The 72,089-nt window shown below is 36.1% G+C and overlaps 3 protein-coding genes and 1 long non-coding RNA gene across 6 annotated transcripts in view; 3 read left to right on the top strand and 1 right to left on the bottom strand.

Moving 5' to 3' along the window:
* The first annotated feature begins 21,655 nt into the window (after positions 1-21,655).
* Positions 21,656-40,513, top strand: LOC127874571 (uncharacterized). The gene is made up of 18 exons (XM_052418961.1): positions 21,656-21,769; positions 22,579-22,705; positions 25,920-26,119; positions 29,008-29,162; positions 30,092-30,290; positions 33,574-33,674; positions 34,023-34,236; positions 34,513-34,676; positions 35,894-36,089; positions 36,613-36,780; positions 37,040-37,195; positions 37,468-37,543; positions 37,851-37,911; positions 38,300-38,321; positions 38,572-38,654; positions 38,893-39,117; positions 39,338-39,502; positions 39,646-40,513. The coding sequence occupies exons 1-18, from the start codon at positions 21,691-21,693 to the stop codon at positions 39,934-39,936; spliced, it is 2,682 nt and encodes an 893-aa protein (XP_052274921.1). The 5' UTR covers positions 21,656-21,690; the 3' UTR covers positions 39,937-40,513.
* A 687-nt stretch (positions 40,514-41,200) lies between these two features.
* LOC127874587 (uncharacterized) lies at positions 41,201-47,882 on the bottom strand. 2 transcript variants are annotated; one of them, XR_008047002.1, is made up of 4 exons: positions 47,805-47,882; positions 45,859-45,910; positions 45,707-45,758; positions 41,201-44,105 (listed from the first exon to the last, which is right to left on the bottom strand). It is a non-coding gene; the product is annotated as an uncharacterized LOC127874587 (long non-coding RNA). The 2 variants fall into 2 exon arrangements; XR_008047001.1 differs by having other exon boundaries at positions 47,366-47,876.
* An 11,363-nt stretch (positions 47,883-59,245) lies between these two features.
* The window catches only part of LOC127874575 (uncharacterized), a 207,673-nt gene continuing 194,829 nt past the window's right edge, over positions 59,246-72,089 (top strand). Inside the window, exons 1-3 of one of the 2 annotated variants that reach the window (XM_052418966.1) lie at positions 59,246-59,481; positions 60,514-60,580; positions 71,732-72,055. In XM_052418966.1, the coding sequence (XP_052274926.1) occupies positions 59,459-59,481; positions 60,514-60,580; positions 71,732-72,055 (414 nt within the window). In that variant the 5' untranslated portion in view covers positions 59,246-59,458. The remainder of the gene's footprint in view (positions 59,482-60,513; positions 60,581-71,731; positions 72,056-72,089) is intronic. The other variant, XM_052418965.1, reaches the window with a different exon arrangement.
* Positions 72,064-72,089, top strand: part of LOC127874580 (uncharacterized) — a 194,855-nt gene continuing 194,829 nt past the window's right edge. The window contains exon 1 of the mRNA XM_052418975.1: positions 72,064-72,089. This exon is cut by the window's right edge and continues 1,685 nt beyond it. The gene's annotated coding sequence lies outside the window, so the exon portion shown is untranslated.

Genomic DNA, 72,089 nt, shown 5'->3' with positions numbered 1-72,089 from the left:
TCTCTCATACAACATAGTGACCTCCTGGACCCTTCGATACTCTCTGAATAGTCTGCTCAACCTTCATATCACCTGCAACACTGCAAAACCAGCCTGGGCGGTCTCGAACAACCCATTGACCAATAGAAAAGCGCCGATAAAGCTCAGGATGTGTGAACTCCATTACCTTTATTTGTTCTAGGTACCATGAACCGTAACGCAAGTAGTTAATGCAGTCATATTCAGCAAATATTTGCATGGAATCGTCAATGGTAGCTACATGCAGATTCCAGTTTCCTTCTCTGTCAGAGACTACCGCATTTTTGACGATGGACACTAACTGCAACCAAACACCAAAGAATTTGCAAAGCTCAGACTTAGCCTCACATTCCTTCTGAAACTCAAGAAAGTCTTGATGCAACTGTTCCATCTGCCCGTTAATAACCTCAAACTGCTCTGGGCAGCGTTCATTGGCAACAAGCATGTTTTGCAGTTCCTTCATCTGCTCCAGGACTGGGTATGAAGCCTTGCCCTTATGTTTCCAAAAAGCTTGCCACTCCAGTTTATGAATTACGTCCCCCACCATCAGCATACCAGTGAGGGCCCGTACATAATGACTGTCGTTCAACACTGTCTCTATCACACCTGGTCCAAACACCCCACATTCGATCAATGCATCATCTAGGCCAGAGCCTCGCAGAAGTTTGCCCGGACATCTAAGCAGAACACGGGTCCAATGGAAAGGGCCCATACAAAGAAAGAGGTCGCTGAACTTGTTCGTCTCGTGTAGGTAAATGTCTGCTGCACGAGCGAAAACACCCTCATCACATCATATTGCCAGCGATTCCTGATTTAACTGTCTTCGCACACTCTGAAAACAAGTGAGGCAATGTCTGACTGTAGCACGCTCAGTGATGGGTCTTGGTATAACAGGTAGGAAGCCAACACGCATCATCGGCACCACAGCAGAAGAAACAAGCGTATGAACGGCGGCCCAGATATGAGGATTTTCTATTTCTGAACCATTGCGCAGAACACTTATAGTGAATTCACGCTTTGTGGCTACATTCCGGGCAGTTTGTGTATCAAGCAACGTAGCCTGCTTAGTTTTAGGATGCAGCAACATATCTTGTGATAAGGCTGGTCTAACTATTGGCTTGATATGGGGAGGTATCTCTTGACATGGTAGCTTTGTTTTCAGAATTGGATGTGCACGGCTTATTCCTGTATTGGACACTGGGGGTTTGGAAAGAGGCCTATTCACTGTGGCATCTTGAAATATCACTAGGGCAGCATAATGTAAACCTTCGGTACAAGATATTGATGATTTGTCAGCATAGTCCGAGTTGTCCATTCCAGCCATAATGTAGTCCTCCTTGGTGAAAGTACTGAGTATTGGGGTTTCTCCATCTTCTGAGCATTTCACGGCATAGCTAGCAAGAAGACTGCGGGCAGATCTAATGGTTTGATAACTTGAACATGCACCAATTCTGTTGAAAGCAGTGAGAAGGCTCCTGCTGCGATCTCTTTCATAAATTGCGTGGCCAAGCATCATATGCAATGGTGTTCGCGTCAAGCCACTATGACTGATGTACACAAGCATCTGGAATAGGCAGTGTAGCTGTGTACTCTAATGGTCTCTCAACCAGTTTTCTGTTTGTTCTTGTGGAGGAGGATCTGCCTGTGTTGGTAAAGGACAGTGTAATAACTGTTCCTCTGCCTCCTCATGTACCTCATCTTCAAGAGGCTGTAGAAGCTCCTCAATGTCATGCGCACTGCTTTGAAAAAGCTTGTACTTAGGGACCTTAAAAAGAGCTGACAAAAACGTGAGAAGCGGTCCTGGAATTCTTGTTCTTTCCCTTGAAGACTTGAGGTCAGTACTGTCGCAAAAACTTGTAGGCCAAAATCAACGTCCTTGAGAACTTTTCTTAACTGGGTACCAGCTTCCTGCATAATGTCCTGATTCTTAAGTTTGATCACTATGTCATTAGCGCTTATATCAGATGAAAAAATGATGTCAGATTCGTTGACCCTACTATTGGGCGATATTGTGACCGAATGTCCATTGTGACTGATAATCAGCTGCTTCATATCACGGTTAAGGAATGTACTTGTAAGCACTTCATCTTCTTCTAACAACCTTAATGCAAACTCTACAATATCACTCATAGTGCAACATGCACCCTTTGCCAGAAGATTGTCAATATAAGACAGGGTGCGATTGAAGAGTACACGCTTGATGTTGTTAATATCCGGTTTGATATGATCAGTAGATTTAATGTTACGGTCAAATTTACGTAGGTAGCTCTGAAGACAAGTGTTGTGGCAGTATAAGTCTGCAGAGATGACTTACTTTATACATTCCTCGTGGTTGTTGCTCAGACGATCCTCCACTCTTGTGAAAACTTCATCCTGGAAGTATATTGCAGCGTTGACGAATTTCTCAGCACTACCATACTCGCAGATTCTGTTTTTGTCCCGGTTCCTCTTGTGTTCTACATTACCACATATTACACAAATCAAAGTTCTGGGATCTTTCGGACAGCTAGGGGGTGGACATGGTAAAATGCTACGGTGAAGGGATTTTCTGAAACCAACACTTGTAGACGCCCCATTGTCTGTCTCACACTCCATTGGTTCTTCCGATATTTTTTCCTCAATAACCTTCAGCTTGCCGGAATGTGTGTACGACTTATAACACTTATTGGTATTGTGGTAAGAAAACATACCATTTTGATCATCCGTCTTGTCATCCAAACGTTTGATGCGCTTTGTAACAATATCATTCCTTAGTGCAGAAGCTCTCTTTACCCTCGCACGCCCCGTTTCTTCACTGGTAAGAGGTAATTTGTTATCTTCATGGCAGATGATGCATAAACTGGGATGCAGCCCGTCTTCCTCTGCCACCAAGGGGACCAAACTTGTGCTTTTTGGAGAAGATAATTTAGATTCCATAGTAACCAACTGCTGAGTTAGTTAATAGTGTCCACAAATACACTAGCTCTTAAAACCTTGCATAGAGTGATTTGAGTCTCACAAATGTTCTCGTTCGTTATTCATTCTTTTTTATAATAGTATTTTAATTGTTTTTATTTCACACGTGATTAACAATATAATCCAAATAAAACTGTGATTACTATAGCATATAATTATAATTTCTAAGTTCTTTCTGTATTCATTGTCTAAAATCAACTGTTCCTAAATAATGAAATTTGCTAGAAAATCTGATGTCTGTATTGTCTGTATTATTTCAAAAAGAGATACTGCGTTGACATTTTCTCTGATAAACAGAGATTGTAGAAATGTAAACATTTAACACTAGCATCAGAGCAACAAAGCCAATTAATCAAACATGAGAACAAACTAAATAAACCAAAGTTTATCAAAATAACAGCCAGCATGCAGTGGTTAACAGACTCGCATTTCGCATTACCTTGACTTTTCCGCGTTTGTAAATAATATGATCGGATCAATGTCTGCAATCAAAATGCATTAATGAGCATAAACTTAAATGATAATCTATAAAGAAGAATGGTTTTATTGCATATTTTTATAGATTTTATTACAAATACCATATGCAAAAAAACATTTGACAATTTAAAACTGCATAAATAAGCGTTACATTTTAGTAAAATTGGAGCTGTCACTTAAGCAAATCAACGAATCTGAGAATCAAAGGACTTAGCGGCATTAAAGACAAAATGACCTTGTACATGCCGTTTCAAAGTCTTTGACTTTGAAAAGATACATTGACAACATAAATTGATCCTAAACACTATATTTAGTCAGTATATATATTTATTATAAATGTATTTTGTTGTTACGGTTAAAAAAAGTACAAATTGTATTATGTCAATGGCGGCCATCTCTGAATCGATTATAGCAAAAACGTGGCATGATGCCAGACAAGCACCTCGGTTTTTTTGCATGTCTACTAACCCATAAACTCAATTCCACTGAGAAACGCCCTCAACTACATTTTGCAAACGGGTCCACATACCAGGTACAGGACTATATATAGCATGTGATTGAATTACAATTCTAAAGTTTAGCGACTACGGGAGTAACCTGCATCTGAAAAGGTTCTGTTTACCTGTTCCGAAGCATGTAAGATTTGGACACTTGCCAATAAGGAGCAGCCTACTGCAAAACATGAAAGTTAATTCGCAAGCATTGTATGGCTATGCATTGTGAATTGCATTTAACGTTTTAACTCTAAAACATATATCTTATATCGATTAAGCGAGGTAAACAGAAAAACTTCGCCGTGTTTAGCGCAACGATTTAACACTATATACTTTTTACTCGATGAGATAGTAAAGAAGTACACATCCTTGATCCAAGTACATTATTTAATTTAAGTTAACGCCCGCAAACACATTAACAGTGTAAAAACATCGCCAAAATATTGCATTGTAACGCAATAATAATAATTCAAAGTACATGTTTGAAAAGCATAAAAATCGCTTCGTATAATATAATTAAAGGTCTATATGTAGTTTAAATTTTATTTGTTAATCAAGAACATTAATAATTATATCACTAGAAGAAAATAAAACCTTGTTCATCAAAACATTTCCAAAATACGTTTCAAGTAGGGACAACACTATAAGCCAGATTAACCCATTAATGCCAAGTGGACTCTCCCATCCTTCTAAATTGAATCAATTTATTTCCAAAATTAGGGATGTCGATTATATTTATTTCTATATTTATAATATTTCTTACACAAATTCCTTTAAGCAAACAGCGCAGACCCTAATGAGACGCCGCATCATGCGGCGTCTCATCTGGGTCAACGCTGTTTGCCAAGACCTTTGTTCTAGGCGCTAGGCATAAATGGATTAAGGAGAGCGAGCAGCCTAATACATCTGAATACATATGTTGCCTTTACCGCACACATATTTCATAATATTTCAACGGCACATTGTTATTCCAGTTTTATTTGCAATTCGTAAGTACGCCAAAGGATGCAACAAGTCCGCCTTTATTTACAATAAAAACAAAACATTATGTTCAGCAATTGGTCAAGTATGGCACAAACACATATCATATTAGTAATATAAACATGATTGCAATCGCATATGGTTTAGTCTATATGCATCCACAATCAAAATCCGTATTCAAATACAGCTATTATATCTTTAAATTGTTAATAGCTAAACAATATATCTATATCGTGTCATATGATTTGTAGAAAGCTGAGAAATCCGGGAAAGGCCGCACGTTAATATGAGGATTCGTAATGGGTGTTTATCGAAAGGTAAAATCTAATGTATTATTCAATGGCATGTAAACCTAGTTTCGGTTTTCGAGACATGTTTTGTGTTTGTGCACGTACCGTAATGCTTGATTTACAGGCCTTTACAAGGTATGGATAGTAAACAGAGCACACATGCAGAGGCGTGCAATAGCGGCAATATGTAGCAGGTAAACTGTTTACGAGGACGTTACCAAATTTCATCAATGCACCCCATACAATTTGTATGGCAGTTAATTAATTCTGAATTAAATCCAGCATACAAAACCCTGGATCTTTTTTTATATATATTTTCGTTTCGTTATGGCGCCAAACTGTTTAATGTAGCGCATCATTTAACTGCACAAAATCATAAATATATATGCTATTTCAAAATGACTTTTTGTTTGAGCAAATATCGGAACGCTGAGCACGCAAGGAGTGTCCATGCAAGCTATTCAATAGAAAAAACTGTTGTTGTTTTTTCGCCAGAAAACAAAGCATCGTTAGAAAAAAACAATAACTTTGAATGATATTTTATAAAGAAGGTTTGAGAAAACTTAAACAATCGGACGGTGTATATAAATACAATATTTTAAACAATAATGAACATTGTAAAAATTTTAAACTTAACATTTTAAGAGCAAATGATTGCACCCACATGTAATATTTCCTTTTAAATATATGTGAAAAGTTGATGCAATTTTATACAATATATGAGTTGATAAGTTTATTTCAATCGTTGGGTAATTACATTTACGCTAGTGTTTTAGGCATTTAAAAAAAACGGTAAGTGGAACCGCATAGCAAATAACAAGCACACACCTTTTTGAATCCTAAGTGTGCTATTCAAAGTAATTTGATAAATCTTTACAAAACATAACGTACCTACGCCCAGATAATAGGACACTAGCAATTTTCGTTACGTGTCAGATTCGACAAATACAATGACATAGCCGAAACAGAAATAAATATAAACTGGCAGTTTCAGTATATTGAATACACTATTCGTATAGTATAATATGGTCCTTGCAAGGATCAGCACTTAAAATGAGCAGCTCCATGGGATACATATGCATGGTAAATATCAAGTTGCTTTGTTCAATATTGCAAAAGTTATCAAACTTTACCCAAGGTGAAAGTTTTGGGACAGAATGACAGACAGACAGGACAAAAACAATATACCCCCGATCTATCGATCTGGGGCCATACAAAATGAAATAATGCGCAAATGATTTTTGTACATGTTTAAAAGTGAACTTACATTTTGAATAGGTCTATAATTGATATTAAATATTATTTAATTTAAGTGCTGCGATGTCAAATTCAGTTTCCTTAAATCAGAAAAGAAGGTGAGGCATGAATTATGAAAACATTATTATTGCAATTTACTTACATGCAATTTCATAAACAGAAATTTTATATATATACATGTACATGCATATAATTTGCAAAAAAAAACACTCGCTATCAGACAAATGCATTATTTACATTTTAATTTTATACAAACATATCTTGAATGTATTTTAACAAGGATACAAGGTAATGTATACGACAATTTGTGAATATTGTACCCATGTGAATGCTTCGGGGGCATTATGGCCTTCTTTTATGTACTGAACACTCAAACGGAAAAATAATATAAATGATATGAAACAGGTTTTAATCGACCATCATTACCTGGTTTATATTGGCAGCCGATTTATGATAACGAATATCTATACTAGGTGATTGGATAAGCTTCTTCGGAAATCGGGTTTATCACAAATCGCCATTTTGAAAGTGATATGTTAATTGTAACTTATAGTTATACTTATATAAGGTATACCTTCAGTTTCTCTGCTGGAATATTAATAACCTAGCAGGCCGTTAAAGTGTATGAGCTTTACATCTCTTAACAAATGTTGAAATGCCGGAGGTAACCGTTGTGAGGGGTTTGCTTAATGAGTTGTTGTACACGGGTAGACAAGTATAGCTCTAGGGTCAACATGTATCATGTTCAAATGTTTCACATTCACGCGATACAATCCTTCTATAAAAGTTTAAATGCATACCTGCCATAAAATTAGTGTTGGCTAATGGCTGTTTTGTAAAGATATTTAGGCATGTCTCAAAACGATAACACTTCTTTAACTTAACGGTCCAATACTTAGAAACGATATAAAAATGCATTGTTGTTTCTTAAAAAGGAGAAGGACAATCTCTATGATCAAGTTTCGTTAATAAGACACGTGGTTGAACTTGCTAAAATGGATCACGAACTCAATTTTGCAAATAACTTTGCATTTAGCCAAATTTGATATCATAATATTTCGAGGCAGCTGTCAAAGCTTACAAGTAATAATATATCTGATATGTAATAGCAGGAAAAGCATCCAGATAAAACACTTGTTAAAACACATTGGTTCGTCTTTGTAAAATCATCATTAAACATATGTAGAATCAAACAGCGTTTTATAAATCTTGATACATATACTTTTATTACTAAGAAAATAACTAAACAACGCTGTAAACTTTTAAACCTTGAATGGCGGCATACAAATTTTAATTGTGCAATGCGTATACAATCAATATAAAGAAAACAATGATGTTAACTATAAAGTAACCATATCGGAAATAATGACAAATTCAACCAAAATAAATATGTTTATCCAAATGTGTACGGCAGCTTGGATCATGTAGGTACTATTACTACTACTACTACTACTACTACATATACTACTTCTACAACAAAAACAACCTCTACTACAAAAACAACAACAACAACAACTACTACCACTTCTACTACTACTACTACTACTACTACTACCACCACTACTACTACTACTACTACTACTACTACTACTACTACTACTACTACTACTACTACTACTACTACTACTACTACTACTACTACTACTACTACTACTTCTACTACTACTACTACTACTTCTTCTACTACTACTACTACTACTACTACTACTACTTCTACTACTACTACTACTACTACTACTACTACTACTACTACTACTACTACTACTACTACTACTACTACTACTACTACTACTACTACTACTACTACAACTACTACAACTACTACTACAACTACTACTACTTCCACTTCTATTACTACTTCTACTTCTCCTCCTCCTCCTACTACTACTACTATTACTACTACTACTACTGCTACTACTACTATTACTTCTTAAACTCTCAGCGACCACAATTCTTGAATATAATTTAGATATGTTATGATAAAGAAATGTTTCCGCACCTAAATCGAAGTAAAAAAATACACAAAGAAAAGAAGTATCTTGGACTTCAATGTTTTGTAAGATCATAATTTTCCGGTATATATGTTTTAATGTCTTTATTAAAAGAAATGCCGCGGTTTATGATATAAGCCCAGTGTTGTTGTTTTTGAAGTTTTATTTTTCCACCAGTCTTCAGACTTAAGATGAAATTGAGTCTTCAACGAATACGTGTGATTTTGTTTATCTTGTACGTAATTATTACCTCTACCATGCATATAAGAAATTTTGAATTCATGTCGCTCTGAAACATTTATTTTGTTTGTTTATGAATATTTGAAACACAGTCAATAACCAATACCGGATATACAAAATAATCAACAGGTTAATAAATGTCCAAATGTAATTCTGAAACAAATGCTTTATTGTTATGGCGACGAACGAAAGTGGCATGTGCTTTTCACCTTCATGCTGGTTTCATGCTGTCTCCGAAACACGTCCATGTGTGTTCATTTTTAAGAACAAGCGTGTCTTTTTTAAATGCGCGGTTGCACTTTACTGAAAAAATACTCATTTGTTTAAAAAAGAAAAAAGATCATGATACCTTTAGAAAACTCTTACGAATGAGCAGGCTTTCAACTCCATCCCATTAAAAATGGTTGATTATTTAAACAGAGATCCTTAAAAATGTTGACTGGGTCGCACTTTATTCTCCCAACACAGATCCGAAAAAGTCACATGGTATAGGCACCGTGAAGTTGCTGTTCACAAGCTGTCAATCAAGGGTTAATATGGTCATGCCCATTTTGGCAACATAAATTTAGGGGAGTTATGTAATAAAATAGTTGTACTGCCAATATCCTCCTATACTGCTGATTCAAGGGCAATTGTCAATTTCTGAGCATTAAGAACAGCTTATCAACCATGTAGATCTGCTTAGCTTGCCCAGTTAATGTGTGGGTAGGTCAACTGGTCCCTGTTTATATAATTGAATAACTGTCACATACTGCAAACCTGTGAGTATGAACATGTCTGAACACGGTTCTGGTTTTGTTTATGGTATCATGAGCCACGTCATGTTGTAATCATGACTGCTATCTAAGCCACCAGAGTGGCATGTCCCCCCCTCCCTCCCAACACACATACACACACTGTTTATGCACTACTCCTCTGTAGGCGGTCTGTGTGCTCCCTCTGTGAGCCCATAGTGCAGGACTGGTAAGAGCTGCATGGCACCTCACCACCGCATTCACCAAACACAGAATTTAGTCTAACACTACTGTATCTCATAGAGGAATGCAGGAAAATACACGGCATTGCAGCCAACACTCTAGATGCAGGTAGCAATCCAATAATACTTAGCAACAAATAAACATAGCTTCCTACATTTACTTAGAACATGATGATTATAAATATTCACTCAACTAATATTTAATATATTATTATGTAATTGCATACAGTAAAACTATATGAGTTTAATGTAGTCCTCTTCATAATTGATGTTATTGCTTTCCTTTTGGTACTGAGCCTGTTAAGCTTACTTCAGTTAGCATATTTTGTGAATTCACGAGTCATAAGAAAAATATTTTTTCAAGATAAATTTTGTTATTCATTAAAATTGTTCTGAAAACAAAATTCAAAGTGCCAATTGTTAAGCAGAACTACATGACAATTTGTTTCTGTCATAATTTAATGGGTAAAGGTATGTTTTTTCTCTATTTAATTATTATGAGCGCAACCAAATGCATGTAATTTGATACATTAACAATAAAGGTCTATAACAATAACATTCACTTGGAAGTTATATTAAACATTCAGTTCTCTGCCATTCAAACTGTTGTAATTCAAAGCTTGGTCTAACATGATATGCTTTACGCTTTTAGAAGATTTTTTTAATCTGTTTGCGTCTGCTGGCATCAATGAAGCAGATGTTCACATAGTCAATGTTCATTGTGATAAAGCTTATAATATCCATAATAGGATATATTTAGTCATATGGCCACGATTGTGTTTATAGTGTGTTTGTTTCATAGCACACCCATTGATCAGCCAATTTCCATCCAGTTGTCTGCTTCATTGTTGCAAGATCATACATTTAATGCCTTATGTCAGACTGATCATTTAATGCCTTATGTCAGACTGATCATTTAATGCTTTATGTCAGACTGATCATTTAATGCCTTATGTCAGACTGATCATTTAATGCCTTATGCCAGACTGATCATTTAATGCCTTATGTCAGACCGATCATTTAATGCCTTATGTCAGACTGATCATTTAATGCCTTATTTCAGACTGATCATATATGCCTTATGTCAGACTGATCATTTTATGCCTTATGTCAGACTGATCATTTAATGCCTTATGTCAGACTGATCATGCAGGTTTGTTTTGTGTGTTTTTTAAAGAAACTATATAAAGGTTTTACTGTTGCTGCAACTTTGAAGTATATTCTAGTACTAGTTACCCTGTTGCTTTACAGGTATTTTACAGACATAAATTTGCAATTCTGACAAAAAATCAGGTTGAACAGTTGATGTTTATTTTCTATTTTTTTACATGAACTAAAATATGTAAGAATTGCAGGGATGTACATTTCACTTTCCTGATAATGGCTAGTGACCAATCCTTTTTGGGTTTGTTTTATGTAAGTCATTGGTCGAGCACATTTTCTGTGCATAGCCATAAACAAAAACAATTAAACATTCTCAACTCATTAGCACTTTTGTCTTTTGTTGGAGAAACCATACAGTTTACACTGAGACTACTAAAATAGTAAGATGTTTGTTACAAGCCATTCTAAGAGTGTCTACTTATAAGTGACTAGACGACAACAAGCGACAATGTTTGGTAAATATTTCTATTACCCAAACTTGATCGTAATTTTTTTTATGGTTAACCACGCAATTAATTCTCAAGTGCTATTATTGTCATGAACAGAATGAATTATCGCTTTTAATACCAGTATAAAGGGGACTTTATTAAGTGCTTTTCCTTTTATGAACAGTTTGAATTATTCCTTTGAATATGGGTGCGGCCATCCTTAAAAAATCGTTTGTTTGATATAACCAAACCAACTTACCCACATTGTGCTGGCCCAAAAGTTTTTTATGCCCCCGGTAGAGCGGCATTTAGTAGTGGGACTGTCTGTTAGTCTGTCTGTCCATCAGGCATTCTGTTTAAGTATTGTTTTTCTTTAATGCTTCCTGATTTTTACCTGATTTCTGGTATGTGAGTCGACCTGCATGATTTACAGATCAAGTTCGAGTTTCATTCCTGTATATTGATTTTTTACTTAATGTAACAAGCCTTTGAAATTTTCTTTACAATAACAGTGTTTGGTTTTTTTTTCTTTATGCTTGCAAATATTGGCCTAATATTTGGTTTGTGAGTCTCTCTACATAACTTAACATTACGTTATGACTATTTATATTTTTAATTGCAATGAGATTCATGTTAAGCCTTTGTTCTACTAGAAAAGTGCATGAGCAATATTCTGAATGTACAACTTCAGGTAATCGTCATGCAAAGTGCTTACTTATACAATTATTGCATAGACTGTATTAGGAGCTAATCAAAAACATGTTGCTGTACACACTGCAAGTTTGTCCGTTTATGCAGAATTATCATGCGTTTGTTGTATGTTGTGTGAACAATATAACAAAAAAAAGACTTTTTAATTTAGATTAGTTATAGGTATTTTTAAATTGATTCATTATAGGATGACCTAATATGAGTAGATTTAAACTTATATATTTGTTTTGTTGACAAGGGTCTACCCACAGTCTTTAAAATATTGCTTCATTTGACAAATGATTCTCCATGTATCTTGGATTTGCTGTACCGTACCCACTTTTCCCAATATTTAGTGGTTTACTTTATTAAACGCTATATAAACATTTTAAATTAATATTAGTAAGTTTTGTTGTACAAGTGGTAAATTAACAACTTCCCTTTTTATGTCCCCCACCACTATAGTGGGGGACACATTGTTCCCAACCACAATAGTGGGGGACATATTGTTTTTGCCCTGTCTGTTGGTATGTCTGTCTGTTTGCGCCAACTTAAACATTTTGCAATAACTGTTGCTATATTGAAGATAGCAACTTCATATTGGGCATGCATGTGTATCTCATGGTGCTGCACATTTTGAGTGTTAAAAGGTCAAGGTCATCCTCCAAGGTCAATGGTCAAAAGACTAAATCAAATCGGCGCAGAAGGGGACATAGTGTTTCTGACAAACACATTTCTTGTTTATAGGTTTGCTTTTGTCTTCATACTTTTCCCCTATAGTCATACATTTGCTTTGTTATACAGGGTTTCAACCCAATATTTCAAAGGTTTCATTTTCTGTTTATATTTTGCCGCCACTATTTCAGACCAGCGTCTGGTCAGACACTGCAGGATAACTCCTGGATGAGACCAGGAAGTAAAGTCGTGTAACCGATACTGGGCTGGTTATAGAATGAGCACCTCCTTGTCTGGTTCCCCTGCTACATATGTGACATGAAAGGAAGCATACCAAAGCTAAAAGATCTAATTCACAACAAAAAACGTTTATATGTCGACCAATATTAGAGTTGACTACCGTGAAAATAAACTTATTTAGTTCCATGACAGTTAAATTATTTGTATAACTCTAGAATGATTAATGTTTATTAAACATATGTGTACAATATACAAACTATAAAGTAATGAGGTTCAACTTGTTGACACGCTTGAAGATGCAGATTTTACCGGTAATCTTATGATTATGAAATGACCAGCATGGTTTAAGTACTTACTAGTATCAGTTTTAGAGCATTTCCGTCCTATATTTATGTGTGAATGTTAATTGTGTAAGCTTCTGTTGTGTGTAATAGTTAATTTGAAAACAGATATGTAAAGTATCATAGATTTACAGTGATATTTTTAGGAAGGGCAATGTCTCAAAAACTCACTTCCCAAGTATATAGTAGTGGGAGTTTTGTGTTATATTAAAGATATTCAAACAACAAATGGAAGCGGTCATTATGGTATTATTGTCCAGACCTGTGACAGTGATTTGTTGGTCTGGATATGTATTTAATCTCTGTCATTATTTGGACAATGTCTTTGATTCTGTTTGTATGAAAGAGATTCTGTTGTTGAAGCTGTTCTGTGATATTTTTGTTTCATTAAATATCTTTAAACTCTCAACATTTTCATGTCATTATATTTTATGCCCCCGGATCGAATGATCGGGGGTATATTGTTTTTGGTTGTCTGTCTGTCATTCTGTCTGTCTGTCTGTCACTCTGTCCCAAAACTTTAACCTTGGTTAAAGTCAAGGTTAAAGTTTTGCAATATTGAAGATAGCAACTTGATATTTGGCATGCATGTGTATCTCATGGAGCTGCACATTTTGAGTGGTGAAAGGTCTAGGTCATCCTTCAAGGTCAAAGGTCAAATATATGGCTTCAAAGCGGCGCAATAGGGGGCATTGTGTTTCTGACAAACACATCTCTTGTTTTTATGTCCCCCACCACTATAGTGGGGGACATATTGTTTTTGCCCTGTCTGTTGGTTTGTTGGTTGGATGGTTTGTTTGGTCAAACTTTAACATTTTGCAATATTAAAGATAGCAACTTGATATTTGGCATGTATGTGTATCTCATGGAGCTGCACATTTTGAGTGGTGAAAGGTCAAGGTCATCCTTCAAGGTCAAAGGTCAATATATAGCTTCAAAGCGGCGCAAAAGGGGACATAGTGTTTCTGACAAACACATATCTTGTTATTTATGTTAGTGGTCCACTGACTGTTGAATTATAGTTTTGCAAACAAATTGTGCTCTTATGTACATACAATTGTCTATTTAAACTGAATTGTATGTTAAATCTGTAGTAAATTTGAATTTTATCACACCAAATTGAAGTTTTGGTCATCAGAAGTTTTTATCAAATAAATGGAGGGAAAAAGCTAAAGAAAGAATACTTTTTAATTATTTGAAGTGATTCTTTTTTTTAAATTGAAAAAGATACCTTTTTAATTTACTTTCTAGTTTTATATTTTTAAGAAATAAAATCTAAAAATCAAATTATCAAGACTTGAATTTCGTGCGGCCTTAAATATTTATTACCATGTCAAATTATCTGTGATGTATTATTGTTTCAATAAATGTATTCGGTTTCTCTAGTAGATATTTCTGTACAGTAGAAATTTCCTAACAAAAAGGAAAAATGTTTTCTTGTGAAACCAAATACATTTATTGACATATTTTTAATTTAGAGATTATACAGTTAAACTAATGTGTAATGGGCAAAATAAAACTGACCCAGATAGGTACAATGTCATTTTATGTGTGTATCAATTTTGAATTGTTTGTGAAAAGGAAATCTGCAAAAAAAGTCTGTTTATACCATTGCAGTGCTCATTTTGTTCATCTTTCTCTTAATTGAATATTATAAAATGTTACATTGTTTTAAAATTCAATGGATTCAATATGTTCACACGGAGTATAGTTTTTGTCCATAACTTTACTTTGTTATACATGTATCAATATGTTCATTTTGCCAGTCATCATTGTAAGTTTATTATTTTCTTTACGATTATACCCATTTAAGGTTAAAGTTAGACATATTTAACTTAATTTAGAATCCTGTACCATTAGTTTGTTAAAATAACCATATCAGGTCTTAAGAAATGTCCTGAATTTATACTAAACCCCCAATGCTTTGCATTGACCGTTCCAAGGCGGTGACCCCAGCTTTATTCATATTTTGTGTTTATGTTGGTTTGTATTGTGCTGTATTGTGCTGTTTTGTACTGTTTGGGCAATCGGTCACTTGCCTTAAATAAAGGACCAACTAATTGTTTTTAATGAAAATTCAATACTGCTCCAGCAGCTGGAGTTTCACTTCTTTATATTGCATCTCAAAAATAAAATTATATTTCATCATATGTTTGGAGTCTTATTTACTGGTGTGTTGTGTAATCTGCCATCAGTATTTTTATTACAGTAAAAATCAAATCACTCTTGCATATAAACCATTTGCAACCCTAGAAAATAAACAAGAATAAAAGCTTCGCGAATAACAAATTGCAGGGATAACTAAATGTTCTAATGCATATGTCCTCTCCAACTTTCCAGAATCGAGTTCCTGTTTACAACAACATGTTGACAATCAACCAATCAGATAGTGTCACAAGCCACTGTTTATATTTATAATTAATGGGTCAACTTGATTTATGAAATGCTATCAATTTATTTAGGACAGTTATATTGGGAAATGTGCGACTTTGAATACACCATATCAGCTGGCATTCAACAAGTACATATAAAACATTTGTTGGCAACATATTACCCGGTGTGATTAATGACCCTCCAGTCTCCTGATGATTGGCACTCTTTAACAAAACAGATAAAATCACAATGAGGTAATGTTTCTTAAACAAGCAATTTCAGTTTTTAAATATTGAATGAATCCAATATTGATGGTGAAGGGATGCCTCGTTACTCAACCTTGGTGTATCATTAAAGCGAGTGCCGGTTTTTATGATTTGAATGTCAACATGTTATGCTCGCAACCTGAACCCAACACCTGAATATGACCGTGGAATGTTAAAGGGGCATTTTCACGTTTGGGTAAATTGACAAAATTTTAAAAAGTTGTTTCAGATTCGCAAATTTTCGTTTAAGTTATGATATTTGTGAGGAAACAGTAATACTGAACATTTACCTTGCTTTAAAATAGCCATTATATGCATCTTTTGATGATTAAAAACCTGAAAATTATAAAGCGTTGCTACGCGAAACGAATGAATAATTTGGAGAGTTCTGTAGTAGTTGTTGTTATATTTTGTGAAACTACAAGGATTGCTTATATAAAGTATAAAATACATCTTTCATTGTATCAGGAAGAATGGCTGAGTGGTCTAAGCAGTAGACTTTTTACTCCAGGACTCCAGGGGTCAGTGGTTCGAGCCCAGCTGAGGGTTACTTTTTTTTCTTTTTCTTTAAAGTTTATTCTTTATTTATTACTGGAGCTTTTAAGATCCAATGTTTACATTTATCAATATAAAGCATTTTATGCCAAACTTCAAAATATGCCAAAAGCTGTGAAAAAGCCCCTGTAAGTAAAATTAATTATGCCCCTCTTCGAAAAAGAGAGGTATATTGTTTTTCTGGCTATATGTTGGTAGACCAGTCTGAATGTTGTTAGACCTGTCGGTAGACCAGTCTGAATGTCGGTTTACCAGTTCGCTTTTGATCAATAACGTGTCAACTGTTTCACCGATTGGCTGGATGCTACCCATGTTTATTGGCCTTGGACAGTAGATAAATCGTATGGAAATTGGGGTCACTAGGTCAAAGGTCACTGTTACACACTAAGTGTGAAATCGTTTCCCATCAATAACTTATCAGCTGATTCACCGATTGGCTTGATACTTCTCATGTGCATTGGCCTTGGACAGTAGATGACACCTTTTGAAATTGGGGTCACTAGGTCAAAGGTCAAGGTCACTGTTACACACTAAGTGTGAAATTGTTTCCGATCAATAACTTGTCAACTGATTAATCAATTGGCTTGATACTTCTCATGTGCATTGGCCTTGGACAGTAGATGACCCCTTTTGAAATTGGGGTCACTAGGTCAAAGGTCATGGTCACTCGCACAATAAGTGGAAAAAGCGTTTCTGATCAATAACTCATCAACGAATCAACCGATTGGCTTGATACTTTCCATGGACATTGGCCTTGGACATTAGATGACCTCTATCAAAATTGGTATCACTTGGTCAAAGGTAAAGGTCAATAAGTGTGAAAACTGTTTCCGATCAATAACTCATCAACGAATTGACCGATTGGCTTGATACTTCACATGCGCATTTACCGTGGACAGTAGAAGACCCCTATTGAAACTGGGGTCACTAGTTAAAAGCCCTGTTTGGAAGGGCATATGTCTCCGACCGCGGAACACTTTTTAAAAATCTGAATATGGTGCCATCAAGCAAATAGTGTTTACATCAATGATATTTATTATGAGCAAGTTAGCGCCGACATGATTACAAGTATTTGTTGTAAAACAAAAATCCCAAATAGTGTCTTTGACTGGTATCTGCACAGACCAATGGGGATTTTACAACAGAGTTAATGTCGTGTACGTTTTCTGCTATACAGCATTCACGTATTTGTGATTGAATAAAACAACGTGTTCTTGTTTGTTTTCTGTTACTACATCTTCGGATCTTTTAAATGTTCCATTCATCAATGTTTTAGGTCTTCACAAAAGTAATAAGATCGTATATACCGATACTCATTTAAGTGAGCAAGGGACAACGGCAATGAGCAAGGCATGGTAGTGTAATGCGCATGGGGGGGCGGGGGGTTAGAGGGTTAGGGTCGGGTTTGGGTTAGGGTTAGCCTTAACCTTAACCCGACCCCTAACCCGACCCTTAACCCTAACCTAACCATAACCCAGAGTTATCTTCCCTATACCATGCCTCGCTCGTTGTCGTTGTCCGCTTCCCAATTTAAGTACGGTGCTGCATAACAGTTAACTGTAAGGTTTAAGGTTTGTTAGTCTGAAATGACCGACTATGGTTATTGTCCCCTACCAGTGAAATCGGAGGGGACTTGTGGTTTGCGCTCTGTGTGTCTGTCAGTCAGTCTGTCACACTTTTCTGGATCCTGCGATAACTTGAAAAGTTCTTCATATTTTTTTCATGAAACTTGAAACATGGATAGATGGCAATATGGAGATTATGCACGTCATTTCGTTGTGTTCCACGTCAAAAATTCTGGTTTCTATGGCAACAAATAGACTAGAAATACTGCTGAAAATTGTGTTTTTTTCTGGATCCTGCGATAACTTTAAAAGTTCTTAATATTTTTTCACGAAACTTGAAACATGGATTGATGGCAATATGGACATTATGCACGTCATTTCATTTTGTTCCTACGTCAAAAATTCTGGTTGCTATCGCAACAAATAGACTAGAAATACTGTTGAAAATGGTGTGTTTTTTCTGGATCCTGCGATAACTTAGAAAGTTCTTCTTTTTTTTCATGAAACTTGAAACATGGATAGATGGCAATATGGACATTATGCAAGTCATTTCATTTTGTTCCTACGTCAAAAATTCTGGTTGCTATGGCAACAAATAGACTAGAAATACTGCTGAAAATGGTGTGTTTTTTCTGGATCCTGCGATAACTTTAAAAGTTCTTCATATTTTTTCATGAAACTTGAAACATGGATAGATGGCATATGGGCATTATGCACATCATTTCTTTTTGTTCCTACGTGAAAAATTCTGGTTGCTATGGCAACAAATAGACTACAAATACTGCTGAAAATTGTGTTTTTTTCTGGATCCTGCGATAACTTTTAAAATTCTTCATTTTTTTTCATGAAACTTTAAAAATGGATAGATGGCAATATGGACATTATGCACGTCATTTCATTTTGTTCCTTCGTCAAAAATTCTGGTTACTATGACAACAAATATATATAAAAAATCAAAAAAATCTGACAATGGTGGAATTTCTGACAATAGTGGAGTCGGTAGGGGACATATATTGCTTGGCAATAGTCTTGTTGTTCTTGATCTAACTCGCTGGAGCTCCCATTGGCATACATTACGCGGTTGGATTGTGACCAATATTTTCGGTTTGGTTTTTAGCAGGTTTTGCACGAGTTGAGTGATTTGACAACAGTATACTCAGTGAGGTACGCCTTATTTGATTTAAATTGAAAGACGGAAACTACAGTCAGGTCGCCTATGACGGAACACTAACTACTTTTCGTCCGATTTATTATGTAAAGTAAAACATCATGCGTTCTAATTGTTTCCAATACACGTAAACATTATTAAACTTTTAAAGAAAATTCCCCCTATATCGAAAGGTCTTCTAATGGACTCATACGTGTACACACAAGGTTAATGTTTGTGATAAAACATTGTGTTACACTGAATATGAATTAAATCAAACATGACACCATACAAAACGATATTCCGCCTAGAAATATACAACATGCATGGGGTGTCCGGCGATGTGTTGCATACATCAGTGCTCTTTGTTTAAAGTTCAATGTGACTACTAATATCAAAGGTTATGTTCTATCTTTTCCATTCTCTTACTGTTAATTATTTTGAGGATTCTTATTAATTTTCTTCGGATTATTCCCCATAACTAGAGGATGTGTAACACACAACCCTTTGCTTATAATTTAAATGCCAAAGCCATAGTTCAGAATGCAGGGTCATGACCTTTGATTTCCATTTTATTCATATGTTTCGGTGGCATTCTTTCACAATCCGTTCTACGGACTGTTTCGTTCTAAAAATAAAGCTTTTTATGCAATATTTGTTCTTAAAATGTTTCATGTGTGATACATTTGAAACTACCAACAGTGCACACCTTGTATATAAAGCAGACCTCATACTGTTTTGAGGTTTAGTGCCTAGCTTGTCTAATCTTCATTTTTATTATGTGAGTATTTACAGGCATAATAGGGTAACACAGGTTGGTTCATGAAATTATTCTGCAAAGTAATTATTGCAGTTACTTTTATGTGATTTGCGTGCTTTTTATGTATCAGTTTTCACATGGACAAATGCAAACTGTATTGCACTTTAAATTCGTTCTTTTACCACGCTGTAATGCATAAGTAATATTGAAGTTAAATAATGGAAACTACAGCGCAACATCTTACTATGCAATCAACCATAGAAATACTTAGTATGTTGGGTATAATACAAACAGACACGCTGTAGTTCACCATATAATTCGGTATATTAAACAGAGTGAGACATTTGATCAAAGCAGAATACGTGCACTAACGCAAGATACCATGCATGTAGCCACAGCGAGACGAGGAAATAACACAAGTCACAGGCTGTCGCACATGAATCAATAAGGAATTGATTTAGGTAATTATTGTGCAATCTGTAACATTTTGTCTTCAGCCGTAAACACTTTGCTAACAATTTTTTGAGTAAAATTTGCCCCGTTGGTTGAAGTTTTGTAAAAAACGTTAAGTTCGATTATGAACAAAAATCCAGTTAGACGCAATTGTACTCGATATAAATAGTACAATGTATGCTAATAAATTCGACTGAAATGGGCATATGGAAAGCTAAAACGTTATTATATATTTTTAAGATGAGAAAACATTTGACTGAGAATATTTAATTGTTAAACGCTTTGTCATTAAAAAAAAAATGGCCTGGAGACACTTTTCTCGTGTTTAGAAATACAGGTGGTAGTATAAAATGTTGTTGAACTTTATATTTAAATGCACGAGTTGTGAGAGCGTCACTTTGAATCTCACCGGAGGCGTGTATCGAACAATATAGTGCACGGATGTATTTTCTTAACGATTACCACTCTATCATTGTAAAATTAAAATACATCCGCGAAAAAGAGAAATGCATTATTTTAAAACGTGTCTATAGGCAAGTAAGGGGAAAAACCATCGATGACGCGCATTTGTCTCTAAAGATATGAGTAACAAGTTCCAGTAAGTGTAAACGTAGATTATACATTTTTTTTAATTGTGTTAAGATTTAAGTTAAGTTCGCACCGATTTTGATAGTTTTCTGAGCCCATGCATGTTTCTAAACAAAGCCCCGAAATAATTTAAAGCTATAATAAATTGACAATACTAAAGGCTTCTCTAAAGAAAGCGTGTTTAAATCTTACTATAGTAGATAAAGCCTGAGAAGAAATGTGGTTATATGGAAAATACCGGCGATTATACGAAAAGAACTGAGTAATTTGGTTTCGAGCTATTTTTGAATTAAATTTTATCTCATCCGATTCTAATATACCATTTTCAAGCAAACATGAATATAACATAAATTAACACAGGCATAAACATGTCAGACGTCAATTATGTGATATTTTTTTATTTGTAATATTCAACTTATTTATAAACTTGTTGACTTAAATGAAAGCTTTTGCAAATATATAAACAGGCGTAAAATGTCGATGCGTACTGCAAATACAAAGCTATTTGTTATCTGTGAGGCAATTGTAATTTTGATGTATGAATTAGTCATTTATAAACACGCTTAAAATAGTAAATTACGTGAATCTAACACTTTTGTATTACATCTATAAACCGCAGTCCAATTTGATATGCAAAGTCCCCGCAATATGATTGCGAAAGTACGCGAATCAGGTTTCAATACCCGCCCGTATGGTATGCGCTGGTTTAACAAATCCAGTTTGGTATTCGATGTGTCACGATGTGAAACTACGCGATTATAGGAATATGGAATTAACTATCCTGCCACGGATATTTGTCGTTTGGATTGTGCTTTTCATCCTTCACCATAGATTTGCTCTCTCAAGTAAGAGAATTTTAATTAAATAATAATAATAATAATAATAATAATAATAATAATAATTAAAACAATGACAATAATTATAATAAAATTATTATAATGTCGATGATGATAATAATAACGATGATAATAATGATGATACTACTACAACTAATTCTACTACTACTTATACTAATAATACTGATGATGATGGTGATGATGATATTGATGATGGTGATGATGATGATGATGATGATGATGATGATGATGATGATGATGATGATGATGATGATGATGATGATGATGATGATGATGATGATGATGATGATGATGATGATGATGATGATGATGATGATGATGATGATGACGATGATGATCATAATGACGATTATGATCATGATGATAACAACTAAAAGTCAAAGTTTTAATATATATCTACAATATTGATTAATTGATATTGTGTAATCGATTAGGATTTAAACTCTCCGAGACGGAATTCCATGAAAAATGAAATTCTTGTTGGCCATTTGATACACTATCGACAACACCATGCAAACAAATAAATAATAATAATGCTACTAAAAACAATAATGAAAATGATGAAGAAGATGGTGATGATGATATCAGTATAATTATTATTTTAATAATTATTATTATTATAAAAATAATAATAATTATTATTATTATATATAATATTTATGCTGGTGATAATATATAATAATTACGCCCATACACAGAAATATCTGGACTTCATACACAGAAACACATGACTTGACGCTCATATAACTTTTCCGAACTCCATGGTCGTTACTAAATCAACTTGCGCATTGTTTTAGTGACACTGAACCAGCCGGAAAATCTGACGTGTATATCGTACAACTTCCAGAATCTTACATGCTCCTTCTCCCTAGATCGTAAAGGAGTCGCTGATCGTAAGGTTAACTGGACCATGGAATATCAAACGTAAGTCTTGCACACATTGCCATGATGGCTATCTTGTACGCGCGGTGGTTGCATGATTGGCACACGGGCTTTTCATTTAGGCAATCCTGCTTATATCGCCGCTCCGGCGCATGTGAGCTTGGTTAATGGTCAACATACTGGACAGATAGGGTTTCCACACACATATTAATCTCTCAGGTAATACTAAATACCAGGAAACTGACATTTATTTAAACCTTTTAGAGTCTTGCCAATTACTTAGGTTAGGAGTAAAAGTGCTGTAACATACTCCAGGCAGGTGCGGGCGGATCTGTTTACGTATTTTAAACGTACTCATGTAAAATCGATGTAACCAAAGGCCTCAAGAATATTAAACAATATTTGGGACCGTTTCCTATGTCGAACCCTGTGTGAAGAAGATGATGAGAACATTTCGAAAATAGTTTGAACAAAAATCACAGCTAGAAAATTCTCGATCGCTATGCGGACACCATATCCACCACGAAGACACGACCTACATGGTAGAGGAAACTCATGGCGGGATAGTTTATTAATAATTGCACAACTTCTAAAAAAAATAAAAAAAATGGACATATCACAACTGTTCATAATGTTGTAATGAATAACCTATGTCTTTGGATAAACAAATACATAAACTCATCATTTAACACTGTCGTCTCTATGAAATGAGCGCGATTGCTTATGCTCGGTTACGACTATAAGAATGTGTTCCACGATTAAAGTCTTAATCACGATTATGTTTACGCTATTTATTTATCAGTCTTTATCGGGAAGTTCTAGTGGTGATTTTAGATGATCGGTTCGAGTATTTTCGGATCTTAAAACAATTTGAGTCGCGTTCTGAGAAAAATGGGCATAATGCATGTGCGTAAAGTGTCGTCCCAGTTTAGCCTGTGCAGTTGGCACAGGCTAATCAGGGACGACACTTTCCGCTTTAATGACATTTTTCGTTTAAATGAAGTCTCTTCTTAGCAAAAATCCAATTTTGGTGGAAAGTGTCGTCCCTGATTAGCCTGTGCGGACTACACAGGCTAATCTGGGACGACACTTTACGCACATGCATTAACACCAGTTTTCTCAGAACAAGGCTCATTTTTTCAATCGGCTTAATCATTGATTTTTTTTATTAATTACGAACAGTAAAAAATAATCCACGATTTACATGATCAACTATTTAAAAATGTCAATCTGGGTCATCAAATCTGATCGTATCGTATCGTAAAAAATCGCCTCAGATCTTATCGATTCGTATATCATCCGATCAGGTAATAGTCCTGGCTACAAACTGAATAACATCGCTAAAATCGTAACAGATATCTTCCTAACAACCATATAGCGCGTCATTTGATACTTGGTAATAGCTCCACTCCCAAAATATGCGTTCTGTACGTAATATCGTTTATTCAAGAATAAAAGATCGTTTATTAAACTAACTGAGAATGAAGTACTACATACCGTATTTCACACTTAAACCCAGCGAAATTGTTGTTGATATTACATGAATGCTTTTAATATTTAGAACACGATATTTCATGTTAACCAAAAACTTCTTTTAAATAATACATATTTATTTTCAAATGTTTGCTTTTATATTCTATATTAAATTTTCGCACACTATTCACGCCGATATACATGTACAATGTACACTGTACAACCCCTCCCCCCACTTACACCTAAAAGACAACGACAAAACACAAAAAATAACAAATAAATTGATAGTTTCGATAACATTTGATTTAAAAAGTTCACTTCACAGTTTCGGTTACAACTGATTTATTTCTTCATTTACAGACGTGTCTTTCGTGGAATCGATACGTATTAGCACGTACACACGCGCGTTTCTTTATACTTTAGTGTATAGCTGAAACAATTCTCATTGTTAATGTTGTACTGATCGGCTTGTCTTTTATCATTGTTTATTCGCGGTACAAATATGATAATTACGTTGGCATCAGTGAGGTCTTGTTCAATCCTTAATTGCACGGTAATTTACCCATTCATGGCTAGATCTAGAAAAAAGGCCTTGGCAAACAGCGTAGACCCAGATGAGACGCCGCATGATGCGGCCAGGGTCTGCGCTGTTTGATTAAAGGAATTTCCGATAGAAATATTCTAAATATAGAAATAAATTTACATCCCCAATTTTTGAAATAAATTGATCCAATTTAGAAGGATTGGAGAGTCCACTAGGCTTAAATGGATTAAATACTGTGTCGTCTTAATCGTGCAGTCTTCATTTACTTGTGAAGTCACCATGATTTAAACTTAAGTTTGTTTTTTGGCTGTATCGCTGTATAAGTATGTCATTTGGTTTGTTAGAACTTTTACAAAAGATCTGTTTTGCAAAAGTATAATAAATTAATAATCAAGTACGTGTTAAATTTCGAACAGGATAGTATTTGGTTTATTTTAAGAAGATCTGAGATTGTATGCGTGTGTTTTTTACCAATTGTTTAAAGATTTGTAAACAGGGGTCCCATTCCCGCAATTAAAAATCTGTCCATTGTTCCTTACTTAATTTACTTCAAGATGAAATAGTTTCGTATGTGACAACCTCAAGATGGTAATCATTACCCAAGGGTCGGTCAAAGCTCACGTTGATGTGGGCCCAATAGTTGGCGTAGACTTTAAAAGCAAATTGAAAGTGGTTTTGTTTCCTCCGAAACCGCAATGGCTATAGGTTATTTGACATTAAAAATTGTATACATGTAGTTGTCTTCTAAACCACCAGCGGTTTAATAACGGCCTTGTATCCATCTTAATAACTTTCATGTGATAGTAAAGGGACCCGTGAAACACATGAATTGGTTCGATGGGAAAATGTTCTAAGGGTTTAGTTTTCAAAACCTCCATCTCTGAAACTGAAAATCTCATAGTATTATCTAGTAACGTCGATACATTATGTAAGTTATATAAATATTCCTCACCAAAGACCAATACAAAAGGCGAAACTAGCCACCTCCAAGTGACACGTGATTTAGTAGATTAAAATAGCAAAAACTACCTCTAATGTTATCTTCTAAATCTGCACGTTCCGATCATGATGCAGATCCATAATATGCATGAGTTATTTGTATGCGTTTTATTAAAAGATGCACAGCTTATAAAATGATTTAGGTTTCAAACAACTAGTTATCTCATTTGATTTATATAAGATTGACGTTGAATCGTTTTATCCCATGTTAAACGTCCATGCTGTTATTCTGTTTTTCAGCAAGCCATTCCGAGATTGGACGGCGCTGCCTCCTTGGAAATGCAATCTCGCGGCGTTCACGTGTGCATGGGACAGCGTCATGGAAAGATCTAACTGGACCTTTAACCGCGCCACGTCGCACTACCTTATCCGTATTAAAGTCGAGACTCAAAACACATCGTTTTGGAGTCGGCATTGGAATGTGAGCACTTCTGCAATAGGTAAATACCGCAAAATGACATTGTTTAATTTTAACTTCAAATCTATATGCATGTCATTTTGTATTTTATAGGTCTTTGTTTTGACGCTTGTGGTTTTTCTTTTAATGTGGACACGAGATCCAGGCTGGATCACATAAAAGTAACCAATAAAAAAGCGCTGTTCTCGGTGGTTTTCAGTCACAAGTTTAGATAGTGCAACTGGCTACGTTTTCCTTGTCAAGCCGCGAAAAAGGCACCAGGTTATCATTACAAAGAGAATTAAAACAAAGGAGGAAATAAATAAAAAAAATTATTCCCAACCTACATTTACAGTGATTTATGCGTCCCTTTATTCATATTAATTTATTTGTTAGTTAAGAAAATGCCAGTTCCTTATTCGATTTGAATAAGATTACGTATTAAAACCGAATAAGGAACTATTCTATCATTATATAAAACAATGTAGAAATGTACTGCAATTAATATATTTTATACCCGACCTACATTCACAAGAATTTTCGTTGATTTATTCGTCTCGTTGGTTCATTTTTGATTTATAGACAGAACATTCCAGTTCCTAATTCGATTTGAATAACGAATAAGGAACCAGTTCCTTATTCCTTATTCAAACTGAATAATTACCCTGATTATCATTACTGAAAACTAAGTAGACATGTATTGTAATTAGTTTTTTTGATATACAACCTATATGTGTATATATATATATATATATATATATATATATATATATATATATATATATATATATATATATATATATATATATATATATATATATATATCTATAATGATGTTCATTTATATGCGGTTAATTTAGGATTGCTTCATTGATGTTTAAGTAATGATGTTTAAGTTTTATTCGGCTTGAATAAGGAACTGGTTCCTTTTTTCTTATTCAGCCGCGAAAAATGAACTGGATTATAAATAAAAACAAACATGTTGAAATGTGCAAGATTGAATTTTTATACCACATACATGTTAAATAATGTAATATGATTTAGGTTTTGTTGATGTGAAGCTAGTATTTTAATTAGAAAATATCGGTCCGGTTAAAACAAGAAATCCTATGCAAGCGCGAAGAAGAAACATGAATATGTTACGTAAAACATAAAGTAAATTTAATCGAGTTATTTTGTTTTGATCTACTTAAGAATTGTATGCCTTATTTTTCTTTAAAACCTTATATCAAATATGTTAAGCTTCAATAAGGAATAAGGAACAGTTCCTTATTCCTTATTCGCAAAGGAACTAGGAAAAAGGAACCAACTTACCCTCAATATTAGAGGCCGATATTCAAATGCTTTACATCGCAAAATTGAAGTGAAAAGATTTCTGAAAATTCCACTTAAAATGCGCTTGATCCAGGGTGTTTCCTTTCCTATACATCATTCGTACATATGGTTAACCAGCAATATTATTACACACTTTAACACGTATCCTCATGCATAAGCTGCTCTAAATATTACTACCAAATATAAATTGTGTCATTTTACTGAAAAAAGGTAACAATTGACGTTTAAAAAAAAGATAACTCGCTCAACAATAAAATATACCAGGAGGCGTTTCTTAAAATAAGGTATGGTGCTTATGTGAAATGGATTAAAATATTAAGAAGTTTTTGTATGGGGGTTTAATAACGCATAAGGTACCTGTAACATTTGACTATATTCAGCTTAATGACCAGCGTTAAATGTTCAACACGTTTACAATATCACAACAAAGTATTAACAATTTTATCTTCTATTTATTTTCATAATTTGATACTTGATAGCGGACACATTATGTATTACGCGATATTACGCATGTTAGCTCGTTTAAAGCATGAATTGATTATGTCTGCGAACTTTAACTTAGTTACTTAGTTTCGATACTTTTTCTGCGTCTTAAATGACTTGCTTTGTAGCAAAAAAAAGTTTTTCTAAAGAAAGATCTGTGAGCATCGTGTACGAAAGTTTGTTCATATAAGAGATGAAATGTGAACTCTAAACAAGTGGTAGAATACTAGTTTACATCAGTTATTCACTGATAATGCTACAAACATGGAAGCATATTTGTTCATATATGAGATGAACTATGAATTCTAAACACAGTTAAAATATTTGTTCAGATAAGATATTTAATGTACACGATACACCCAGACTGGTGAACTCTGAACTCTACACCACAGGGAAAAGTCTCGATTTTTTACTATATACTATACATACAAGTATATATATATATAGTATATAGTAAAAATTGAGACTTTTCCCTGTGCTCTACACATAATACAAATATTTCTTTAACCAGAGATGAACTGTGATTTCTACACAGATGAAATAATATTTGTTATATTAGTGATTATCTATGAACTTGACGCACACACAGGTACTTGTTTTGGTCCTTTTATATATATATATATATATAATACGATAAAAGGTATCCAACGATGATTTCACAGGTGTATTGAATAACACAATGCAACAGCATAAAGATCAAACAATGCACACATACACAGGTACTTGATTTTTTTTGGTCCTTATATATATAATAAGCTCATTATATATAAAAGGACCAAAAAAAATCAAGTACCTGTGGACACACAGTTCGGATATTTGTTAACATTTGATATGAACTGTGAACTATGCTCACAGTTGCACATCGAGTATTTCTCTTAGAAATAAACGTGCTTGTTACCAACCCGATATTGCTTCAGCAATGGTTTGGCATTCCCTTTCTACGACTGTCATACGTACGGCATTGTATGTTATACTAATAACAAGTTATAATTTCTTTAACAAAACTAAATACCGTACATATTCGTCCGAACTAACAGCATATCAACCAGATTAAAAGAAAAATGTTATCGGGTTACATTAATTTACTGTCTAATGCACGAAGATCTACTTTAGTGAAACCTGGTCGTGTGCGGTCGTTAAACGCCACGCTTGAAATTGCGTCGCTGCTGTTGAATTGGAAAGTCCCGATTTACCTGAGCAGGACGGACTTCGACCCTCTGGACTTCCGCATACGCTTACAAGACAGGCATGTTTGGGACAACAGGACGGTAAGAAAGCTAGGGCGACTGCTGTAACAATCATACGTCGGTCGTTTAGAAAAGCTTTATCAGCTGCCCTGAAGTAAACAAAAATGTTTATATTTACTTGTGCTTTATCAGTGATGTTTTATCGTTTGTTAACCCCATATTTTGTTTTAAGCAATAATATCACAATCATATTATCATGATCCGCAAATGATGCTTTAATATGTAATGTGTATATGCAAAATAAGTTACATGTGGCATTCAACTGGCAAAGTAAAAAATAGTCATGAAAAATTATATAACATATATTGTTATACAGAATCAGAAAAAAAAAATATCACACAGTTGGTTAGCGGGTGGATATGGTATTGATTAGTAAAAACATCATTTTGAATGAAAATTAATCAAATTATAATAAAGAAGCAACTTTTCTGAAAACAATTACTATATATATATATATATATATATATATATATATATATATATATATATATATATAATATATATATATATAGCAAGGTATCAAACTCAAAATCATCCGAAAACAGGGTGCATCGCTTTGAACAACCAGAACTTCGTTAATTGTGCAGCGATTTCCATGAACTTGATCTTATTCAACGCAGAAATGAATATCCTTTCTGTAAATGTACATATATTGTAATAGTTCTACAAATGATGGGTCAAATTTTAAGAAATAACACGATACACAACTCGCTGCCCAATTAATTAAGTTCTGGCTGTTCAAAGCGATGCATCCGTTTTCGGGACGTTTTGAGTTGAATACCTTGTTATATATACGTTTGAATGTGATTTTTTTCAGAGATGACTTTTCGTTATATTTTTTTATTTTTCAAAATGATGTTTTAACTTATTAATATCATACCCACACGCTAACCACCTGTGAAATACCATACTAGTTTTTTATGTTCTTCTGAATGATTTTGTTTCTTCAGATCTATGTCCGCGCAGTGAATAATTCATCCAATCCTAGTCTGGGTGTATCGTGTACATTAAACGACTTTCGTTACAACGTTAGCATGTTGCTAGGGAACGCCAACTACACAGTGACTGTGCAGGTGAAACCTTCACAGGCTCCGTCAGATCTTTACTGGAGTGACCCAGAAACAGAGACATTCAACACCAATGCCACAGGTAAATAGGGTGGTGAAAATAAGCACTCCTGCCAGAGGTAAAAGGGTTAGTGACAGTCAGCACCCCTGCCATTGGTGAAATGATACCGTGACAGTCAGCTGTCCTGCCACAGGTAAATAGGGTGGTGACAGTTAGCTACCCTGCCACATGTAAATATGGTACAGTGACAGTCAGTACTCCTGTCAGAGGTAAATATGGTACAGTGACAGTCAGCAATCCTGCAAGAGGTAAATAGGGTGGTGACAGTCAGCACTTCTGCTAGAGGTAAATAGGGTACGGTGACAGTCAGCACTCCTGTCAGAGGTAAATATGGTACAGTGACAGTCAGCTGTCCTGCTAGAGGTAAATAGGGTGGTGAGAGTCAGCACTCCTGCCACAGGTAAATAGGGTGGTGTCAGTCAGCACTCCTGCCACAGGTAAATATGGTACAGTGACAGTCAGTACTCCTGTCAGAGGTAAATATGGTACAGTGACAGTCAGCAATCCTGCCAGAGGTACATAGGGTTGTGACAGTCAGCACTACTACCACAGGTAAATATGGTACAGTGACAGTCAGTACTCCTGTCAGAGGTAAATATGGTACAGTGACAGTCAGCAATCCTGCCAGAGGTACATAGGGTGGTGACAGTCAACACTTCTGCTAGAGGTAAATAGGGTACGGTGACAGTCAGTACTCCTGTCAGAGGTAAATATGGTACAGTGACAGTCAACAATCCTGCCAGAGGTACATAGGGTGGTGACAGTAAGCACTCCTGCCAGGGGTAAAAAAAGTACTCCTGTCAGAGGTAAATAGGGCACAGTGAAAGTCAGTACTTCTGTCAGAGGTAAATATGGTACAGTTACAGACAGCAATCCTGCCAGAGGTAAATAGGGTACAGTGACAGTCAGCACTCCTACCACAGGTAAATAGGCTTCAGTGACAGTCAGCACTTCTGCCAGAGGTAAATAGGGTACAGTGAGAGTCAGAATTCCTGTCAGAGGTAAAAAGGGTGGTGACAGTCAGCACTCCTGCCAGGGGTAAATAGGCTTCAGTGATAGTCAGCACTCCTGCCAGAGGTAAATAGGGTGGTGACAGTCAGCACTCCTGCCAGGGGTAAAAAAAGTACAGTGACAGTCAGCACACCTGACAGAGGTAAATAGGGTACAGTGACAGTCAGCACTTCTGCTGGGGGTAAATAGGGTACAGTGACAATCAGCATTCCTTCCAGAGGTAAATAGCTTACAGTGACAGTCAGCACTCCTGCTAGGGGTAAATAGGGTACAGTGACATTCAGAACTCCTGCTATGTGTAAATAGGGTACAGTGACAGTAAGCACTCCTGCCATGGGTAAATAGGGTACAGTAACAGTCAGCACTCCTGCTAGGGGTAAATAGGGTACAGTGACAGTCAGAACTCCTGCTAGGGGTAAATAGGGTACAGTGACAGTCAGCATCACTGCTAGGGGTAAATAGGGTGCAGTGACAGGCAGCACTCCTGCTAGGGGAAAATATGGTACAGTAACAGTCAGAATTCCTGCCAGAGGTAAATAGGGTACAGTGACAGTCAGCACACCTGACAGAGGTAAATAGGGTACAGTGACAGTCAGCACCCATCTAAGGGCAAATAGGGTACAGTGACAGTCAGAACTCCTGTCACATGTAAATAGGGTACAGTGACAGCACTCCTGCCAGAGGTAATTAGGGTACAGTGACAGTCAGCACCCCTGCCACAGGTAAATAGGGTGGTAACAGTCAGCGCACTCCTGCCACAGGTAAATATGGTACAATGACAGCACATCTGCCAGAGGTAAATAGGGTGGTGACATTCAGCACTCCTGCTACAGGTAATTGGGTACAGTGACAGCACTCCTGCCAGATGTAAATAAGGTACATTGACAGTCAGCACTCCTGTCACAGTTAAATAGGGTACAGTGACAGCACCCCTGTCAGATGTAAATAGGGTACATTGGCAGTCAGCACTCCTGTCACAGGTAAATAGGGTGGTGACTGTCAGCACTTCTGCCAGAGGTAAAAAGGGTACAGTGACATTCAGTAATTCTGTCAGAGGTAAATATGGTACAGTGACAGACAGCAATCCTGCCAGAGGTACGTAGGGTGGTGACAGTCAGCACTTCTGCCACAGGTAAGTAGGGTGGTGACAGTCAGCACTCCTGCCAGAGGTAAATAGGGTGGTGACCGTCAGCACTCCATCCACATGTACAGAGGGTGCTAGGGGTAAATAGGGTACAGTGACAGTCAGAACTCCTGCTAGGGGTATAGGGTACAGTGAAAGTCAGCACCCCTGCTTTGGGTAAATAGGGTACAGTGACAGGCAGCACTCCTGCTATGGGTAAATAGGGTACATTGACAGTCGGAATTCCTGCCAGAGGTAAATAGGGTACAGTGACAATCAGCACACCTGATAGAGGTAAATAGAGTACAGTGACAGTCAGCACCCTTGCTAGGGATAAATAGTGTACAGTGACAGTCAGAACTCCTGCCACAGGTAAATAGGGTACAGTAACAGCACTCCTGCCAGAGGCAAGTAGGGTGGTGATAGTCAGCACTCCTGCCACATGCAAATAGGGTACAATGATAATCAGCACACCTTACAGAGGTAATTAGGGTGCAGTGACAGTCAGCACCCCTGCCACAGGTAAATATGTTGGTGACAGTCAGCACTCCTGCCATAGGTAAATAGGGTACAGTGACAGTTGTGCTAACAGTCAGCACTCCTGCCAGATGTAAATAGGGTGGTGACAATCAGCACTCCTGCCAGAGGTAAATAGGGTGACGACAGTCAGCACTCCTGCCACAGGAAAATAGGGTACAGTGACAGTTGTGCTAACAGTCAGCACTCCTGCCAGAGGTAAATAGGGTGGTGACAGTCAGCATTCCTGCCAGAGGTATATAGGATGGTGACAGTCAGCACCCATGCCACAGGTAAATAGGGTACAGTAACAGTTGTGCTAACAGTCAACACTCCTGCCAGAGGTAAATAGGGTGGTGGCCGTCAGCACTCCTGCCACAGGTAAATAGGGTGGTGACACGTATGAAACAAGACATGATTGGCATCAACATGAATATACAAATTTTCATTATAAACTTAAAGTGTTCAGATCCCTATTTTTGTTTAGTGAAACAGCATATCAAAAAGTTATATAGCAATAAATGGAAGCAATGTATATATATTTTCTTTCCACAAGTAGAATTAATATCCTAAAGGTCTGCAACAATACTTAATGTTGACATTGAATGCACCTTACTTTTATAAGTACACTAATACCGCGTTGGCCTGTTGTAGCTCCGACAGAGGCTCCTACTATGGCAGATGGGGGCTTTGTTGTGAACGAGGTCGGGCAAAGCTGTGAGAAGGACTTTGTAAATGTGACATTCTACTGGAAGGTAAATGTGGAAAAGAACATTGAAATGGAGCAATAAAACTAGCACTTTACGAATATAGGTTAAAATAATTAAACCGTAATTAATGTAGTTATTTTTAAGTAGGTTGTAATTGATATCGCTAAGTTATCCGTGTTTATCCATGTGTTATTTGTGCCTAACGATCTGTCGCCGTTAACAATGTCTAGCATGCTGCAAATAAGAGAGTCCTGATGACGCAGATGCTGATAAAATAGCGAGAAAATTATGCATTAAAGATCCGTCAGTAAGTCATCAGCACGTGTTTTACATTTGCACGTATACCTTAATTCAAAGTGCGTTCTATCTTAGATTTTCACAATGCTTTTTTAGAATCCCCACGTCAAATACTTGCGGGGAAAGAACGATAGCTACAAGATCAACATAGAAAACTCGAAAACTATAACAACAAGCACGTCGATGACACCGTTCTTAACAACGTGTTTGAACAGATTAGGCGATTACTTTGTGAATGTGCGGATGGTCAACGATGTTGGTGGTGAATCTCCTAGATCTTCTAACGTGACGTGGGGGCCTTGGAAGAAAGGTACAACCCCATTATGTTTCAAAGTGTCTTATGAAAACGTGACTACACGACGGATTAAGCTGAATACATAATTGATTATTGTTTTTATTAATTTACGAAATGAGTGAATTTTAAGGATTGCATCTTCGCACAAACAATGCGTCTATTTCTATGCAAAGTTGGGTTTGCAAGACGTTTACGATGTGTTCTGACTGGTAAACAAATCACATTTGTGAAACGTATTTAGGAAGTTATATATTATTTATCTATAACATAAATCGACATCTGTATTTTTAGCATCCAGAGCTCGAGTAGATGTTGTGATTGTTCAGGAAGCGAGTGACGGCGTAATATTGGAATGGTCACCACCAAGTGACTTTTGTAATGCCATCTCCAACGTCACATATTACTGGTGCAAATCCCACAGAGAAAGTGATGATATTAGACTTGCTAATTGTGAGGTTTGTATGCTATATTAGTTTTGATAAGTATAAAATACCTCTTCATTATACCCCCACTAAACGAAGTTTAGGGGGGTATATAGGAGTGAGCTTGTCTATCGGTCGGTCTGTCGGTCGGTCCGTGTCCGCTCTCTAATTCAAGTAGTTTTCATCCGATCTTCACCAAACTTGGTCAGACGTTGTATCTAGATGATGTCTAGGCCAAAGTCGAACATGGATCATGGCAGGTCAAAAACTAGGTCATGGGGTCACTTATTGCGTTTTAAACATTGAGCATGGTGTCTGCTCTCTAATTTAAGTATTTTTCATCCGATCTTCACCAAACTTGGTCAGAATGTGTATCTAAATGATGGTCTAGGTCAAGTTTGAATATGGGTCATGCCGGGTCAAAAACTATGTCACATGGTCACTAAGTACGTTTTACACATTCAGCATGGTGTCTGCTCTCTAACTCTAAGTAGTTTTCATCTGGTCTTCACCACACTTGGTTAGAAGTTGTATCTTGATGATGTGTAGGTCAAGTTCGAACATGGGCAATGCAGGGTCAAAAACCATGTCACGGGGTCACTTAATACGTTTTAAACATTGAGCATGGTGTCCGCTGTTTTTTGTGAAGACAACATGCAAAATATTCTGTGTCAATGCGGCATGTGGGGGTATTCGTCACGTCTGTGACAAAGCTCTAGTTTGAAATTAAAGATACGTTTAGAAAGAGTTGCAACGTTTATACATGCACCCTTGTAAATATTTTTTTAAATTCCAATAATATTCAATAATTGATTCATATGAGTTTTCCGCATACGTTTTATCACAGGCTTGGCGAATTTGTCTTTATTACGAATAGACTGCACACACTAATTTTGAAATTTGTTTTGTGCTGTTTCAAATAGAGTGTAAGTTTATTATTTTATCAATAAATATTTATCATGACGTTCGTTGAAATTGATTTTTTATGTGCGACTTTTAACGTGCTTGCAAATGTCCATATTAATACAAAATACTTGTGTTATTTAAAACATTCAAATAAAATAAAATGTGTGTATTAAAGCGACCTTTCCATTTTCGATCAAGCAATAAAAAACTGTTACAATTTAACAGCAGCAAGTTAATATTTCCTCTTTTTGAATAGCTGAAATAGAAAAAAAAAAACAAAGACTGCAGTCAACGTATTGTAAATATAGTTTAACTTAGGTTTGTTGTATCACAACTTGTTTCAGACTTTAAATTGGAAGATGAATGGCACAATAGACGGACTTTGTAACGGCTCGGTCCATCACTGGCTTCACAATACTGGTGACTCATCAGGAATGCGCTATGCTGTCTCAGGCATGCGCTATGCTGTCTCCATAGCAACCAGTAATGGTACTGGGGGCATGGTGTGGGACAAATATCGCTATGGACACTACAATGCTTGTAAGTTATTCTGTACTTGTGCACAAATAAATGGTTTGGTATGCGTTATGACGAATAGTAATTACTTCATTGGCTACATCGCAAAGTTGAATAATTAAAAAATGAGACTGGCTTTAAATAAACCAAGAGCTCACGTCAAGATAATAACTCGTTTGCAAGTAAAATTGTTCACATTGTATTTCATGAATAATTTATGAGACGATATAATAAGACAAAACATGCAACAATCAATAAGATAGAAATAAACTTTTCACAGAATGAAATTGATATTTTGTATGAACTCATTTATTTAGTGTTATCTAAATAAGAACAGTAGTGATTATGTTCAAATACAACTGTCATTATATTCGTGAACAAAAGCATGCTATCAGTTTTCTGTTCAATTGCATTTATTGGCAGTGCAAATACCTTGTTGAAAAAAAATGGCAGTGCAAATACCTTGTTGTAAAAAATAGACGGTTATTTACCAATACAAAATGTGTAGCATATGAATGCCATCGAAATAATATTCAATGACTTGCAGTGCCGGCACAGCTAAATTACCAAGTTTCAATATCTACGGATGCCAAGACATCGATGACGGTCAAGATATTGAATCACGAGTTCCCACAGGTTAATCAAGGGGGTAAACCTAGCGCATATCAAGTGATTTACAGCGAAGTTACCACCCCTGGTTCGGCTTGTCCTTTAGGTCAGTATTTATGTTAGAATCAGTCTTCGTACCGTGTTCAGTGAGCAAGTCATATTGATATCATCATAGAACAAAGCTCCTAAAATTCTAACTGTAAGAACAAAAAAAAAAGTTTTGGCGCCAGTATATATGTTTGATATGTCGCATTTAACAACAAACATACCCTCAGCATATACTTGTTGAACTCAGACAGAGTTTTTAAAAAAACTAAAGCAACTAAAAACTGTGTTGATATCCATGTATGATTTATTATTTACAGAAAAACCACCAGCTAATTATACAGCAAACTTCTTGAAGTCAGAAATAACCATAGCTCAATTAAAGTCAGGTGCAACGAATGTTGTGTGCGTACGAGGAGTTAACCACGTAGGGTCAGGATTGTACGGCATACCGTTTGTTCTGCAGCTTCCCGAAGGTAGCTTTAGCGCATAATAATTTCAAAATCAAATCGTATTAAGTCATTGTATATATTGTTTTTGTTTTCGCTTGATTAAGACTATTTTTCCAAAGTATAGTAAATAAGCATATCTGTTCAATATAGTAAATATAAATATTTGTTTACTAATATTGCTACAAATCTATTCATAGCGATAAGAACATATTCAACTTTAGGAACGCCCAGTCCCTAACATTATGTGCAGGGCTTATATCAACAACATAAATGTCATTATTGTATTATGTTTTCAGGGTCCATATCGTCACTGTTGGTTGGCATTGTTGGAGCATTTATTGTGGGAATGTTCGTACTTTTAATGGGCTGTCTGTAAGTTGACGATAATAGATAGTTGAATTGAAAACTTGCATAAGTGTGCTGGATAAATGTTTGTTCAAAGATCCATAAAACCATCGTTGTTCATGTATACAGAACTTTGTTCGATATGCGGAAACATAACAAAATAATCCAGAAATAAAAATGCAGTGTAAAAATGACACAGTATTTTACTTGTATGGCGTATTACGTCAAAAATCATGTAAATAACTATGTTTTCCTTCTTACTTCTTTCTTATATGTTGTGCTATGCTGTTCAATGTACTATTGTATAAAACTTAGTAAAGCTATTATATTTCAGGTTACGGAAAGCCTTGCCAAAGATAAAGAACTATGTGAAAAGAAAAACAGACATCACAACAGTAAGTATTATGCATTTTTTTAGACAAACTTGTTACATAACGATCAGTTTAGTACGATGGCGTGAATAGTCATGTATGAAGATATAGCATGGCCGACATGTGATTCATATTGATGACATCAAACTTCAATTTAGACCCAGTGTAACTTTATCTTTGAGAAAGGGTGTGTACATATTAAAAGAGAGCGCATCACTTTAAGAAAGATCGCATTTGACCCTTGCTTATGCACGTATTGTATATTACAAAAACAGAAAATATCCATTAACAAGTAAGTGAAACTTAAGAAATATCAGTGATTGTGTGAAATTCAATATATATGTAAGCATTATACCATAATACAACAAAATCCAGACCACATTAATGACTTTTTTCTATTTCGATATTTTAGAGTCACTTGGGATGGCAAACAGGTGAGAGGTTTATGCAATCAAATTTAATATAAAAAACATGTGTAATATTGTATAGTTTCTTATTCAGTATCGATAATTTCGACTAATTTTAATTCAAATATAAAATACAATATACAATATATTGTATTTGTGTATGACTCATTGTAATTTCCAAACATGCTTTGAAATATTATATTTACTAAGTTATTCCAATATCCAATACAATTGATTCTTTACAAGATACATTTTTCATCATATTCATCTTTTCCAGTTTGTGAACAACCAGAAAACATGGTCGTATCTACAGACTCCACACCTTCATCGGATAACGGCACTGTTTTGACAGAAATTGAGGTAATTGTTAATTTTTATTTGTAGTGGTGTTAAAATGTGTAGTATTATTATTTGGAGATTGAAAAATCTTTCTCTTTCAATCTTATATATTGAAATAATTTGAAAATCAGCGCGATCAAAATCTTCTTAAACGTAGGTCTAGGCGGTTTTGCATAAGCTCATAAGTGTTTAATCGCCATTAAGTATAATAAGATTGTTTTATGCATTCCACTGTATGATTGTTTTATATATATTCTAGACTGATTCGAATACAACACTAGTGGACGACTGCTCAGACGAAAGTGTGCTATGTCAGTCGTGCGAAACTTCTGTTCAACTAGTGGGCGACAACGCTCATTCACTGAATTCCAAACGTTGTCAACCTGCCTACATTGGCGATTACAGCATGGTAGCGTGTAATGACATGCCTAACCATGCTATCACAACATACACTCACGATAACTGTGCAAGACCTTCGTTTGAGGTAAATTTTAATCGGATAGCATATATCCTTTAATATAAAAATAATAACATCGGATGACGGCCCAATATTTGTAATAGCATAACAAAACATTATCATGTCTCTCACACATGTGAGCATATATTTGTTTCATCGTGTTCTTTAATTTATTTTGTTGCAATATATTTTATTCTAAAAAAATCTATTATGACTACATGAAGTTAAAATAAGTCTTTTATTTTAGGCGAACATCAATTCGATTTGGAGAGACGACGAAAATGGAAATGTTGAAGACAGACTTGAACATCCAATCCACTTACCTTGTATTCCACGTCCGAGGAACTTTGATTCGTGTTCATCAGCTGAAGAAGATGGGTTGGAACAACAAGATGAAAAGTCTTCATTAATGGTAAACGCGCTTATATTTAACAGTTAAAACTAAATAGTATACACCTATGTTGCGCGCACAATTGACTTAGAATTCTAACATGTGCATAGTCGTACATGAAAACATGTATATGTAATAAATCAAAACAATATATGTAATTACAGATCAAGCTGAAAGCATTAAATATCTTAAATCATTCATTGACTGGTACGAATGTGGAAACGGCTCAAGACGGAGCGTGTTTTTGTTTGAATGAAGATTGTACGGTTTGCTGTTACACGAGTAAAGGTACTCCTGAAAGAGATCCAGAGATTGCTGGAAGTGCAATATGGAACGAGCAAGGCCCTATGAAATATGAACAACACTTTTGTTTGAAATCAACACCAGCATACACGTTTGAAGTTGCTATTGATCAGGGGTCATCTCGCAATGAAAATTGTGTCGCTGTTCTGTAAAAACATTCTTCAACAATCAGAGACAATAGTTTTAAAACGGCTTACCATCTTGCAGTTATGGATGAAGATTTACATGCTGGCGCAGTATACACAGAATATGTCACACATCCAGAACAGATGTCGAATATTACCCTTCCAAACACCGAACACAGTGGAAATGTATTGAATCAATCAGAACCCCAAGGGGATGTAAATAGTTACCAAAGATATGTCTGCTCGGATAAGGACAATCTAGATGGCGGTTGTTACAAGATCGAAACAAGCGGAGCGCTTGATAATGACATCTATATTAGTGACTGTAAGACGGGTATGCTTATAAAACAAACCTTGAATAATGTTTTAAAAGATCCATGTTCGTGTGCTGCTACAGCAAACAGGTCTACATATACGACTAACACAAGTGCACAGATAGAGAGTTTAAGCATTTAAATAAAACAAAAGTACTATGTCGATTGCCGAGAAGACTCAGATGAGAATTTTATTTAGAAAAAACGATGAGGTTAACAGTCGATTTACTGACTTGAATCGAAGCATCTTATCTAATGCAACAACTGGCGAAAATAAACATGGAACCCAGTTTGTTTGTCAATACTTTAATGCATGTTGACCATGTTTGCGCATTTAAAGGATTCAATCATAAAGATTTTCAATCCATTATTGGAACATTATTTAGCTTTATTTAACAGTTTGTATCGGTATAACGTCGCCTGCGACATGTCACCCACGAACAAAATAATTTCAGGCTGAGTGGTTAATAGTTTAAAGAAGCAAACAAGAAACATTGCCTCATGGTCAAACGGAAAAATTCATTGTTTGATATAACTCGTTAATTTGAATATGTTTTTTAACATACTCGTATCATTGTAATCGCGTTTTATAACTCATATAATATGCTTGGGCATTTAATGTATAAAGAAATAATCAACTATTCACTACATTTGTTCTTACTTCTTGGAGTTCAATGCACGATAGCTTCCAATGTAGTAACCTACTTGTATGCGATGTGCGCTGTTCCGTGTACTGTTCTATATGTGACGGACTTACAGGCCCCAAGTAAAGTGACTTGGGTTGGAAATAGAAAACAAAACACTTCAGTTGTCTGCATCGTTGAATTTAGAATTCATCATCTAGTGTGCAAAAAAATAATGTGCTTTTATTGTAACCACTTTATTGTGTATGTAAACCACCACATTCGTGTAAATAGTAATGTCAAACATAGCATTTAATAAAAAGGTGTATGACCTACACCTCATACATACTGACGAAATACTATACTTTTGAAAAAATGTCACCGATCTATACGTGACAGTAAGAAAACACTCAAACAATCAAACAATCTTTTTTTCAAGATTTAAAAAGTAAATTAACATTTAGTGTTAACTTATCGTTCTATATGTTTAACTTACGCAATGAAGGTGTACTGAGCACACTTTTATTGTCTGAATTAATGTAAATTAATGATAAGCAGAAAACGACATATATGTAGTAAAACGCGGTTACTTGAATAACCATAAGTATATATAAAATCAAGTTGATAATATCATTATGCAGATTTAATCAGCATCGCTTAATTTTATCCTTTACTATAAAAAATTCGAGGCAAACAAATAATTTTATATAATTCACTTTTTCTGCCTCGAAGCATATGCATGTGGTTCGATTGCTATAGCATACTTCACTCGTCATTTTCACTTGCATGCTATTACCGACTTGTTCACACATCGTTGCAATCATCTTTAGCACTTGAACGGTGTTTTCAACGCAGTTCTTAGATGCATCACAAACAAATTAATTACGGTGTGTTGTGCTATATTTCTTAGCGTATTTCGCATTATAAGATATTATTGATCATATATCAAAGCATACAAAACAGGAATACAAAAGACAAATGGAAATGAAATGTAACAAGGGCTGTTTGTAAAACATGCATGCCCCCAATATGGGCTGTAAGTTGTAGTGGCAGCCATTGTGTGAATACGTTTTTGTCACTGTGACCTTGACCTTTGACCTAGTGACCTGAAAATCAATAGGGGCCATCTGCTAGTCATGATCAATGTTCCTATGAAGTTTAATGATCCTAGGCCTAATTATTCTTAAGTTATAATCAGGAAACCATTTTACTGTTTCGAGTCACTGTGACCTTGAACTTTGACCTAGGGACCTGAAAATTAATAGGAGTAATTTGCCAGTCATAATCAATGTACCTATGAAGTTTCATGATCCTAGGCGTAAGCATTCTTGAGTTATCATCCGGAAACCATTTTACTGTCTCGAGTCACTGTGACCTTGACCTTTGACCTAGTGACCTGAAAATCAATAGGGGTCATCTGCCAGTCATGATCAATGTTCCTATGAAGTTTCATGATCATAGGCGTAAGCATTCTTGAGTTATCATCCGGAAACCATTTTACTATTTCGAGTCACTGTGACCTTGACCTTTGACCTAGTGACCTGAAAATCAATAGGGGTCATCTGCCAGTCACGATCAATGTACCTATGAAGTTTCATGAGCCTAGGCCTAAGCGTTCTTGAGTTATCATCCGGAAACCATCTGGTGGACGGACCGACGAACCGACCGACGGACCGACCGACATGTTCAAAACAATATACCCCCTCTTCTTCGAAGGAGGACATAAAAATAGTTAAACCGGCCACACGCTAATCATTCAAACATATTTGACACAATTATACGCGCGTTCTGTGAACAGACCTGTTTTAGTGGTTTGACAGACATTGTTATTTGATTCGAATATTGGTATCGGTAATCATCGCGCTCATGCAAAATAAATTGGTCAATATGGTGTAATATTTCGTATTAAATTTATCAAACATAGTTCCTATCAATGAATTGTTTATAACACATTATTAATCTATTATTGACATATCATAATGATTTAGCCGATTAACTTCAACTATGATGTATCTAAAATAAAAGTCCAGTTCACGTTAACACGAGCTGACCTTGATACCGTGCCGAATGGAATGCAAGGCATTCAATTGAGGTTCCTATTCCACTGATAGAACGATGGCTTGTTTGAAACGTAATACTTGCACATGTTAAACAGTAAATTTCGAAAACAATACTAAACTATTTCGGTTCAAACGAACAGCACGATAGGGAACAGCAATACGATCTAAAATATGCTAGTTCACAGAATGCAATATAGTAGTAATTACTTATTATGAGAACGCTCAGGCGATAACAATATAAAAATATATCAATATAAAGGGGCAAACTGTATTGATCACGAGAGTTGAGTGTGAAACTGTTTTATCCATCAAGCCTTTTCAATAGAGATACAATTTTTTCATGCTGACTTCGCATACCTTAACCATCACAAATAGAAAGTCAATTCAGTTACCTATTAATGTAAATGTTATAACTGTTTGTAAATTTAACGTTTTCTATGTCTAAAAGTTTCAGGCCTACTGGCATTTTTTCCATATTTTATTGGAAGCTTACAAATGTAAGCCAAGGTATAACGCTGGGTTAAACAGCTACGCCGAAAAAGCTTCAGGCTAATTGAAAGTGCGCTAAAAGTGCGCAGAAAGCCGTGTTTATGAACGTTTTCATTGGCGATCGGTAGACTATTGGCTTAATAGAGCGATAAGGCTAAACACTTTAGATAATTTGTCTGCTTTTGAACCGTTTCACTCAAAAGAGTCAGAGAACAGAAACAGCTAAAATGCAAATCGAAGATAATTCATAGCTAAAACCTCAATAATCATACAGACAAATATATTTTTTTTCGAACTAAAACTCAAACATTTTCCAAAATATGTGTGAACGGCGGATGCAAGCGGAAAGAAATAAAATTACTGAAAACGGAAATTTATCTAGTGATCAGAAAGAAGACCGAAGCGAGGAAGCAAACCAATGTACCATGCTTCCTTCATTAAGTTAATACCACCATCGTTAAATCACGATTAAATAAGACATCGAAATCAATATCTGCATACTACGTGTTATCTCAAATACAAATGACATTGATTTTATGTGTAGGGCATATCGCCGTACTTGTCCGGCTCGCTCCTAAGATCCCCAAATCCATGTCTAAGAAGAAATGCAGGTCATCGTCTCCATACATGTCGGGAGTTGTGGTTACAGCGGTCAAATGACCTTTCGTTTGCAGAATCCAATCAACGACCATTTTAACGTTGGCATCAACCTGCAAAACGTTAACATGATTTTGTTTGTAATATATATGATAACGGTGTTAGAAAAAATCACACACGTTTGTATTTGTGTAGCAATTTTGATTAATTTGCTTATAAACTTATTGTACGTAGTTGGTTGGCCCAGTGCGACTAACGTTTCTCAAGTGGTTACAAGTTTTCGTACGATTTGATCTGGTGACTTTGTTTAAGACCAAAATTTCAACTTGTCATTGATATTGTCAATGTTAACATTCTTGTCAATTTTCACCAAGATTAAGCGGTAAATGTGGCTTATATAGTGGCAACAAGTGTGTTTTTATTTTCTAAAAAGAGATGGTGACAGTTTTTGGACACACATGACCCAGTTTCGAACAAAGCCTAGATATTTTCAAGACGTTCGAATTAAACAAACATGAGGGCCACTTCTGACCCGAAGAAACTTAACTGTTCTAAGCAGCTTTTTCGATGTTTTCGAATCCATTTTAGAACTCGGTCGAGCTATAATTAAACCAAAATTTTCTGAGCGTGTTTCATGATGATTGGACCATAAATGTGACTCCAATAGTGCTTACATGGTAAAACTACACCCATACAAAGACAACTGACCCGATCCCTCTTTGACATGTGTTCAACAGATCAGATCAAACGTGACTATTATAGCGTTAACAAGGTTTTACTAAGACCATAAAAAATTATACTGAAATTTGACCTTACCCATGGAGCCCTTTTTAAACGTACCGGGACCATTTTCAAACTCAGCACATATATCATAAGAACAAATGTTATAAACAGGTGTCATGAAGATTGGGCCAAAAATGTGACTTATTAAGAAAGTTTCACTAGAGACCTATAAGAAATACTGCATCGCCCCCTAGAGGACATTATTTTCAACAAACAGGACCTAATTTTGAACTTCGTCGCAATATCATTTAGAGAATACAAATTTGACTTCTAGAGTAATATTAAGGTTTCACCATAGCCATATAACGAAAACTTCCCCAAACTCCGGTGGCCATAATTTAACGAACCATGACCATTTTGAATGTGGCCGATAAATCATTAGAAAATAATTATGATCTCAGAAAGTTTCATGAAAATGTAAATTCTAGACTTTTAATTAGCGCTTTATCTAATTTGCATTGGCACAGCTTGTTATCACACGTGACCAAGTTTTGAACTCGTCCAAGATATCGTCGAGATTTTGTTGGGACAAATGCTCTGACCATCTTTCATACAGCTTGAGCGTATTAATGTGACCTCTAAAGGATTGTCCAGATGAATGCCGACGGCGAACGACGGTAAAATGTGATCACACAAGTTTTCCATTAGCACTTTGAGCGAACAATAAGGCCTCTTGAAAGGTAACGCACTTAAAGTTGACACACATCATTATACGTCAGACAATAAGCAATAACAGCTGCTCACGTTCAGCGCTTCGTGCCAAGGTGAGTGTATAAAAATGAGATATAGTTTCTTTAAAAAAAAAACATACGATAAAAGGTGTCTCGAAGAACGACCACTTTTCTTGTGAAAAACTAGACAGAAAAGATCCAAAACATTTTCCGGTTCACAACCGTGTAGTTTTTATGAATCTACATGTGTCAAGAATTACCTCTGATCTGCACTGGTTAATATGCTGAATAGCTGCCTGGCACCCCAAACTTCTGAAATAAAAAATACTTTGTGAACGTAAGAAATAATAGAATTTACTGTAGCATGCTTTTTTGTAGTATTGTAAATGTCCGCATTGCTAGTACAACGTACCTTGCTCGGCTTGCTGTCCGTCGTTCGTCAGGTCACATATTTCTTCTTCAAGCTGTAACGGAGTTGATACTGTTAAGAATGAATAAAAGGCTTGCTAAATGCGTTTACACTCCTTCGACTATTTAAGCATTAATAATATTTATAGTCTGAATTCCATTTTTACAAAATCTGCTCAACCATGGTATCGCATAGTGAAAAATGTGCTTCAAAGCTATATGATGTATGTGATGTAATTGAAAAATGCTGACATCCATCATTGGTTTTGCCTCGCTTTAAGGTCAATGGTCAACTAAACACATGTTTTTTTCTCAACAACTTAAAAATGGTATGTATTAAAAAAAAAGTAAATAACCAAAAATATATTTAAAAAGCTCACGAATTCCTTTGACACATAATGTACGGTGTACACGAGTTTATCAAATAAAATGTGCATACATATAAAAAAGTGTGCGTCTTAATTAACGATTCAACTTTTCATGTGAACGTTTATATTAACACGTCTATTTAAAAAAAGAAAGGGTCTTCATGGGATGTCCTTGGTGACATTGACACCATTAAATATATAATCACGTGAGCCGTTAGGGTTAGCGTCTGAAAATATTCAATCCATTTGAAATCTGAAAAAAACATCTGGATTTAACTTGGTACTGATAAAAACATTTTATAAGCACATAAGATCGAATGTGAAAATAGAATTATGGGTGACGTCCATGCCATTTGTAAAGAATTTTATGATTATTGTTAAGTGCAAATGCTTAATTTATTATTATTTTACAAATAAAAAATACAGTGCATCTCCTAAACCCAACTCTGTACAGACCGGAATCCTCTGAAACCCGAGCAGATGCGACGGTCCCGTTTTAAGTTGTTCGTTTTGTGAACAACAAATCTTACTAGAAATTTGGCTGTAGAATCAAAGTACAACGAGTCACTAAATCACATAAAAAGTATGTAAACTGTTGTATCCGTTAAACATTTCTCTTTGTAATGCAATTGTTTTTCACTCAACCTGCATTATCGAAGGGAGGAAGTTCCTTTCAAACTCAAAAGAGTTTTATTTTAATTTTATTGTTGAATAAAACGTTAGGAACATTTTAATTTAAGAGATTCTTATGTCCTAAGCTAACAAAACACTAATCCACAACAGAAACAACGTATGCGCTATGACGCGGAGAATACATTAATGCATATTAGTGCGGTACAAACCTTTACCACATGATATACAAGTGAAAGGATTATGTAATCGGATCGTTTCTGGTACGCGGAAAGAAGAAGCGCCGTTTCGAGATGATAAATAATTTCGCAAACGTAAAAACATTTGATTGGAACATAATATGCTTTAAACAATGTAAAAATGTACAAAACATGTGTAATAGTTCACAAGAAATACATACATGCATGTACTCGCAATTGTATTCACAAAACGTCTTTACAGCAACATTATATTTAAATTTAATATATATGTTAAATATATTTAACCCCATGCGTGCCATGATGATGATAGTACCATGTCTTTCATTTCCCCTCCTAGTGCAATACCAGCAGGAAAGTCAGGAATTTGTCATACAGTGTCCTAGAGCTGTCGCACCACCACCCTTTTCAAAACACTGGCTACGGGCCTGAATTATAACAAACAATTATAAGAATACTAGTTTTTATTGTCCCCAGTTATGTGATAAAACAAATATTACATCAAAAGTCTTTTTAGCCATTACTGCAATGGGCATTTATAGTTTGTATTGCATAAGTGTCCCACTGTCTCCGTTCGATTCTCTTCCTCAAACTGTAAACATATTTATTGTTTAAAGCGCTAAATGTTATGATTCCAATTTTACTTTCGATTTGAAGAAAGAAATTCACAACGTTAATCCATTTGTTCAAAAGTGAAATGCTGTTAGAATAGTAAATCGTTTGGATATATATATATACATATGAAAATGCACAACCATCGAACGTTTACAGCTTTCTTTTCATGAAAATTCCGTAAGAAAGTCTGACGCTAGTTCAATGCGCATTGAGTAAAGGTTACAATATACTAAATATTTTTGGAGTGCAATGCTATACTCTCTAAAAACATGAACATCATTTATTTGAAGACACGGTTCTCTGTAGGGTCACTTGCCATGACTTTATTTTAGTATATTTCTGTGTGCATGTGGCAGGGAAAACATTGTTGTTTACTAGAAATTCACTCTTTTATCTGAAGATTGGAGACTACATAAGACTTTGACAGATGGCGGGAAACCCTCATGAACTGGATAGAAGCCGGTAAATAGATGGCCGTAAAACAGTGACTTTTGATTCGTGGCGAGTTCTTTCTTACATGTCGCGTGACCTATCTTTTTTATTGCTTAAATCAATTCGGCTTGGAATGCTCTTCGAGAAAAGTATGGTTATGAGGGTCTCTATGCGCAAAAGTTTGACTTTATTTTTCGTTAAAGTTATTGCATTTACATTGAATTTGTGTAGGAAATCTTTTACTATATTGTAACCTAAAGCCTTATAACAAGAGACGGATGGCACGTTTCGTGTGTCAATGCAAGCTTTGCGACCATTCTCCTAGCAGAGTTGTCGTTCGTGCCTCAACATACATGAATGTACCGCAGTGTAATAGAGTGCTTTGCGACACCCACGTTATCTATCTTACCACGGAGCGTATATTGATCATCTTGAGTCCGTGATCTTACGAAGGATTCCGGAGATCAGGATGTATCACGATTTAAGATTCCTCATTCGTAATCGATTAGTATGATGGTCGTCTACATTTATACAAATAAGGATGATATTGTTGCGAGTCGGCCTTGACCTTCGCCTTCAGGGTCGACTGGTCTTTGTCAGGCTTGGCCTTCGCCTTCAGGGGTGACTGGCCTTTGTCATCCGTTAGTACTTTTTGGTGATTGTGAATTGTTTTTTTTGTGTACTTATGAGCTAGTGAGTGATTGCTGTTGTTAATGACTCCAACTTAAAGGATTAAAGACGACAAAGAGTTTGAAAACAGTTAAGATTTTTATTGTAGAAAACTCGTTAAGATATGGCGATAATAGTATAATAAAACGTTTACACAGTTTAGTGAAGTGTAGCCTATTAAAACGTACTATTATCGAAAAGAGACTAACTGGCTCAAAGTGCGTTACAGAAATTATGATCAAATATATTCAATTCATTAAAGTATATTATATTTATTTACTTAATATTGTTTATATTACTATCCATAAGTTACTAATTAGATAATAAGTTTGAAATACGCGCACCTTTTTGCTAAGATTTAATTTAGAAGTTCTAGTCTTAAAAAACAACCGAGATGGAGTTCAGGCTCTTTTAGAAATGTTGGAGTCCCGAATGAACGCGCTCGGGCTATTTATACTCGTCACGGTGCCACATTGTGGCATGCCACATGCCACACACCCCAATGTGGCACCACATTGTGTCGTGCCACAATTTTTGTGGAACGCCACAGCTCCTGTGGCATGACCCAAATCGATACTAATGTGGCAGCTAGGTGCGCGTCGTTTACAATAGGCATTTCAAAGGCCAATGTATTATTTTCTCGTAAGAAAAACATGTTTACAAATAAATGGGTTCAAATTACACATGATAAGTTAATTTAGCGTTTTGAAGACGAACCTCAACTCGTTTTCGGGAGAAAAACATACTTTCGCTACTTAGCCGATATTGACAGTTAAAACAAGATGGCTGCCACGAAAATGTTGGAAAGAACTCTAAGACAATATTAACAAATTACATCATCACAAAGGGTTTAAAATGAACCCTACTGCGCTGTTAGGTAGATAAGTATACATTGTGTTGAAAAACACTAACAGTTTACAACAAAATCGTCCATGAGTTTGGAATCGAGCGTAACATAGTTCAAGAAAATATGCATGGATAGGAAGATCGATTACATAGCTTAAAGTTATATGATAGTGGAAATACAACAGGCAAACCTAAATATAACTGGCAAACATATGCATTAAGTATGTTGTTTCGTGATTATTTAGAAACGACTACATAATTCTTGTGGTTCAGCCAGTGCAAACCAACAGAAGCAAGTATAAAAGACTCAACAACAGAGTTTCAACTCAAGTCAATACAAGGTAAGTGATTTTGATCATGTTAAATTTAATAATGCTTGTTTTAGTTTTCACTGTCGTCATATTTGAGTTTCAACTCTTAACATTACCCTCTTGTTGTTTATGGCTAAACTCCGATAGCCATAACTCTAACAACTTTGTGAATGATAAATATTTGAAAAACAAACAATTTAATAACAATAAAGTCGTTAAATAATCTTATTAACAAATAACAATTTTACAGTTCCCTCATCTAAACACTGCAATTTTTCAGTAAGCACTACACTTAACACCAACGCATTCAGAATGCAATCCTGGAACTGACATTTAAATAAATAAGGCTTAAACATTTTAAACATTGCAACAATCACAACTCAATTTTGAAATCATGACAATCTGACATACAATATTTCAAAACAATAAGAATTGTTAACATCATTATCCCATAGATATCAAACAATTTTAGTGTACTAATACACATGACTAGATATCGACAAACATTTAAACTTTCAAATAATACCAGATTTGATACATATTTGACAATTTCCAACCAATTTTAATTCTTTAATTGATAAATGTTAAGAATACTTTAGATCTTTAAGCATAGCTGACTATAAGGTAATAATGAATAATAAGCCCATACATGTGGCAAGTTGTGAAAAATGAATGATTTTAATAAAGCTAATGGAAATGACTATTCTTAAAGGGATCTTTTCACGCTTTGGTAAATTGACAAAATTGAAAAAAGTTGTTTCAGATTCGTAAGTTTTCGTTTTAGTTATGATATTTGTGAGGAAACAGTAATACTGAACATTAACCATGCTCTAATATAGCCATTATATGCATCTTTTGACGATTTTAAAACCTAAAAATTATAAAGCGTTGCAACGCGAAACGATTGAATAATTTGGAGAGTTCTGTTTTTGTCGTTAAATTTTGTGAAACTACGAAGATTGCTTATATAAGGTATAAAATACGTCAAGGATGTATACTCGGCGGAATAGCTCAGTAGGCTAAAGCGTTTTTACTTCAGGACTCTGGCAGGATTCCAGGGGTCACTGGTTCGAAACCTGCTCCGGGCAATGTTCTTTTCCTTTTTTTAATTTTTTTCTTGATTTTTTACTGGAGCTTTTACAATCCAATGTTTACATTTATCAATATAAAGCATTAAATGAATAAGTTAAAAAAATTCCAAAATATGTGAAAAGGCCCCTTTAATGGTTACTTATTATTTATAATACTGATGATGATAGTATAAGGCAAAATTTATCTCCTACAATTATAATTTATCTTCTAAAATTATTGTTTTCTTTGTCTTCGAGAAGGCGCTGCCTCTTCGGTGCGGTCTCCTCCGGCCTGCCCCGCGGTCTTGAGTCGGCGGCGATGTGCCCTACTGCCCTTTCAATCCTGTCCATGGTCGAGGTCATCCTGGTCAAGCCACGATCGACATCCCTAATGCCCCTGGTGTTCCGGTCGATCGCCTCAGCCACTTTCGCGAACCCGGCCTCAAGGATGGATGCGATGGCGTTGAACAACAGGGTCTGGTTTGCCTCTGATGGCCTCACATCGTCAGTCTGCACGCCAACTTCTGTGATGTTTCTGGTTTCAGGCGGTGATAAAGGAAAAGCCGTATCATCATCAAGGAAGAGGGTGTCAGCAAAGTGGAATCCTGGCGAAACCTGTCTAAGTGTCGGCCCAGCAACAGGTGTGCGCAACACCTTTACAGGTGTGTGAACACCTCAGCCATGGATGTGGCTCGATACGCGTCTGCGGAGCTGTTCGGCTTTGGTGCACGGGCGTTGAGAGTCATAGAGCTAGTGGTGCTGGCTGGAGAGTTAATTACGACGGGTGGTCTCAACAGTTGTGGTGGTTGTTCTACAGCTGGAGAGTTGAAGGCAAACGCAGATGGTCCCAACGGTTGTTGTGGCGGTGCAACAGCTGCGCTCGACGTCTGGCGGTGTGTCCCGCTGGAAAGCAGATCGCCCATCCCAGGGTTACAGGGGACTCATATTCCTGCACTTTTTTATGAAAAGATAACTGGGCCAGGATTTCCGGAGTGACTTTTATTGTGACTAGACCATCGTTGTTTTCTTCTTCTTCGTGGTCACTCATCAAGGAGTCGGAGATCATGATCACTCGATGGTCCGTCTCATATTGGGTCGCCTCCCTGAAGTCCTTTCCTTCTGAAACAGGCTTTGGATTGGCGTTATTGCGTAGGAACCGCGTCTCGTCGTTAATGTTGCCAGCTAGCGCCGTGTGTTTCGTGTAGTTTGTCACGTGTTTCTGTAGGGCTTCCTTTGTGGTGCACCTAAACATGCACAACGTGCAATAGTATGGGCAATCGTCGAGGGCCATGTGGTGCTTGTAAATGTGGTCAACCATTCTATACTTCTCTGTGACGCGTATGTTCCCCTTCTTTGCGCAATGCAGGCAGGTGAACTGGCGTCTTTTGGTCCTACGAGCCTCCATTGTTCCCTGGAAATACACAAGAAGTAACCGGTTTTGAGGACTGGCTCCACAAGCAATACGTCACTACCATCAACGTGACCATATCGTCATTTATGCCAAAAGAGGGAGGGTCGAGAATCAAAGGTGAGCGAGTAGTTGAGGAAATGTTAGCTTTTGTTCTAGCCTTGTGCGTGAGGAATTGGTGATAGGATGAGATCTGATGCGTGCTCATAATTAATAATCTTGTGATGACTATGCTACTTGATTATGTGTGCGTAAACAAATAGCTACATGTTTAATTATGCTTGCTAATGAGTGTTGCTGTGCGAAACCAAATGGCTTTAATCAACCAGGTTGGCCTCTTATTTCCTTCATATTTCTTTAACTTGTCATGGTGAGCCATCTGTGACCCACCTTTCCCATTCAGCAGTATTTTGTAGGTGACAGGGGACTTCTTTTCCACCACTAAATATGGCCCATTGAATGCCTTTTCGAGCTTCTGCATCACACCCACCTTTCGTGATTCATGCAGAAGCCATACGGCATCACCCACATTGTATGTATGAAATACTGTTTCGACATCATATGCATCTTTGCTACGTTTGTTATTTGCCTTTATGTGCTTACGGGCAATTTCATGTGCCTTTTGCAGGTGTGCTCGGATAGAACTGACATATTTCGCGTCTGATGTTTGCTCTTTGCCCTTTGCATATCCATAAACCAGATCAGCAGGTACCCTCACCTCTCTCCCAAGACACATCAGATTTGGTGAAAGACCGGTGGCTTCCTGTGGTGTTGATCTGTAGGCCCCTGCCAGACATCCCAGGTATAAATCCCATTCGTCTTGGTTAACCAGGTAAGCCTTAATCATTTTGACCAGTGTTCTATTGAAATGCTCAGTTTGACCATTCCCTTTTGGATTTCTTGGAGTAGTGCGCGTTTTCCTTATTTCGAAGAGCTTGCACAAGGCTTGACAAATGGCACTCTCAAAGGTTGACCCCATGTCTGTGTGAATTGACAACGGTGCACCCCATCTGGCTATAAACTCGTTTGCAATTTTTAAAGCGCAGTCATTGGCGCTCAGTGTCGGTACAGCAATTACTTCTACATATTTGGTGAAATGGTCTGTAGCCACCATAATGTATCGGTTACCCCGTTCTGTTACTGGCAATGGTCCCAAAAAATCAATTGCTAAGGTGTCCCATGGTGCGCCGCTTGGTAAATGACACATCGGAGCTTTTGCTTTCTTCTGTGGTTTCTTGTCGCATGCACAGGTATCACAAGCTTTGATATATAATTTCAGGTCTTCCTTCAGATTAAACCAGAAGAACTGGTGCAATTTTTTTTGGAGGGTTTTCTTGATTCCGAGGTGCCCAGATATTACATTGTCATGTGCCAACCGCATCAACTCTTGCTTCAACTCAACTGGGACTATAATTTGAGTATATCGTCCCATCCCGTTCTCTTTCTTGAAACGCTTACATAGCACCCCATCTTCAAGATACAGTTGTTCCCAGAGGGTCCAGTAAAATCTGGCAGCAGCACTTTCCCTTGCCATGTCACCAGCTGTTGGTCTTTCCCCTTTGATTTGTGCTTGTTTAATGATTTGGATGTCAGGATCCCTGTCTTGTATTTTGGACATTTTTTCTGGGGTAAGTTGTTGGAACCAGGGTTTAACTGTACTTCTAGTGTCAACGGTCCTTAATTTTCCGATTTCCTTTTCAGCAAGCTGGGCCACCAAATCTTCAGACTTCATCATTTCTGCTCTTCGTCGACACTTCGAGCATGGACCACAGGGTAGAGGTTCACTGGTATCATTCTTGTCACATTCACAGTCTCTTGGTACTTCACACCTTGACAAGGCGTCGCAGTGTGGCTGATGTTTACCAGGTCTGTATTCAATCGAAAAATGGAATGCTGCTAATTTTTCAATCCATCTGGCTATCTTTCCATTCGGCTCTTTCATACTAAACAACCACACTAGAGCCTGGTGATCTGATCTTACTATGAATTGTCTGCCCATCAAATACTGCCGGAAATACTGAACAAAGTACACAACGGAAAGAAGCTCTCTCTCGGTTACACAGTAGTTTCTTTCAGCCTTGTTCAAACCTCGGCTGGCATATGCTATCACCCGTTCCTTATTGTCTTGCATCTGAGACAGGACAGCACCAATGCCAACACCTGACGCGTAAAGGTAAAGATAGAAGGTACCTCCATCGTTAATAGGGTAGCTCATTACATTGGGACTTGTAAGTTGCCCTTTCAGTGCCTCAAATGCTTCTTGACAAGCCTCTGTCCATGCAAATAGGGCATCTTTACGTGTCAGGTCTGTCAATGGTTTGGCAATTTTTGCGAAGTTTTTCACAAAACGACGGTAATATGATGCTGTTGCGACAAATTGCTTCACCTGCTTTTGGTTAACAGGTTGTGGCCAGGATGGTATTTTGGATACATTCACTGGGTTTGGCCGAACACTGTCCTTGGAGACCACGTGCCCTAAGAAAACGACTTCAGTCTTTAGCAGGTGACATTTGTCAGGACTTAGTTTCAAGCCGGCCTCTACTATCCTTTCCAAGACCTCATAAACTCTCTCAATGTTTTGCTGAAATGTAATTGCATAGACAATAATGTCATCCACATATATAAGACATGTTTGCCATTACAGACCCTGAAGTACGAGCTCCATCTTTCGCTGAAAAGTGCTGCCGCTGTTGTTCAGTCCGAAGGGCATACGTGTCATTTTATAGAGTCCGTACTTGCAGGTAAATGCTGTCTTCGGGATATCCTCACTTTTCACAGGTATTTGAAAATACCCGCTTGTTAGGTCGAAACTGCTAAAGTAAGCAGAGCCTGCAATTGCATCAAGACAATATTGAGTCCTTGGCAAAGGGAACCCATCAGGTTTGACCACCGCATTGAGCTTTCTGTAGTCTACACAGGGTCTGACAGCTCCAGACTTTTTCCTCACAAAGACAATTGGGCTGGCCCATGGAGACGTGCTTTTCTGTATAACCCCCTTTATCAGAAGATCATCTATTGCAGATTTCTCCTCTTCTGCGAATGCGAGTGGCACGCGTCGTGGCCTCTGCTTGATCGGCTTAGCATCTCCAGTGTCAATTGAGTGTTCCGCAACATTGGTAAGGCCTACATCTCATTCATTCTTCGAAAATGCCTCACTGAATTTGCAAAGAAGAGCTGCGACAGTACGCCGTTGTTCTTGGCTCTTGCCATCAACAGATTTTTCATAAAGGTCTTTTAGGTGATTCGGTATTGGTTGATCCATATACTGATGCAGTTTTGTTTGCGTGCTGCTTACTTCAGAAACTTTTCTTAATTTGCCATGTTTTTGCTTTACTTGTTCAGGTTCTTCTTCAGCGATAACGCTTACAATTCTTTCAATCAGCTCCGCTCTACCGACATCAGCATTCTGCCTCAAGGTAACTTCAACATCCATCGGGTTCAAGACCCTGACCTTGCATGTCGCCAGTTTATTGATATCAACAAGGGTGGAAGCCATGACCAACTGATATTTGTCCTTAAAGTTATTGCTAGGTTCCACTATGTATTCCGCAGCCATTAAGCAATCGTCTGATTCTTCTCTCTCTATGTAAACGTCCAAAATGATAAATTGCTGATGAGCAACTTCTCTTTTATCTTCAATGATTTCGCCCATATCTAAGCAATTTTTTCAAATTATATTTCACTTTTGATTGAAGTCTGCATCTTCTTGCAACTTCTTTAAATTCGGGAAACTCCAAAAGGTGTCGTTTGGTGAAGAGAAAATAAATTGTTAACGTTTTCTTCTCAGCCACGACTCATTTGTGATATCGGGGTTCGATTCTGGTAACATAGTATAACCTATTGTAGTTTTACCTTAGTTTTTTCTTAAACATATTATAACATATTTTGATTGTAACTTATATTTATTATAAACATATAATAGCCTATAATAACTTTACCTTATTTATTTTCACATGCATTGGTATAAAATTAGGATGTGGAAATGCAGCCAGACGGTGACTCGAAACCGGAACTTCAGCATACCGTGCACACTATCAAGCCCGCTTAAAAACGTATCTCCTTGTAAATCTTAACTCCTACTATGCACTCATCGACGCATTGTCCCAAATGTCTCAGGTACTGAGTTCGTGATTAGAAGATTCTCGAGTACTAGTATATCTAATCAGAATATGTTCGCCCGTTATTTAACCCATTTATGCCTAGCGTCTATAAAAAAGGCCTTGGCGAACAGCGTAGACTCAGATAAGACGCCGATATGATGCGGCGTACCATCAGGGTCTACGCTGTTTGCAAATAAAGGAATTCTGTAAGAAATATTTTAAAAATAGAAAAAATATACCAGAAACCCCTTCAATAGGAAATTTACTCATCTAACTGTAAAGATCAGAAGAGTCCACAAGGCATAAATGGCTTAACCAAGGTGAGACACGTGTTAGTATGCAGCCAGACCGGGTCTCGGATCCTGGACCTACACATACAGTGCGAACGCTTGACCGACCGAGCAATTAGACCCGCTTACATGTTGTACTTTATCTTCATAAGATTTTTGAAGTTGGCTAAGAATTGACAATTGGGAGTTAGGCATTCAATACCTAAATAGCGTTACAAAAAACGGGTGTTTATTTGGAAATAAGCCTTTACCAAACGACACATTATGGACTGTCCCAATTAGAAAGACGTTGCGGACGACAATCAAATTGTAAGAGAATATGAAGAAATTGCTTTTGTATGGTAGAGATCATTTTGGGATGAGGATCAATGTTTCCATTTCCCACGAAGATTTCAAGAGCCGTCTACAACCAACTAGTGAAATATCGTAACTGTTTGGTAATGGATTAAATGGTCAGCGATCAAACTGATCGGTTACTACTTAATTCCAAATACAAGACCAGTTTATGTTATCCTGTTTAGGTATTGAATGTTGAACTCCTAATTCCTTATTTAAGACCAACGTCACATACCTTGCTACATTGGTGTAATAAGTTAGCTTGGCCAGTTTCCAAAGCTCCATCATAAGGATGTTGCTGTGTTGTGACTCCTTTCGTTTATTTTGTTTTTCATTGATAACTGCTATTAACCGATTTATGCCTATCGCCCTCAAAAAAGGACTAGGCAAACAGCGTAGACCCAGATGACACGCCGCATGATGCGGCGTCTCATCAGGGTCTACGCTGTTTGCTAATAAAGGATTTTATAAAAGAAATATTCTAAAATAGAAAAAATATACCGGACACCCTAAGGAAATCTGATTGTTAAGGTCAGAAGAGACCACTAGGAATGAATGGGTTAAGGTTTATTATTGGAAATATTAAAACTGTCTTATTTAATTACTTTTGAACAACCTGAATTGTTTTATCGGCTGAAAAATGAGTAACAATGAATAAACAGTCATTCAATTATTTGTCTCTGCCCATGGTATTTTGTTAATAATGTATTATATAATTGCTATGTAAATGTAATATTTATAATGCAATAAAATATACTTAAATATACTTAATATACTTATTAATAAAAAAAGGATACGGATCGTCGACCCTTTCCTAAAGTGGTTAGGACAATGATTCCATGGACAAACAGGAACAGTTAGGTAATTAAATCACAAATAAAAATATATATTTGAATACCAATATCGACGTATCTAAAACTATTTCGGAAATTGAATTATTTGCTTATTAGTGTTTTATGTCTGAAAATATGTGTCCATTGATTATAGTTGCAGATGCATGTAAATGTAAGCCATTCATCATTGATTCATCACATCAAACACTTTTTTGAATCTTTTACGAAAACAACTCAACTGTATTTGGAATTCGGCAAATAAAAATTCCATTTACAATATGCAATGATTAAAACATATGACAATGGCAATTTCCATTATGCAAACAGTTTATACATATACATACACTTATCTATGCATTGTATACAAATACATTTTCACGGTGACTTGACATTTCTAGAGTTGTAAGTTGTTGTTTTCAATTTGGCCCAGTTGACAAAGTTCCAGGTGAAGTTGTTATGGGTTAACCTATTATCAAACGACATACTTTAGCCCGTTCTAAATTGAAAGAGGTTGCCGACGACAATTTACCTTGTAAATTAAAAAAAAAGAAATCGCTTTGATATGGAGGAAATCATTGTGGTTAAAGGAGAAATTGTTCATGTTGAGCAATTTCTCAATTTTCCACAATTATTTCTAGAGTCTTTTGCAATATAACGTATAATATGGTTATTTTTTGGTAATCGGTTAAAAGGCGATGCTTTTTTGGCGTTCTTATAGTATTCTAAAATGGTCAACACAGCGAGTTATGTCGGTTTATTTTGTTGTTGTTAAGGCGTTTCTTCAGCCTGTCTCGAGCTGAATGTAAATCTTCAGCCTGTCTCGAGCTGAAGAATTAGAAAGGCAACAGCCTTGATAAAGCAATTGATAGAAGGGAAATAACCCGTTCTTACTTAGTGTACTGCTATATTATGAGTTGTTGTTCTTGATATTTTATTAGTTAAACTGATCTATCATACAGGCAAAACTACTAAACGTAGAGACATTGTTGAACAAGGATTTTTTCAGAAATCGCTTGCTAATTACAGACGCCGAAAATGGCAGTAGCACTTCAGGTCTGGATGTAAGACATTCGATAGCAGTAAAATCTTCAAAAATGCGAATCGGATCAAAGTGTATTTATATCGATTACATATAACGCCATTGTGTTTCTTATGAGAGGTATCGTGTTTCAAATGTTACTAAATATAACAAAAAGGCATGTGTCCTTATCATTCAATGATATCGATTCAACATGATCCAGTTGTCTAAATAATGGGGTAAAGAGGGTATTTACACATCCAACCTCTGTTACTATTCGCTAAATCATATGTCGTCAATGCTCATCGATTCTATTGAGGATCTATAACGTAGTGTTTCGATAAGAATCAAAACAGTTAGCAGTGGAAATGCCCTATTATCTATCTAAAGCTCTGTTGACCGTTCTTAGGTTATAACTTTACATTATGTTTATATGAGTGTACTTTCGCTTTAATTTGGAGTTATCACGACATATGTAATTATGGGTGGAGTTTTCTGTAAAAGGTAAGAAGTATATATCGTTGATAATGAGTAATGCTTTTCAGTACAGGTATAAAATGGTTGTCTTTGTTTCTCAATAGAGACTAGCACTACACAGAGTTCATATATCTGTATCATGGCTCTAGATAAGGGGAGTGATAGGGGCCTTATCGAGGCAATTACACGGTCATTGTTCATTAAATCCTATGTTGTGGGTGCTCACTAGAATCGTCTCATAGAGACGATTCTAATGAGTACCAACAACATAGGGTTTCGATCTACATTAAACAAGTTAGCGGTGGACCCCCCCCCCCCAATATTTGGATCAAAGTGTATGAAGGGTTAGCTTTATGTCCTATTAAACGAGACCGGTCCACAGGAGCTTGAAATTTCACAACGAATAATGTCTTTGCGTTGATTATGAAAATACCCCACCCACCCCACCTCTCTCTATAAAAAAAACATAGATATAGAAAGGTGGGTGGGTGGGGTATTTTTATAATTAACACATAGACATTATTCATTGATAGAATTTCGCTACTGTGGACAGGCTATAGTTTGTATTTGATAGCTGTGTGACTTGGTCCTGTCTTGCTCAGGACTATCGAGTTGATTTGATAACTATGAACGAAAAATTTGACATTCAGCATTGGGTTTATGAGATCTGTAGACTGTTTTGTCTGTAGGATTAATCATTAATTCTGTTTTCTGTTTTCTCTTGTTATGCCGTTCCAATCATAAATACTGTCTATAAAACATATTAACTCTTTGGCCAATACAGACGTTCTTTTTCGCCTTACAACCAAGGATGTATCTATCTCTGCTTGAAACAGTCGACATTTGAAAACGTTGTGACAAAAGGAGAAATTGCTCATAACGAGCAATTTCTTATTTTGTCACACTGTTTTCAAGCACCAATGATACATACAAAAAAGCAGATCTGCACTGATATCTGTACTTTGATTTAATGTATTAAACGGTGTCTGCTGCAAATTGTAACAGGTACGACTGAGTTAAGTTAAGTGTCACGTACATAGGAGTTTATATCCATTTCAGGTCACAAACTAAAGCGATGTCAAACAGTATGACGGAGATAAAAAATCAAAGATCATGGTTTACAAAGGTAATATACTAGTATAAGCAATCAAATAATCAACATGTACAACCCTTAGTTGTGGAAGGTCTGGGGTTTGATCCCAATGTGGGTCATTCTAAAGACTTACAGAAAGGTAGATGGCTATTTTTGCCTCTATGGAAATTTGGGTTATTCCGATATCAAAACACATGTTTCATAATGAAAAACTGGTTACACATGTGAGTTTCAGGGAGCATGAATGTGTTAACTGTCGCTTTTACATAATTGTTGAAATGTGTAAAAGTCCATTCAAAGACGAAAACAACAACAAAAACAACAACATAAAACAACGAACACTAAAATAAAAGGTTTTATAGATTTAAACAGGTCACATGATCAAGAACCCAATTCGTTTATAACAAATGAAAGACATCATAGTTGTTTATTAATCTGAACATTTAATTTGATGAAGCGAGTAATTAATGTGTTGTTGCAAATATTAATTTAACAAAATAACATGAACATACACAATAAAAAAACTCCATCAAGTACGATGTTTCTTAATGTATTTTGATAAGTTTATGTATAACTTATAGCCATTATTTAAAAGATGTGAACGGTTTATAACACAGATCAGGAAGATAAAATAAAACCCCTCTTATCTTTTGAATTTGCTCCGTCTCTATTTACATTTCTTTCATTGATATGATATGCGCTATATGCACTTGTATGCAGAATGTTATCAAGACTCTTATCCTTTTCCCAAAAAGTAACGAGATTTTACGAGTGTATTGCAGACGACTCTAGAAATCATTGTGATAAAAGGAGAAATTGCTCATTTTGAGCAAGTTCTCCTGATATCACAATGATTTATACTCCATCAGATATATTTCTTCATATTCATAACACATTTTATTGTCGTCTGCAATTTCTTTCAAATTGGAACAGTTCCAAATGTGTCGTTTGGTAAAGAGTTACTTCTTTATATCCATAAGACCTCGTATATGGTGCATATTTGTTAATTTATTGTTTCGAGCCTTTATACACATTTTTGCGTATTCTTGTGGCATTTGAAAAACCTTGTGACAAAAGGAGAAATTGCTCGCAAGGAGCAATCTCCCTCTTTTGTGACAAAGCTTTTAGATGCTAGTGGTGTATAAAACAGTGTACATGTTTTTTATATGGCTATTTGCAATTTGAGGATTTTGATTAAAAGACGTTTGCTGCAAATTGCAAAAGGGATAACTGTGTTTAAACTTGTGTGTGTGTGTGTGTGTGTGTGTTTTCTTAAAAAGAAATTCAATACATGTACTTCGGGTTCGTTCTAAAAGGACACACATATAGCTCCAGCTTCATGGATCGAAACCGAAACGGAAAAGAAACAATAACAAAAAAAAATAAGCTTTACCAAAATTTTACTTTCCAAACCAGTCGATTTACTCTTTCCCAAACCACACATTTCTTCCGCCAAATTTTGAGTTTGTAAACGACATTTTAAATAATACTGAAATAATCAAGTATTGTTTTGAAAGCGTTTGCATTTTTGTCGTTAACATAAAACTTCTGTTAGCAAAGAATATATCCTTTTACGAGATCGAGATTGTTTTCGAATTATTTGCAGCAGGAACATAAAATAAAGTGATGTTTTTTGTACAGGATGAATGTCTTATAGTTTAAACCTATTTATTTTAGCTCGATTGCATAGAAAGTAATTCCTTCTTATTTGAAATGCTCTCGAGTCCGTTTCCTGGGCCTAGAACCAGTACTTGGTGTCTATATGGGAGATCGAAAGAACGCTCCCACAGCGGGGATCGAACCCGTTACCTCCCGGTCGCTAGGCGGACACAATATCCATTACACCACAGCGACCGGATAAATGTATTGACACTACAAAATAAACTGTTACATGTGAATTATACCCATTCAATCTGCACATTCTTATATGTAACGATATTTCCGCAATTGCTTTACACCTAATTCTGTTTTAGAGTAGCTCGAAAAGGACGTAAATTCTCCTTTATATCGCCGCTTTTCTTCGAAAAGTTTGTAACTTCATCTTTATATCGCCGCTTTTCTACGAAAAGGTTGTAACTTCACCTTTATATCGCCGCTTTTCTTCGAAAAGGACGTAACTTCACCATTATATCGCCGCTTTTCTTCGAAAAGGACGTAACTTAACCTTTATATCGCCGCTTTTCTTCGAAAAGGACGTTACTTCACCTTTACACAAGCTTCGGTAACATCGTAATTCGAAGACAAGAGGGCCATGATGGCCCTGTATCGCTCCACTTATTTTTCTGTGAAAAGGGGGCAATGTGCATGGGTTGAAATGTACTCATGCATGTGACTTTCTCTCTCTCCCCCTCATCCCACTGGGGCTGATAGTTGGGAGGCTGAGCATTTTTATATACGGTAAACGTTACTACGGTGTTTACTAAAAAGACTAAAAAGTCCACGAAATGTCAAACAGGTCCTTTGCTTATTACGTAGGTATATGTATCTGTCCAAAATATATCGTTGTTCTTTCTCTTTCACATATTTGTATATGCTGAAAACCAAATATATGCATGTTCTACGAGATAAATTAAAGTTCCTTCCTTCAATTATAAGTCTCTTTCCAAAACTCCAAAAAGTATTTGTAGGTTTTAAAGTGTCTGTTACTTATATAGCTCATGACATGCAAAATACCGAATTACGTAGATCACCTGAACTTTACGCGCCAATCTTGAGGCATAAGTGAGTGTAGCAGGATTGTAAACCAGGTGAACAAAAAGTTTATTGTTCAAAGAAAATATTTGTCTGAGGAAATATAAAATTACAAATTTGTCAATATTCATGAAACGCTGAAAGGAAGTAGGAAGGAAAACCTTGTAGAGGTTGGTTGTTGAACAAAGTAAACGGTCATGAGACAAACAATCAAAATTATAATTCATCAAGATGTTGCCATCATGGCAATACTTTTTGCATATGGTGTGAGGTTAAAATAGATATGACAAACCATTAGCTTGAACTAATTTTCCTTTACTTTCTCCATCTGACGTTTGTTACCTGTCATGTTTGCTTTTGAAAAACACTATGATTGACATATATTGAAATAAGGTATCTGACCTATTCGCTGATAGGTTGCAAGTAGTATACTTAACGGCAGTCACGGTATAAACATGGTGATCGTTGGTAGAATATTATATTTGTAGATATATATTTTTTAGGTTTGATTCTCCTTTCGTTTCCGGTGTTGAAGATTAAAATCACTTATTTCTCTGATTTTAGGTTTGTTTTGAACACATCTTTTTTGCAATCTGTTTGTAAATGATAAAATGATGTAATTCATTAAAAAAATAAGATATGTTTGAATTCTTAACCATTTTATATCTTTAAATCTTCAGAACCCCCCTTCAAATAGAAAAAAATAAGATTAACGTTTATCCCATATAAAGCAAAAAGCCCCGCCCACAGCAAATCTGAAATGCTATCTTAACTTTTAATATCGCAGTTTGTTTGACTAGTTTAAAATTATACAATTTATTGTTTTAAATACAATAGTAGCTGTTTATTCTGTATAAGGAACTGTAGCATATACTATACAATGGTCCGACAAAACACTATCTATAACATCAGAACAATAAAGTTTCATGTTTGTATAAACGTGATCTATCAATGATCCAGATGAATGTGTTGGTTTTTTCTCAAGCTGTTTGCATCCATATGTTTAGCATAAAGTTCGACATATCTTCATTTTTGTACAAGTTTATTTTCAGATCACCTTGTATAATGAAACATTCTTCCTGCCTGTGTGCAAGATTCGTATATAGAAACGTTTTGAGGTGTTTTACTGAGGAAGTTGGTGAGTTATATAGGGCAACAACATTGGTACTGATTTTGTTAAACAAAACCGTTATTTGACCATTTCTATGTCTTTTGTGGTAACAGAATAAGAGTTTGTGACTCAAATGTCATCTTTCATATACACAAGAACACCTCTGTGAGGACGAGTATTACCGACTTGTAAACCATCTGCTCTGAACATCTGCTATCCTGTTTGCTAATAATTTTCTCCTAAATCTATACATGTAAGCCATGTTTCTACTAAGCATAGTATAGATGATGCTTGAACATTTGGATCAACAAAGAACTCATCCATATGACTTCTAAGAGACCGGATGTTTTGGAACAAACAAGTTAAATGTGTTTGATTCCAGCAGTAAACAGGTGTGTAGCACAACTGCACTTTTTTGTTTTCAAGCAAATGAGTCATTTCTGTTTTAACTTTTTTTGAAACTGAAATTTTAGTTTCATTGAGTTCTAAAATATGCAGCCCTTTAAGAGTTTTCGCTCTACTTATAGCAACATATTGTTCATGAGGGACATTCTCTTTCCAATCAAGTCAATGACAACTTCACTTAGTGTGTCTCCTTGTGACTTGTGAACAGTCTTTGCTGTTAACTGTCTTTATGGAATTTGTACCCTCATACATATCTTTCTAAGGTACAGAAGGCTTCTTTTGCAGTCAAATATAGGAGTTCAAGATGGATCTATAGATCTATCATATAGTTGATGATACTTGGCACGCCACATTGAACCAATCTCATTATTGTAGAATACAACCCATATTATACTTGGTCTTGTAGTATTGTGTTGTCTGTAATCAATCTTTGTTACTGTACATGATGATCCATCGACTAAACCGTCTTCTACATCTAGATTAAGACACAGGTCATAATTTATGCCTTCAGCTATTCCTACTGTTTTGCACAACCCAGCTGTGTGTGTTGAATCATTTGGTATTCTGGAAACAAGTTGCTTTTTAACTGCTGGAGAAAAATCACTGATGAATTGATCAAAGGCATAGATAGAAACTTTTGAACTGTTTGTACCCTGGTAAAGGTTTGCATTAAAAGCATTTACACGTTTATTTGTGTTAAACAAATGCACAGCTTCTTCTGGATATTCAAAATTAGAGGTATTTTTCAGTCTGCTTTTTAGCACATCCATGTAACCTTGTGTATGTTTTCCCTCTCGAAGTCTATTAAGTAGTTCTGCAAATTGTTTATCATTTTTCTGTCTCATAATCTCTTCAAGTTTATGTAAATCATGTGCACTCCACCAAATGGTAAAACACTACCTTTAATTTGCTTCAGTCTTTCATTAACCAGTTTGGGCATATTGTTTCCTACCATCGAAACCTCATCTATCATGACAATTGCAAGATGCCTGTATTTAGTTCTCAGAGCGTTTAAAATGTCACTACTCAATGGGGTATAATTATATCCTTGACTTGCTCGAATTCTGAATGCAGAATGAAGAGTTACTCCACTTATGTGAAAAGCAGCTTTTCCAGTTGGAGCACACAGGAAAACTTTACAGATTTCTGGATCATCGCCAGGGTCTGAAGTCAAACACCGCTGTAATGCTTCAAACAGTGCAGTTACTAGTACAGATTTCCTCACTCCTGCACCACCTGACAAAAACACTTGCAGCTTGTTCGTATTGATTTTAACAGTCTGACGAACATGAATAAAAAATCTCTTTGTTTGATATTTAAGGATTTTATAAGATCCCCGTACTTTAAATGAGGCAAAGTTTTTTGCGAGTGCTAATGTCTACAGAGGCAACTGAAAGCCCAAGATCTTGCGCAATGTCAGATTGCCTTTGAAATTCTGGCCTATCTGGGTTAAAATATATGAAGCATTCACTGTCTTTATTACCAGCTTCTACATCATCTTGATTAATCTGCTCCGTTCCAGTTGCTAAGTTATCAAAATTATTTTAATCATTTTTGGCCATTTCAAAAGCTTCGTCTAGTGCTTCAGCATTTTTTCATATTCTTTTGCCTTCATCTTAATGAAGAGACATATATTTTGCTTGAAATGAGTCATATCCACATATCAAATCTGATTCTTCTTTTCTCCATGGTGTAAACAACATAAGTCTTTCCCTGTAAAAAATTTCACTGTCAATTTATTTTGAAAAGCGCACATACCTTATGACATTCTTTCGTTTTCTTTGAATTATGGTAAAACCACCCTTTAGTTCAATTCTGCCTCCTGGAAATGATTTACTAAGGAAATTCTGGTCATTAGTATCTCTTCTGACTACATTTACGTCTTTCAAATGTGAATCATCATGTACATTTAGATCAACCCCTGTCTCTTGATTGTTTTCAGCATCATTTCAGTACAGGTACTTTTAATATATATATATATATATATATATATATATATATGTTTAATTTCAAGTTGCGAAACATAATCTGCTAGATACCAATTTTCAAGAGACTTTGGTCTTTTGGAATATCTTTTAATGATATTGTCTGCTTCGTAAGTCTGTAGAACTACCTGGTAGGTTTTCTCAAGCTACCTTTGGGTTCAGCAAAAATGTCCTATCTGTAGGTGGTGATGTATTTATAAATGCAACTTCCCTTGTTGCTTTTGCAAGAAGCAATAGTAAAAGCAAATAACAAGCTTCCTGTGCACTGACTTCAACATTGTTAAGGAATTTGTTTCCAATGTGTCTTACTTGCTGTCTGAGTTCCATATTTCCCCGCCTGGCTTCTTTACATGCTTCATCCATCAGTATGATCATACCTCTTTGAGCTTTGCTTATATAAGAAACAATGTAAACTGCACATGCGTAATGATCGAAGACAAATTGCAAGTCACCTCTTACATCAGTCCACAAGAATGTGTTAAACAATATATCGGTTAAATATATATCCAGCAATATCTCTTTAAAGAGTTCAAAATCTCTTTCGATGCAGCTGGTAAATTAATTGTCAAAAATCACACAAAATATTTCACAATCCAATTAACACACATAACACAAGTATGTAATGTTTCAAACGTCAATAAGGGTTAATAGATCTTGTGTTTTCACCTATAATAGAAAAGAAAACATACATTAATGCAGAATGCCAAACATAACTCTTTGGTACATGAAAATGTATTTATGCATCGTCTTGCTGCAGACAATGTCTGAAAACCTTGTGACAAAATGATTAATTGCTCATAATGTCTTAGTTTCCCCCATTGTCACAATGTTTTCCGGGTAAAATGAAATGTAAAACAAAATATAAAACATGTTAACTGCAGTTTGATATTATTGATTCAATGTCTTCTGTTGCAAAATTGTCTCAGGTTTAAATGAGTTGATGCATACAATGACAGAATCCGCGACAACAAGTTCATTTTAAACAAGCACAAAACTCAGCGATGTTTATCAGCAAAACAGAGAAAAAACACATGTTCAACAAGGCGCTTCTCTATCAGACGAAACCCTTCCAACTCAAATGTGATAACACACAAACACTTCTAAACAGTACACCAAAACAAGGCAATTACAATTTCATGAAATAAATGTCAGAAGAAACCACAGTGTTTTAAAATGTAGAATAATAATTAAACATATGCAAAATGTTTGTACATCACCAATGGCACTTAGTTAACAGTACCTACCTGGTACAGAGTTGAGTTGACGCATGCAACCCCATTTATAAGCACTTTCATGTGCATGTGCTATTAATAATTAGCAGTTGTCAAGTTTTAGTTGGATAATGAAACAATCAAAACAAAAGGGCCATGATGGCCATGAATCTCTCACATGGGAAACACGGATTGAACACAAATTAATGTCTTAAAGGTGAGCTTAGAGTTAGTATCAATGGAATTGGGCAATCAGTGAACAAACTTGATATAGCGTCAATAAAATATGTTCTAAGTTTTCTATATAGACATAAAAGGAAAATAAGCCCCGTCTCCTGGCCACCACGTTATTTGAGATATCAACACAATTTAAACAAACTTGATAGAGGGTCACCTAAGGATTCTTCCTTCCAAATATTGTTGAACTCTAACCCGTGGTTTCAGAGAAGATTTCCCTATGAATAAATGCATATATAGCACATATGCCTAAACATGCAAGTTCAATGAACTCCTGCAGCCATGTTTTCTAAAGAATTAAATTGTCTTGAACTTATTTTCAATTGGGGTCCTTAAGGAACATTCTTATGAAATCATTATTAAATCCGACCAGAAGTTTATGACGAGAAGATTTCTTAAGGATTTTACCAAATATGGGAGTGGTGGCCATCTTGAACATGTTACCATTTTTTTTTAAACAGTACTTTTGTCCCACAACTTATGGCTGCTTCATATGAAGTTTGGTTAAAAGTGACCAGCTGGTTTAGAAAAAGAAGATGTTTAATTGTGGGCAGACAGACGGCGGACTGTGAGAGATAACAATAGCTCACCCGGAGTTATAGCTCAGGTGTGCTTAAAAGATCCACTTTAAAATAAAAAGCCATTTCTCTACACCCCATCCCCATATTTTGTAAGTAGCTTGTTTAGTTTTGGGACATATTCAACATAAAATTTTGTCTTCACTGGTTAAGACCATCTGTCAATCTGTCAAAACACAAAAAACAGCACATTTGTTGAGTTAATTTCTTCTGTGTCTCTGAGAAAAAACAATTTAAAGAGTTGAAAACAGCAATAACATAATTATAATTTCCGCAAAAATAATTAAGTTTACAGTTCTGAAACTAAAGAATTCAACACATGAACAATGGATGTTGACTGAAATAAGCCCCATTCTGACGTCGCCGTAAACATCTGGAATTGTCGTCATCAAAACCATAAAAACAACTCAACAGAAGCTTATTTATGATTCTGGTGTTGAATCGTTTCAAATATCGAACATTCCACCATCTTAAGACAAGATAAAACTGAACAAATAAGCTTTATATTTCAAATTTCAAGTAAATCCCTTCAGTAGATTAAAAAGTGTTAAAAAAATAAGCAAGATATAAGCGTATATAATGTTTAGTTTTGTGACCCCCGAGTCAGGGTCAATTTGACCCAAAGGGCATAATTTGAACAAACTTGGAAGAGGACGGTAAGATGTAACTGCATACCAAATTTGGTAGCCCTAGGCCCAATGGTTATGGACAAGAAGAGTTTAGAAGATTTTTCAAAATAGGCCCCATATAAGTGTATGTTCAATTTTGTGACCCCCGGGCAAGGTCATATTTGACACAAGGGGCATAATTTGAACAAACTTGGTAGACGTTTATTAGATGTCACTACATACCAAATTTGGTAGCCATATGCCTTATGGTTAAGGACAAGAAGACTTTTATAGTTTTCGTATAATAGGCACTATATAAGCTGCTAAAATCGATTTTGTGACCCCCAGGGCAGGGTAAAATTTGACACCTGGGGCATAATTTGAACAAACTTAGTAAAAGACTATACAATGTCACCTCTTACTAAATGTTGTAGCCCTAGGCCTAATGTTTATGGACAAGTAGATTTTAAAAGTGTTCACAAAATAGGCCCTATATATGCATGTGTTCAATTTTGTGACCCCAGGGGCAGGGTCAAATTGGACACTAGGGGCATGATTTGATCAAACAAAGTAAAGGCCTATATAATGTAACTATATACCAAATTTTGTAGCCCTAGGCCTAATGGTTATGTACTAGAAGATTTGACAAGTTTTCACAAAAAGGCCCTATGTAAGCATATGTTCAATTTTATGACCCCCGGGCAAGGTCAATTTTACCCCAGGGGTATAATGTGAACAAATTTGGTATAGGAATATAATATGTCACTTTATACCAAATTTGATAGCCCTAGGCCCAATGGTTATGGACAAGAAGATTTTTAAAGTATTCACAAAATAGGCCTTTTATAAGCATATGTTCAATTTGTGACCCTAGGGCAGTGTCAAATTTGACCCCAGGGGTATAATTTGAACAAATTTGGAAAAGGGATATTAGATGTCACTACATACCAATTTTGGTAGCCCTAAGCTCAATTGTTATGGACAAGAAGATTTTTAAAGTTTTTACAAAACAGGCCTTATATAAGCATATGTTAATTTTTGTTACCCCCGGGGCAGGATCAAATTTGGCCCCAGGGGCACAATTTGAATACATTTGGTAGAGGACTATTAGATGTCACTACATACCAAATTTGATAGCCATATGACCAATGGTTATGGACAAGAAGATTTTTGAAGTTTTCATGAAATATGCTCGTTAAAGTATATGTTCAATTTTGTGTCCACCGGGCCAGGGTCAAATTTGACCCCAGGGGCATTATTTGAACAAACTAAGTAGATAACTATACTATGTCACTACATACTAAATTGTGTAGCCTTAGGCCTAATGGTTATGGACAAGAAGATTTTTAAAGTTTTCACAAAATAGGCCTTATATAAGCATATGTTCATTTTTGTGACCCCCATGGCAGGGTCAAATTTGACCCCAGGGGTATAATTTGAAGAAATTTGCTAGAGGACTATTGGATGTCACTACAAAATAAATTTGATAGCTCTAGGCCCAATTGTTATGGACGAATAGATTTTTAAAGTTTCACAAACTAGGCCTTATATAAGCATATGTTAAATTTTGTGACTCCCGAGGCAGTATCAAATTTGACCCCAAAGGCATAATTTGGAGAAATTTGTTAGAGGACTATACGATGTCACTACATACACAATTTGATAGCCCCAGGCCCAATGGTTACGGACAAGAAGATTTTTAAAGTTTTCACAAAATAGGCCTTACATAAGCATATTGTAATTTTTGTGACCCCCGGGGCAGGGTAAACTTCAACCCCAGGGGCATAACTTGAAGAAATTTGTTAGAGGACTATTAGATGTCATTACATACCAAATTTGATAGCCCTAGGCTCAATGGTTATGGACATGAAGATTTTTTAATTTTTCACAAAATCGGCCTTATATACGCAAATTTTCATTTTTGTGACCCCCGGGGCAGGGTCAAATTTAACCCCAGGCGCATAATTTGAAGAAATTTAAAAGAGGTTCACCCCAGGAAAATTCCTGAGAAATTTCATCAGAATTGGACAAGTTGTTAAGGAGAAAAAGATGTTGGAAGGAAAAGTTAACGCATGGACGCACGGATGCACGCACGCACACACGCACACACGACAGACACAAGACCATGACATAAGCCCCGCTGGCCTTTGGCTAGTAGAGCTAAAAACCAAATGCTAACTTGATTCGTAAGGTAGTATTTACCTAATGGTTCCGCAACATTTTGGATATAGTGACGTTAAGCATGTTAACAAAGTCATCCAAATGAATTCAATGAAGACTTTGTTTACATGCTTAACGTCACTATATCCGAAATGTTGCGGAACCATTAGGTATCTACTAACTTAACTTCATTTTCAGGGGAATCACGACCGAGGGAATCTGATTTTAAAATGTGTCTCATTTGACCAAGATTGCTTCCACGATATTCGCAAGGTGTGTGCGGACGTCCGCCAAACGGAATGGAAATTTGAATATGTTCCCGAACTCTCAGACCTACCTTCAGACAAGTACATGTCGGTAAATGAAGGAAAATGGCTCACCGATTCTGATAAAAGGGAGCTTTTGAAAGAGATAGGGAGCATGAACGGGGTAGACCACGAGGTATTGCAGAAACTATCCGTCAACGATGTGGTCTTACTTGGTAGCACGCAGGACGGTCTTTACCTAGAAAAAGGATTTCAGGTATTTGACAAGGGTGTTACTAGTGTAAATGCAA

The sequence above is a fragment of the Dreissena polymorpha genome, chromosome 3 (assembly GCF_020536995.1).
Source record: "Dreissena polymorpha isolate Duluth1 chromosome 3, UMN_Dpol_1.0, whole genome shotgun sequence".
Taxonomy (NCBI): domain Eukaryota; kingdom Metazoa; phylum Mollusca; class Bivalvia; order Myida; family Dreissenidae; genus Dreissena; species Dreissena polymorpha.
Note: the sequence above shows the minus strand (reverse complement) of the source record. Positions and strands in the feature narration are given on the sequence as shown.

What these genes read in the sequence shown, in the direction of transcription:
- LOC127874571 (XM_052418961.1), top strand. Translation starts at nt 21,691, where the DNA reads ATGGAATTAACTATCCTGCCACGGATATTTGTCGTTTGGATTGTGCTT. An exon ending in TGGTTCGGCTTGTCCTTTAG is followed by an intron (nt 36,781 to 37,039) that starts GTCAGTATTTAT and finishes TATTATTTACAG; the next exon opens with AAAAACCACCAGCTAATTAT. An exon ending in CTGTTTTGACAGAAATTGAG is followed by an intron (nt 38,655 to 38,892) that starts GTAATTGTTAAT and finishes TATATATTCTAG; the next exon opens with ACTGATTCGAATACAACACT.